Raw genomic sequence first — 72089 nt, forward strand, 5'->3', positions numbered from 1 at the left:
GACTGAAAAAATCGAAGTTGACTTGCTGGATCCGTGACAAAGTTGGCTACTTTGAAAAGGAATCGAAATGTTGTTCTTGCTAGAAGAATTCGACGCAGGTACATGTTAGATTATGACTTTGGTTTCGAGAGTTTTTCAGGTACAAAACTTCGGGTAACGTGTGGTTGGATCATCATCTCAATTGTTTATTATTTGAAGTGTCTTCTAGAATTTCGGAGGGTTTTGATTGCAGATTGTCATAGTCAATATCCAAATGATGAAATCGTCCTAAATCCCGAATGATTTCTCATATCCATCTTGTGTGTTACGATTAAAAGTGATGTGCTATCACAGTTTTGAAGTCAAAGTATAGCTTTGAAAAATATAAGGATCTAAGAGTGATGATTTTGGTTGTATCTCGAGTTGAATTCTGAAATTCCCAAAATCAGAATATGTAATTAGATTCGAATGAGTATGATTGTTTTGATTTCTATAGAAGAATGTATATTGGTTTAGTTGATGATTATTGAATCAGAATTGAAGAATGTAACATATTAATTGTGATTTTATATATCTCTCGGGTATTACCTACCCGTTAAAAAAATTTCACAAATAATATTTTGAACAAGAATTCTCATTACAATCTTTATGAAAATATATGTGGGTATATTTTCTTCAGATGTAGTACAGATTCAATGAGTTAATATCATACTAAGCTCATTTGATTTTCGGATTGAATTAGAAATGAATTTTCTCTAAAACATTAGAGATTACATAAACTTTGCGGAGTATTTCACTAATGTAATCAATGCTTCAATATTTATATGTATTTCCTTAGTGAATCATGCTGATGTTCATGGAACTGTTGCTAACTTCGCAAGATACGAATATTGTTTTCCCGTAAATTTCGGGTATATCAAAGATGAAAGTGTATAATCAAACATGTTATTGAATGATACACTTGATTTATTATGAAATAAAATTCATTGAGTTGAAGCAGAGATTGTAGTTAACAATGATTAAATTGTTAACGAAGAATGTACATCATAGCAAATTAGTAATATGAATTAACCAGATAGTTAAGTTCCATACATAATAGCTTAGTACAGAAAGATTTATTATGGTAAAAAAAAATTTTTTTTATAGAATATACATATAAATTCTTCGGAGGAACTGAGTTAATACTTCATAACTCGTTGATACAATATACTTGTTATTAATTTGTAATGGTTTCCACAGTGATTCTTGAATTGGCGAAACTTGTGAGGTTAGAGGTGCTGACGATTCTAACAATGTTGACAGCATTGACTGTGTTGGTGAGGCTATTGGTACTGCTGATGATGTTGGTAAAACAAGTCTAGCTTGTACCTTACGCACCAGTCTTGTTAGGGTTTCGGTTCTTCTCTCTATCATCTCTGTCCACTCATCTGGTTTACGGTTAAGGCTGAGATAGATAATCTCTAAAACTTTAGAGATTACCTAATCACCACAGAATGTTTCTCCGATGAAGTTATGAATCAATACTTCATCGTTTGTTGTTGTTGGTACTCCTTGGTATCTTTGGTGTGTGTGACATTGATATCCGATATACAGATTGGGATATTGAGGTGTGTGATGCGGATGTGATTGTTGGTGGTGGTAATGATCCTGTTGATGTTAATAATGGTGGTTGATGTTGATGTCGGTGATGCTGCTGGTGCTTTTAGTATTGAGACTTGCGATGTGGATGTTACTGGCGGTACTGGTTACGCTGCTGGTGCTGCTGATGGTGTTTGTAACCTTCGCACCGTATTCTCCAAAGCCACTACCCGAGCGCGAAGCTCGTTAACTTCTTCTATTACACCGGGGTGATCGTCGGTTCGGACGAGCGGATAAATATAATCAAGAATTTGGTGTAGTATATAATCGTGACGAGATACTCTGGAGATGAGAGAGAAAATGGTTTCTCGAACAGGTTCGCCGGTAAGTGCTTCAGGTTCATTGTCAATAGGGCAATTTGGTGGATGGAAAGGATCACCTTCTTCTTGTCTCCAATAATTGAGGAGGCTACGAACCCATCCCCATTTCATCCAGAATAGGTGATGACTGATTGGTTGATCTATTCCGGTCATACTGCTTTCGGAGCTGGAATGAGACTCCATATCGGAATAGCTGTCGTAATCTGAGGAATTCGAACTGGTTGAGGGATCCATCTCGTATGATCAAGGGAATGAATTTTTGATATGAAATAGATTATAGGAGTTAGATTTGATATCTTTCTATACATAATTTACATATGTATATATAATACCAAAATCCCATAAATTACGGAGAATCTTTGAAAAATGTCAGTCAAAGTTCACAGTATCAGATATGCTAAGATAAGAATTCGTCTATACACTATTATGCAATAAATGCAGGAAAGCGCGTCTAGACTTAAAAATGATAAGCAGGTAATTTTCGACACGAAATGATAAGCAAAACTTTTGACATGCAGACACGGTCGAAGTCCAGACTCACTAATGTATCCTAACGACTTATCAGTTAGACACACTAATGCAGACCTGGTTCGCTAAGACCACCGCTCTGATACCAACTGAAAGGACCCATTCATATACATTATAAACGATTCACAATAGTTGATTACATTGCGAGGTATTTGACCTCTATATGATACATTTTACAAACATTGCATTCGTTTTTAAAAGACAATCTTTCTTTACATCGAAAATTGACATGTATGCATACCATTTCATAATATCCAAACTATAAATGACCTAATCTGTCATTTACTTAATAATAATCTTTAATGAACTTCAACGACTCGAATGCAACGTCTTTTGAAATATGTCATGAATGACTCCAAGTAATATCTTTAAAATGAGCTAATGCACAGCGGAAGATCTCTTTCAAACCTGAGAATAAACATGCTTTCAAGTGTCAACCAAAAGGTTGGTGAGTTCATTAGTTTATCATAATCATTTATTTCCATCATTTTAATAGACCACAAGAATTTCATTTCCAGTTCTCATAAATATACGTCCCATGCATAGAGACAAAAATAATCATTCAAATGGTGAACACCTGGTAACCGACATTAACAATATGCATATAAGAATATCCCCTATCATTCCGGGATCCTCCTTCGGACATGATATAAATTTCGAAGTACTAAAGCATCCGGTACTTTGGATGGGGTTTGTTAGGCCCAATAGATCTATCTTTAGAGTTCGCGTCAATTAGGGTGTCTGTTCCCTAATTCTTAGATTACCAGACTTAATAAAAAGGGGCATATTCGATTTCGATCATTCAACCATATAATGTAGTTTTGATTACTTGTGTCTATTTCGTAAAACATTTATAAAAATTGCGCATGTATTCTCAGCCCAAAAATATAAAGAGTAAAAGGGATTCAAATGAAACTCACCATACTGTATTTTGTAGTAAAAATACATATAACATCATTGAACAAGTGTAAGGTTGGCCTTGGATTCACGAACCTAAATTATTTATATATAATTATGTATTTGTCAATATTTGTCTAATACATTAAGTTAAGTCATAGTGTACCACAATCCTAATGCTCGAGTCTAGTATGCAAAGGTCGACAAAAATTAGTTTAACTCCAAATGATTTCAAAACTTTATAAATGTTTTATTATATAATTTAAATATCGTCGTTTTATATTTTTAAAATATTTTTTTTAAAGATTTAATAAAGTAAATAATATAATTCGTTTATAAATAAAATTTTATATTAAAATATACTTTTATATATCTTAAGTAATAAAACTTATAAAGTTCATTTAATATCATCAAAATACTGCGATAGATTCTATTAAGGTAGTTATATAATTTGTATTACATTTCTAGTTAATAATATAGTATTGATAATAATAATAAGTAACAGTCGTGTTATTTTGGAATAATAACAATTTGATAAAAAAATTAAGACAATGATATTAACGACGATAATAATCATTTTTTACGAAATTTTAATTGACTATAACTTTTAATCCGTCCATCAAATCTATTTGGCATCTAAAGGAAAAGTTCTTAATTTTTTTCTAGCTTTTTAAGGACATGCAAATCTTATATCTTCCTTCAACTATAATATAACAACCTTTAAGATTCGGCATAACCTATCTAAGGGCACTATCAAATTTACAAGCATGCATAATCCTATTTTCTCGAGCACTAGTCAGGGATACACTATTAGTATGTAAAAATTAAATTAGGAGTACTCACGTATCAATATTGAGGTTCAATATTGTAGGAAAGGTACGTAGACGCAATGGAGGTGACAAACACTAGTTTAACCTCACAAGCATACCCATGAACAATACCCATCACCTCCATAACCATAACTCATAATTTCCTTAGCTCTATCCCGCTCATAAAACCCGTTTTGAAATGACTCGCCCATGACCTCGTCGTAGTATTTTATGTATAATAATACTAATAATAATAATAATAATAACACTAACAATAATAATAATAAATATAATTATAGAGAGAGTGTGAGAGATAGATAGTTAGAAAACAATTATGATCGATCCTATATATATAGATTTATAAATAATATAATAATATAATATAATATTAATAAAAATTAAGAAACATGTTGCATAGTGAGCCGCCACCAAAATATGTCGGCACAAGATTACACGTTTCGTGTAGATAGGTACACGATTCGTGTATGGTGTCTTCATGAAAGTTGTAGATTTTTGAGTTACGGTCGTTTGGACACCGGAATCACCCTTTTTCGAGTCAGTATGATTTAGTTATGATTTTTCTCGTGCAAGTGCGCAGGTTTAGTGATTTCCAACATTTTAACTTTCAATCTTGTGATGAAATGTTGTAGTCTTTTGGTGCTCATTAGAAATCTTTATTTTATATTTATTTTTATTTTTATATCATTGAAAATCCATAAAAATATTTTATAATCAAATTCTATTATATCGAAAAAAAATGTGTTTGTACTAAATTGAATAAATATAATTTAGTTTTCCAGAATTAGTTATATTAAAAATCATTCTTTAAAAGGTTTCATCTATATCGTAAAACGTCTTCAATATTAAGAAAACTAAATAATTAACCTACCAAGTGACACAAGTCAATCATTGCAAGGTACGCTTTTGATAATTAAACGAGACTCTCCGCTAACCTCTGTCTAATCCTCAATAATAACACTTTTGTTCTTACATGGAATCACTTTACTAAATATTCCGAATACCGTTAAAAGTAAGAGTTTTCTAATTCAAGTGGACCTCATAACAAAGACTCGTAATTATAATTCAATGTACCTGATAAATCAATCACTTGATATTATCTTTTAATCTCATTGATAAACTTACATCGAACAAATACGTTCAAGTAAAGTATTATTCACTAACTACTGTGATAGCATTTCTATGTTCATAAAATAGATCTCGTAGCTTATATTCATATCAACTAATTCGTTCAATGCTTTCAAGTCACATAATAATCTCATAATCTATTTTTGTATCACCAAGCTCTTAAATGTTTTATCAATATTTCTTAGCTTAAAAAAAAAATACACATATGTACATACACATACATTTCTATTTACACATTTTTGTTCGTGAATCGTCAGACATGGTCAAAGGGTAATTGATTACATGAATATAGTTTTCAAACTTTTCGAGACTCAACATTACAGATTTTGCTTATCGTGTCGGATACATATAAAGATTAAAGTTTAAATTTGATCGGAAATTTCCGGGTCACTACATGTAGTGACCCGAACTTTTCCATGTTTATATATATATTAAATGAAATTGTTATTTACATGATTAAGTGTTTCTAACATGTTAAGCAATCAAACTTGTTAAGACTTGATTAATTGAAATAGGTTTCATATAGACAATTGACCACCCAAGTTGACCCGTGATTCACGAACGTTAAAACTTGTAAAAACTATACGATGACATATATATGGTTATATATATAGTTAAAATGATTTTATTATAAGTATGTATCTCATTAGGTATTTTAACAATGAGTTATATACATAAAAAATGAGACTATTAATTTAAGAAACTCGAAAACGATATATATAACGATTATCGTTATAACAACGTCTTACTAGGTACATATGAATCATATTAAGATATTGATACACTTGGTTAATTATGTTAAATGATAAGTAAATATATTATTAAGTGTATTAACAATGAAATACATATGTAAAAATAAGACTACTAACTTAATGATTTCGAAGCGAGACATATATGTAACGATTATCGTTGTAACGACATTTAACTGTATATATATCATACTAAGATATATTATATATCATAATATCATGATAATATAACAATTTAACATCTCATTTGTTATAATAAACAATGGGTTAACAACATTCAACAAGATCGTTAACCTAAAGGTTTCAAAACAACATTTACATGTAACGACTAACGATGACTTAACGACTCAGTTAAAATGTATATACATGTAGTGTTTTAATATGTATTCATACACTTTTGAAAGACTTCAAGACACTTATCAAAATACTTCTACTTAACAAAAATGCTTACAATTACATCCTCGTTCAGTTTCATCAACAATTCTACTCGTATGCACCCGTATTTGTACTCGTACAATACACAGCTTTTAGATGTATGTACTATTGGTATATACACTCCAATTATCAGCTCTTAGCAGCCTATGTGAGTCACCTAACACATGTGGAAACCATCATTTGGCAACTAGTATGAAATATCTCATAAAATTAAAAAATATGAGTAATCATTCATGACTTAATTACATGAAAACAAAATTACATATCCTTTATATCTAATCCATATACCAATGACCAAAAACACCTACAAACACTTTCATTCTTCAATTTTCTTCATCTAATTGATCTCTCTCAAGTTCTATCTTCAAGTTGTAAGTGTTCTTCATAAATTCCAAAAGTTCTAGTTTCATAAAATCAAGAATACTTTGTTTTCTTCATTGAAAGTATTCTTCATAAATTCCAATAGTACATACATCTAAAAGCTGTGTATTGTACGTGTACGAATACGGGTGCATACGAGTAGAATTGTTGATGAAACTGAACGAGGATGTAATTGTAAGCATTTTTGTTAAGTAGAAGTATTTTGATAAGTGTATTGAAGTCTTTCAAAAGTGTATAAATACATATTAAAACACTACATGTATATACATTTTAACTGAGTCGTTAAGTCATCGTTAGTCGTTACATGTAAGTGTTGTTTTGAAACCTTTAGGTTAACGATCTTGTTAAATGTTGTTAACCCAATGTTTATAATATCAAATGAGATTTTAAGTTATTATATTATCATGATATTATCATGTATGAATATCTCTTAATATGATATATATACATTAAATGTCTTTACAACGATAATCGTTACATATATGTCTCGTTTAAAAATCATTAAGTTAGTAGTCTTGTTTTTACATATGTAGTTCATTGTTAATATACTTAATGATATATTTACTTATCATAGTATCATGTTAACTATATATATATCCATATATATGTCATCATATAGTTTTTACAAGTTTTAACGTTCGTGAATCACCGGTCAACTTGGGTGGTCAATTGTCTATATGAAACATATTTCAATTAATCAAGTCTTAACAAGTTTGATTGCTTAACATGTTGGAAACATTTAATCATGTAAATATCAATCTCAATTAATATATATAAACATGGAAAAGTTTGGGTCACTACAGTACCTACCCGTTAAATAAATTTCATCCCGAAATTTTAAGCTGTTGAAGGTGTTGACGAATCTTCTGGAAATAGATGCGTGTATTTCTTCTTCATCCGATCTTCACGCTCCCAGGTGAACTCGGGTCCTCTACGAGCATTCCATCGAACCTTAACAATTGGTATCTTGTTTTGCTTAAGTCTTTTAACCTCACGATCCATTATTTCGACGGGTTCTTCGATGAATTGAAGTTTTTCGTTGATTTGGATTTCATCTAACGGAATAGTGAGATCTTCTTTAGCAAAACATTTCTTCAAATTCGAGACGTGAAAAGTGTTATGTACAGCCGCGAGTTGTTGAGGTAACTCTAGTCGGTAAGCTACTGGTCCGACACGATCAATAATCTTGAATGGTCCAATATACCTTGGATTTAATTTCCCTCGTTTACCAAATCGAACAACCCCTTTCCAAGGTGCAAATTTAAGCATGACCATCTCTCCAATTTCAAATTCTATATCTTTTCTTTTAATGTCAGCGTAGCTCTTTTGTCGACTTTGGGCGGTTTTCAACCGTTGTTGAATTTGGATGATCTTCTCGGTAGTTTCTTGTATAATCTCCGGACCCGTAATCTGTCTATCCCCCACTTCACTCCAACAAATCGGAGACCTGCACTTTCTACCATAAAGTGCTTCAAACGGCGCCATCTCAATGCTTGAATGGTAGCTGTTGTTGTAGGAAAATTCTGCTAACGGTAGATGTCGATCCCAACTGTTTCCGAAATCAATAACACATGCTCGTAGCATGTCTTCAAGCGTTTGTATCATCCTTTCGCTCTGCCCATCAGTTTGTGGATGATAGGCAGTACTCATGTCTAGACGAGTTCCTAATGCTTGCTGTAATGTCTGCCAGAATCTTGAAATAAATCTGCCATCCCTATCAGAGATAATAGAGATTAGTATTCCATGTCTGGAGACGACTTCCTTCAAATACAGTCGTGCTAACTTCTCCATCTTGTCATCTTCTCTTATTGGTAGGAAGTGTGCTGATTTGGTGAGACGATCAACTATTACCCAAATAGTATCAAAACCACTTGCAGTCCTTGGCAATTTAGTGATGAAATCCATGGTAATGTTTTCCCATTTCCATTCCGGGATTTCGGGTTGTTGAAGTAGACCTGATGGTTTCTGATGCTCAGCTTTGACCTTAGAACACGTCAAACATTCTCCTACGTATTTAGCAACATCGGCTTTCATACCCGGCCACCAAAAATGTTTCTTGAGATCCTTGTACATCTTCCCCGTTCTAGGATGTATTGAGTATCTGGTTTTATGAGCTTCTCTAAGTACCATTTCTCTCATATCTCCAAATTTTGGTACCCAAATCCTTTCAGCCCTATACCGGGTTCCGTCTTCCCGAATATTAAGATGCTTCTCCGATCCTTTGGGTATTTCATCCTTTAAATTTCCCTCTTTTAAAACTCCTTGTTGCGCCTCCTTTATTTGAGTAGTAATGTTATTATGAATCATTATATTCATAGATTTTACTCGAATGGGTTCTCTGTCCTTCCTGCTCAAGGCATCGGCTACCACATTTGCCTTCCCCGGGTGGTAACGAATCTCAAAGTCCTAATCATTCAATAATTCAATCCACCTACGCTGCCTCATAATACTTTTGACCCCATATAAGTAGTGCCTCCAAGTCTTTAATGCAAAAACAACCGCGCCTAATTCCAAATCATGCGTCGTATAATTTTGTTCGTGAATCTTCAATTGTCTAGACGCATAAGCAATCACCTTCGTTCGTTGCATTAATACACAACCGAGACCTTGCTTTGATGCGTCACAATAAATCACAAAATCATCATTCCCTTCAGGCAATGACAATATAGGTGCCGTAGTTAGCTTTTTCTTCAATAATTGAAACGCCTTCTCTTGTTCATCCTTCCATTCAAATTTCTTCCCTTTATGCGTTAATGCAATCAAGGGTTTTGCTATTTTGGAGAAATCTTGGATGAATCTTCTGTAGTAACCAGCTAATCCTAAAAATTGACGTATATGCTTCGGAGTTTTTGGGGTTTCCCACTTTTCAACGGTTTCGATCTTTGCCGGGTCCACCTGGATACCTTCTTTGTTCACTATGTGACCGAGGAATTGAACTTCTTCCAACCAAAATGCACACTTTGAAAACTTAGCGTACAGTTTTTCTTTCCTCAATACTTCTAACACTTTTCTCAAATGTTCTTCGTGCTCTTGATCATTCTTTGAGTAAATAAGTATGTCATCGATGAAAACAATGACAAACTTGTCAAGATATGGCCCACACACTCGGTTCATAAGGTCCATGAACACAGCTGGTGCGTTAGTCAATCCAAACGGCATAACCATAAACTCATAATGACCATAACGCGTCCTAAAAGTAGTTTTTGGAATATCATCCTCCTTTACTCGCATTTGATGATATCCAGAACGTAAATCGATCTTCGAATAAACCGACGAGCCTTGTAGTTGATCAAATAAGTCGTCAATTCTCGGCAGTGGATAACGGTTTTTGATGGTAAGTTTGTTCAACTCTCTGTAGTCAATACACAACCTAAATGTACCATCCTTCTTCTTGACAAACAAAACAGGAGCTCCCCATGGTGATGTGCTTGGTCGAATGAAACCACGTTCTAATAGTTCTTGCATTTGGCTTTGCAGTTCTTTCATCTCGCTGGATGCGAGTCTATAAGGAGCACGAGCTATTGGTGCAGCTCCTGGTACAAGATCTATTTGAAATTCAACAGATCGATGTGGAGGTAGTCCCGGTAATTCTTTCGGAAATACATCGGGAAATTCTTTTGCGACGGGAACATTGATGCTCTTTTCTTCGGTTTGTACTTTCTCGACGTGTGCTAGAACAGCATAGCAACCTTTTCTTATTAGTTTTTATGCCTTCAAATTACTAATAAGATATAGCTTCATGTTGCCCTTTTCTCCGTACACCATTAAGGGTTCTCCTTCTTCTCGTACAATGCGAATTGCATTTTTATAACATACGATCTCTGCTTTCACCTTCTTCAGCCAGTCCAAGCCAACTATTACATCAAAACTCCCTAACTCTACTGGTATCAAATCAATCTTAAATATTTCGCTACCCAGTTTAATTTCTCGATTCTGGCATATATTATCTGCTGAAATTAATTTACCGTTTGCTAATTCGAGTAAAAATTTACTATCCAACGGCGTCAATGGACAACTTAATTTAGCATAAAAATCTCTACTCATATAGCTTCTATCCGCACCCGAATCAAATAAAACGTAAGCAGATTTATTGTCAATAAGAAACGTACCCGTAACAAGCTCCGGGTCTTCCTGTGCCTCTGCCGCATTAATATTGAAAACTCTTCCGCGGCCTTGTCCATTCGTGTTCTCCTGGTTCGGGCAATTTCTAATAATGTGGCCCGGTTTTCCACATTTATAACAAACTACATTGGCATAACTTGCTCCAACACTACTTGCTCCGCCATTACTCGTTCCGACACCATTTGTTCCTTTCGTTCTGTTAACCCCTGGTCCGTAGACCTCACACTTCGCCGCGCTATGACCATTTCTTTTACACTTGTTGCAAAATTTGGTGCAGAACCCCGAGTGATACTTTTCACACCTTTGGCATAGCTGCTTCTGATTGTTGTTGTTGTTGTTGCGGTTGTTATTGTTGTTGGGATGATTTTTGTAGTTACTGTTGTTGTTGTTGTTGTTGTTGTTGTTGTTGGGCCATTTGTTGTAGTTGCGATTGATGTTGCGATTGTTGGGATAATTATTGCGATTATTATTGTAATTGCTGTTGTTGTTGTATTGGTGATTCTTATCACCGTTTTCCTCCCACTTTCTTTTGACTTGCTTCACATTGGCCTCTTCAGCCGTCTGTTCTTTAATTCTTTCCTCAATCTGGTTCACTAGTTTGTGAGCCATTCTACATGCCTGTTGTATGGAGGCGGGCTCATGTGAACTTATATCTTCTTGGATTCTTTCCGGTAATCCTTTCACAAACGCGTCGATCTTCTCTTCCTCATCTTCGAACGCTCCCGGACACAATAGGCACAATTCTGTGAATCGTCTTTCGTACGTGGTAATATCAAATCCTTGGGTTCGTAACCCTCTAAGTTCTGTCTTGAGCTTATTGACCTCGGTTCTGGGACGGTACTTCTCGTTCATCAAGTGCTTGAATGCTGACCACGGTAGTGCGTACGCATCATCTTGTCCCACTTGCTCTAGATAGGTATTCCACCATGTTAACGCAGAACCTGTGAAGGTATGCGTAGCGTACTTCACTTTGTCCTCTTCAGTACACTTACTTATGGCAAACACCGATTCGACCTTCTCGGTCCACCGTTTCAATCCGATCGGTCCTTCGGTTCCATCAAATTCCAAAGGTTTGCAGGCAGTGAATTCTTTGTAGGTGCATCCTACACGATTTCCTGTACTGCTAGATCCAAGGTTATTGTTGGTATGTAGCGCAGCCTGTACTGCGGCTATGTTTGAAGCTAGAAAAGTACGGAATTCCTCTTCATTCATATTCACGGTGTGTCGAGTAGTCGGTGTCATTTCCTTCAAAATAGTCAAATGGAACAAGTTAATCATACAGAATATTAAGAGTAGTTAATAGTATTTCGTAGCATAATATGAACTCATTTATAAAAGCTTTTTCTTTATATTAGCGTTTTATAAGTTTAAATTCGGGTAGTACCTACCCGTTAAGTTCATACTTAGTAGCTAATATACAATTCAACTACTACAATTCTATATGAAAAACTGATTATAATAATATTTCGCGTTCAAACTTTTATACAATATTTTACAAACTTACAATACTGCTTATTTTACATAAAGCATGAAATATAGCACACAATAACTTTGATACAAGATAGTTGTGAAGATAATTCTTGCTAGTACACAAGTCGTTCAGCAAAGGCAATAAAGACACGTAATTCATACGTCCAGAAACAAGTCATGCATTCTGGTTTTACTAGGACTACTTCCCATCCTTGGTCTTGTGGAACATAACCATTATGGCCGTTGATAAGACAGCGTGTTGTAACATTGTCAAAGGGACGAGGGTTACGTAATGACCAACAGTCTCGTAATAACCTAAAAACCTCATTTCTTACCCCAATTACCGACTCCGTCACTTGTGGGAATGTTTTGTTTAATAGTTGTAGCCCGATGTTCTTTTTCTCACTTTGGTGAGAAGCGAACATTACTAACCCGTAAGCATAGCATGCTTCTTTATGTTGCATGTTAGCCACTTTTTCTAAATCATGAAGTCCTATATTCAGATACATTGAGTCAAATTAATTTCTTAACCCGTTGCGTAAAATAGCATTTGGGTTACCCGCAATATATGCGTCAAAGTAAACACATCGTAACTTATGGGTTTCCCAATGTGATATCCCCCATCTTTCAAACGAAAGTCTCTTATAAACCAAGACATTCTTGGAACGTTCTTCGAATGTCTTACAAACTGATTTCGCCGTAAATAGTTGTGCCGAAGAATTTTGACCGACTCTAGACAAGATTTCATCAATCATGTCTCCGGGTAGGTCTCTTAAAATATTGGGTTGTCTATCCATTTTGTGTTTTTATACTGTAAAATAAACAAGAGTTAGATTCATAAAAAAAATACATATTAATACAAGCAATTTTTACATAAATCATAAAGCATAAGCACACTATATTACATATATTACACTACACGAATACAACTATCTTATTCCGACTCGCTCGTTTCTTCTTCTTCGGTTTTGGTTTGTTTTGCCAAGTTTCTAGGGATATATGATGTTCCCCTAATACGAGCTGTCGTTTTCCACAACGGTTTAGAAAAACCTGGTGGTTTAGAGGTTCCCGGGTCATTGTTACAACTTAAGGTCTTCGGGGGTTGATGATACATATAAAGTTCATCGGGGTTGGAATTAGATTTCTCTATTTTTATGCCCTTTCCCTTATTATTTTCTTTTGCCTTTTTAAATTTAGTTGGGGTAATTTCTATAACATCATCGGAATTCTCGTCGGAATCCGATTCATCGGAGAATTGGTAATCCTCCTAATATTTTGCTTCCTTGGCGGAAACACCATTGACCATAATTAACCTTGGTCGGTTGGTTGAGGATTTTCTTTTACTTAACCGTTTTATTATTTCCCCCACCGGTTCTATTTCCTCCTCCGGTTCCTCCTCTTCCGGTTCCGATTCTTCTTCCGGTTCTGATTCTTCTTCCGGTTCTTCTTCGGGAACTTGTGAATCAGTCCAATATATATTCGACTATTTGTTATTATTAGGTGAGTCAATGGGATTTATGCTAGAGGTAGACATCTATCACACAATATCAAACATGTTAAGAGATTAATATATCACATAATATATACATGTTAATAATATATAGTTTCCAACAAAAATGTTAAGCAATCATTTTTAAAGAAAACACGGTCGAAGTCCAGACTCACTAATGCATCCTAATAAACTTTATAAGACACACTAATGCAAATTTTCTGGTTCTCTAAGACCAACGCTCGGATACCAACTGAAATGTCCCGTTCTTATTGATTAAAAACGTTCCATATTAATTGATTTCGTTGCGAGGTTTTGACCTCTATATGAGATGTTTTTCAAAGACTGCATTCATTTTTAAAACAAACCATAACCTTTATTTCATAAATAAAGGTTTAAAAAGCTTTACGTAGATTATTAAATAATGATAATCTAAAATATCATGTTTACACACGACCATTACATAATGGTTTACAATACAAATATGTTACATGGAAATCAGTTTCTTGAATGCAGTTTTTACACAATATCATACAAACATGGACTCCAAATCTTGTCCTTATTTTAGTATGCAACAGCGGAAGCTCTTAGTATTCACCTGAGAATAAACATGCTTTAAACGTCAACAAAAATGTTGGTGAGTTATAGGTTTAACCTATATATATCAAATCGTAACAATAGACCACAAGATTTCATATTTCAATACACATCCCATACATAGAGATAAAAATCATTCATATGGTGAACACCTGGTAACCAACATTAACAAGATGCATATATAAGAATATCCCCATCATTCCGGGACACCCTTCGAATATGATATAAATTTCGAAGTACTAAAGCATCCGGTACTTTGGATGGGGTTTGTTAGGCCCAATAGATCTATCTTTAGGATTCGCGTCAATTAGGGTATCTGTTTCCTAATTCTTAGATTACCAGACTTAATAAAAAGGGGCATATTCGATTTCGATAATTCAACCATAGAATGTAGTTTCACGTACTTGTGTCTATTTTGTAAATCATTTATAAAACCTGCATGTATTCTCATCCCAAAAATATTAGATTTTAAAAGTGAGACTATAACTCACTTTCACAGATTTTTACTTCGTCGGGAAGTAAGACTTAGCCACTGGTTGATTCACGAACCTATAACAATATATACATATATATCAAAGTATGTTCAAAATATATTTACAACACTTTTAATATATTTTGATGTTTTAAGTTTATTAAGTCAGCTGTCCTCGTTAGTAACCTACAACTAGTTGTCCACAGTTAGATGTACAGAAATAAATCGATAAATATTATCTTGAATCAATCCACGACCCAGTGTATACGTATCTCAGTATTGATCACAACTCAAACTATATATATTTTGGAATCAACCTCAACCCTGTATAGCTAACTCCAACATTCACATATAGAGTGTCTATGGTTGTTCCAAAATATATATAGATGTGTCAACATGATAGGTCGAAACATTGTATACGTGTCTATGGTATCTCAAGATTACATAATATACAATACAAGTTGATTAAGTTATGGTTGGAATAGATTTGTTACCAATTTTCACGTAGCTGAGAAAAATTATCCAATCTTGTTTTACCCATAACTTCTTCATTTTAAATCCGTTTTGAGTGAATCAAATTGCTATGGTTTCATATTGAACTCTATGTTATGAATCTAAACAGAAAAAGTATAGGTTTATAGTCGAAAAAATAAGTTACAAGTCATTTTTGTAAAGGTAGTCATTTCAGTCGAAAGAACGACGTCTAGATGACCATTTTAGAAAACATACTTCCACTTTGAGTTTAACCATAATTTTTGGATATAGTTTCATGTTCATAATAAAAATCATTTTCCCAGAATAACAACTTTTAAATCAAAGTTTATCATAGTTTTTAATTAACTAACCCAAAACAGCCCGCGGTGTTACTACGACGGCGTAAATCCGGTTTTACGGTGTTTTTCGTGTTTCCAGGTTTTAAATAATTAAGTTAGCATATCATATATATATAGAACATGTGTTTAGTTGATTTTAAAAGTCAAGTTAGAAGAATTAACTTTTATTTTCGAACAAGTTTAGAATTAACTAAACTATGTTCTAGTGATTACAAGTTTAAACCTTCGAATAAGATAGCTTTATATGTATGAATTGAATGATGTTATGAACATCATTACTACCTCAAGTTCCTTGGATAAACCTACTGGAAATGAGAAAAATAGATCTAGCTTCAAAGGATCCTTGGATGGCTTGAAAGTTCTTGAAGCAGAATCATGACACGAAAACAATTTCAAGTAAGATTTCCACTCGAAATAAGATTGTTATAGTTATAGAAATTGAATTAAAGTTTGAATATGATTATTACCTTGTATTAGAAAGATAACCTACTGTAAGTAACAAAGGTTTCTTGATCTTGGATGATTACTTGGAATGGATTTAGAAAACTTGGAAGTAAACTTGCAATCTTGGAAGTATTCTTGATTTTATGAAACTAGAACTTTTGGAATTTATGAAGAACACTTAGAACTTGAAGATAGAATTTGATAGAGATCAATTAGATGAATAAAATTGAAGAATGAAAGTGTTTGTAGGTGTTTTTGGTCGTTGGTATATGGATTAGATATAAAGGATATGTAATTTTGTTTTCATGTAATTAAGTCATGAATGATTACTCATATTTTTGTAATTTTATGAGATATTTCATACTAGTTGCCAAATGATGGTTCCCACATGTGTTAAGTGACTCACATGGGCTGCTAAGAGCTGATAATTGTAGTGTATATACCAATAGTACATACATCTAAAAGCTGTGTATTGTACGAGTACAAATACGGGTGCATACGAGTAGAATTGTTGATGAAACTGAACGAGGATGTAATTGTAAGCATTTTTGTTAAGTAGAAGTATTTTGATAAGTGTCTTGAAGTCTTTCAAAAGTGTATGAATACATATTAAAACACTACATGTATATACATTTTAACTGAGTCGTTAAGTCATCGTTAGTCGTTACATGTAAATGTTGTTTTGAAACCTTTAGGTTAACGATCTTGTTGAATGTTGTTAACCCATTGTTTATTATAACAAATGAGATGTTAAATTGTTATATTATCATGATATTATGATATATAATATATCTTAGTTCAATATATATACAGTTAAATGTCGTTACAACGATAATCGTTACATATATGTCTCGTTTCGAAATCATTAAGTTAGTAGTCTTATTTTTACATATGTATTTCATTGTTAATACACTTAATAATATATTTACTTATCATTTAACATAATTAACCAAGTGTATCAATATCTTAATATGATTCATATGTACCTAGTAAGACGTTGTTATAACGATAATCGTTATATATATCGTTTTCGAGTTTCTTAAATTAATAGTCTCATTTTTTATGTATATAACTCATTGTTAAAATACCTAATGAGATATATACTTATAATAAAATCATGTTAACTATATATATAACCATATATATGTCATCGTATAGTTTTTACAAGTTTTAACGTTCGTGAATCACGGGTCAACTTGGGTGGTCAATTGTTTATATGAAACCTATTTCAATTAATCAAGTCTTAACAAGTTTGATTGCTTAACATGTTGGAAACACTTAATCATGTAAATAACAATTTCATTTAATATATATATAAACATGAAAAAGTTCGGGTCACTACAGTACCTACCCGTTAAATAAATTGGAGGTGTTGACGTATCTTCTGGAAAGAAATGCGGGTATTTCTTCTTCATCTGATCTTCACGCTCCCAGGTGAACTCGGGTCCTCTACGAGCATTCCATCGAACCTTAACAATCAGTATCTTGTTTTGTTTAAGTCTCTTAACCTCACGATCCATTATTTCGATGGGTTCTTCAATGAATTGAAGTTTTTCATTGATTTGGATTTCGTCCAACGGAATAGTGAGATCATCTTTAGCAAAACATTTCTTTAAATTTGAGACGTGGAAAGTGTTATGTACAGCCGCGAGTTGTTGAGGTAGCTCTAGTTGGTAAGCTACTGGTCCGACACGATCTATAATCTTGAATGGTCCAATGTACCTTGGATTTAGTTTCCCCCGTTTACCAAATCGAACAACGCCTTTCCAAGGTGAAACCTTAAGCATGACCATTTCTCCAATTTCAAACTCTATATCTTTTCTTTTACTGTCCGCGTAGCTCTTTTGTCGACTCTGGGCGGTTTTCAATCTTTGTTGAATTTGGATGATTTTCTCGGTAGTTTCTTGTATTATCTCCGGACCCGTAATCTGTCTATCCCCCACTTCACTCCAACAAATTGGAGACCTGCACTTTCTACCATAAAGTGCTTCAAACGGCGCCATCTCAATGCTTGAATGGTAGCTGTTGTTGTAGGAAAATTCTGCTAACGGTAGATGTCGATCCCAACTGTTTCCGAAATCAATAACACAAGCTCGTAGCATGTCTTCAAGCGTTTGTATCGTCCTTTCGCTCTGCCCATCAGTTTGTGGATGATAGGCAGTACTCATGTCTAGACGAGTTCCCAATGCTTGCTGTAATATCTGCCAGAATCTTGAAATAAATCTACCATCCCTATCACAGATAATAGAGATTGGTATTCCATGTCTGGAGACGACTTCCTTCAAATACAGTCGTGCTAACTTCTCCATCTTGTCATCTTCTCTTATTGGCAGGAAGTGTGCTGACTTGGTGAGACGATCAACTATTACCCAAATAGTATCATAACCACTTGCAGTCCTTGGCAATTTAGTAATGAAATCCATGGTAATGTTTTCCCATTTCCATTCCGGGATTTCAGGTTGTTGTAGTAGACCTGATGGTTTCTGATGTTCAGCTTTGACCTTAGAACACGTCAAACATTCTCCTACATATTTAGCAATATCGGCTTTCATACATGGCCACCAAAAATATTTCTTAAGATCCTTGTACATCTTCCCCGTTCCAGGATGTATTGAGTATCTGGTTTTATGAGCTTCTCTAAGTACCATTTCTCTCATATCTCCAAATTTTGGTACCCAAATTCTTTCAGCCCTATACCGGGTTCCGTCTTCCCGAATATTAAGATGCTTCTCCAATCCTTTGGGTATTTCATCCTTTAAATTTCCCTCTTTTAAAACTCCTTGTTGTGCCTCCTTTATTTGAGTAGTAAGGTTAGTGTGAATCATTATATTCATAGATTTTAATCGAATGGGTTCTCTGTCCTTTCTGCTCAAGGCGTCGGCTACCACATTTGCCTTCCTCGGGTGGTAATGAATCTCAAAGTCGTAATCATTCAACAATTCAATCCACCTACGCTGCCTCATATTCAGTTGTTTCTGATTAAATATGCGTTGAAGACTTTTGTGGTCGGTATTTATTAATACTTTTGACCCCATATAAGTAGTGCCTCCAAGTCTTTAATGCAAAAACAACCGTGCCTAATTCCAAATCATGCGTTGTATAATTTTGCTCGTGAATCTTCAATTGTCTAGACGCATAAGCAATCACCTTCGTCCGTTGCATTAATACACAACCGAGACCTTGCTTTGATGCGTCACAATAAATCACAAAATCATCATTCCCTTCAGGCAATGACAATATAGGTGCCGTAGTTAGCTTTTTCTTCAATAATTGAAACGCCTTCTCTTGTTCATCCTTCCATTCAAATTTCTTCCCTTTATGCGTTAATGCAGTCAAGGGTTTTGCTATTTTGGAGAAATCTTGGATGAATCTTCTGTAGTAACCAGCCAATCCTAAAAATTGACGTATATGCTTCGGAGTTTTTGGGGTTTCCCACTTTTCAACGGTTTCGATCTTTGCCGGGTCCACCTGGATACCTTCTTTGTTCACTATGTGACCGAGGAATTGAACTTCTTCCAACCAAAATGCACACTTTGAAAACTTAGCGTACAGTTTTTCTTTCCTCAATACTTCTGACACTTTTCTCAAATGTTCTTCGTGCTCTTGATCATTCTTTGAGTAAATAAGTATATCATCGATGAAAACAATGACAAACTTGTCAATATATGGCCCACACACTCAGTTCATAAGGTCCATGAACACAGCTGGTGCGTTAGTCAATCCAAACGGCATAACCATAAACTCGTAATGACCATAACGCGTCGTAAAAGCAGTTTTTGGAATATCATCCTCCTTTACTCGCATTTGATGATATCCAGAACGTAAATCGATCTTCGAATAAACCGACGAGCCTTGTAGTTGATCAAATAAGTCGTCAATTCTCGGCAGTGGATAACGATTTTTGATGGTAAGTTTGTTCAACTCTCTGTAGTCAATACACAACCTAAATGTACCATCCTTCTTCTTGACAAACAAAACAGGAGCTCCCCATGGTGATGTGCTTGGTCGATTGAAACCACGTTCTAATAGTTCTTGCAGTTGGCTTTGCAGTTCTTTCATCTCGCTGGGTGCGAGTCTATAAGGAGCACGAGCTATTGGTGCAGCTCCTGGTACAAGATCTATTTGAAATTCAACAGATCGATGTGGAGGTAGTCCCGGTAATTCTTTCGGAAATACATCGGGAAATTCTTTTGCGACGGGAACATCATTGATGCTCTTTTCTTCGGTTTGTACTTTCTCGACGTGTGCTAGAACAGCATAGCAACCTTTTCTTATTAGTTTTTGTGCCTTAAAATTACTAATAAGATGTAGCTTCATGTTGCCCTTTATTCCGTACACCATTAAGGGTTCTCCTTCTTCTCGTACAATGCGAATTGCAATTTTATAACATACGATCTCTGCTTTCACCTTCTTCAGCCAGTCCATGCCAACTATTACATCAAAACTCCCTAACTCTACTGGTATCAAATCAATCTTAAATATTTCGCTACCCAGTTTAATTTCTCGATTCCGGCATATATTATCTGCTGAAATTAATTTACCGTTTGCTAATTCGAGTAAAAATTTACTATCCAACAGCGTCAATGGACAACTTAATTTAGCACAAAAATCTCTACTCATATAGCTTCTATCCGCACCCGAATCAAATAAAACGTAAGCAGATTTATTGTCAATAAGAAACGTACCCGTAACAAGCTCCGGGTCTTCCTGTGCCTCTGCCGCATTAATATTGAAAACTCTTCTGCGGCCTTGTCCATTCGTGTTCTCCTGGTTCGGGCAATTTCTAATAATGTGGCCCGGTTTTCCACATTTATAACAAACTACATTGGTATAACTTGCTCCGACACTACTTGCTCCGCCATTACTATTTCCGACACCATTTGTTCCTTTCGTTCTGTTAACCCCTGGTCCGTAGACCTCACACTTCGCTGCGCTATGACCATTTCTTTTACACTTATTGCAAAATTTGGTGCAGAACCCCGAGTGATACTTTTCACACCTTTGGCATAGCTGCTTCTTATTGTTGTTGTTTTTTTTTGCGGTTGTTATTGTTGTTGGGATGATTGTTGTAGTTGCTGTTGTTGTTGTTGTTGTTGTTAGGCCGTTTGTTGTAGTTGCGATTGATGTTGCGATTGTTGGGATAATTATTGCGATTATTATTGTAATTGCTGTTGTTGTTGTATTGGTGATTCTTATCACCGTTTTCCTCCCACTTTCTTTTGACTTGCTTCACATTGGCCTCTTCAGCCGTCTGTTCTTTAATTCTTTCCTCAATCTGGTTCACTAGTTTGTGAGCCATTCTACATGCCTGTTGTATGGAGGCGGGCTCATGTGAACTTATATCTTCTTGGATTCTTTCCGGTAATCCTTTCACAAATGCGTCGATCTTCTCTTCCTCATCTTCGAACGCTCCCGGACACAATAGGCACAATTCTGTGAATCGTCTTTCGTACGTGGTAATATCAAATCCTTGGGTTCGTAACCCTCTAAGTTCTGTCTTGAGCTTATTGACCTCGGTTCTGGGACGGTACTTCTCGTTCATCAAGTGCTTGAATGCTGACCACGGTAGTGCGTACGCATCATCTTGTCCCACTTGCTCTAGATAGGTATTCCACCATGTTAACGCAGAACCTGTGAAGGTATGCGTAGCGTACTTCACTTTGTCCTCTTCAGTACACTTACTTATGGCAAACACCGATTCGACCTTCTCGGTCCACCGTTTCAATCCGATCGGTCCTTCGGTTCCATCAAATTCTATAGGTTTGCAGGCAGTGAATTCTTTGTAGGTGCATCCTACACGATTTCCTGTACTGCTAGATCCAAGGTTATTGTTGGTATGTAGCGCAGCCTGTACTGCGGCTATGTTTGAAGCTAGAAAAGTACGGAATTCCTCTTCATTCATATTCACGGTGTGTCGAGTAGTCGGTGCCATTTCCTTCAAAATAGTCAAATGGAACAAGTTAATCATACAGAATATTAAGAGTAGTTAATAGTATTTCGTAGCATAATATGAACACATTTATAAAAGCTTTTTCTTCATATTAGCGTTTTATAAGTTTAAATTCGGGTAGTACCTACCCGTTAAGTTCATACTTAGTAGCTAATATACAATTCAACTACTACAATTCTATATGAAAAACTGATTATAATAATATTTCGCGTTCAAACTTTTATACAATATTTTACAAACTTACAATACTGCTTATTTTACATAAAGCATGAAATATAGCACACAATAACTTTGATACAAGATAGTTGTGAAGATAATTCTAGCTAGTACACAAGGCGTTCAGCAAAGGCAATAAAGACACGTAATTCATACGTCCAGAAACAAGTCATGCATTCTGGTTTTACTAGGACTACTTCCCATCCTTGGTCTTGTGGAACATAACCGTTATGGCCGTTGATAAGACAGCGTGTTGTAACGTTGTCAAAGGGACGAGGGTTACGTAATGACCAACAGTCTCGTAATAACCTAAAAACCTCATTTCTTACCCCAATTACCGACTCCGTCACTTGTGGGAACGTTTTGTTTAATAGTTGTAGCCCGATGTTATTTTTCTCACTTTGGTGAGAAGCGAACATTACTAACCCGTAAGCATAGCATGCTTCTTTATGTTGCATGTTAGCCGCTTTTTCTAAATCATGAAGTCCTATATTCGGATACATTGAGTCAAAATAATTTCTTAACCCGTTGCGTAAAATAGCATTTGGGTTCCCCGCAATATATGCGTCAAAGTAAACACATCGTAACTTATGGGTTTCCCAATGTGATATCCCCCATCTTTCAAACGAAAGTCTCTTATAAACCAAGACATTCTTGGAACGTTCTTCGAATGTCTTACAAACTGATTTCACCGTAAATAGTTGTGCCGAAGAATTCTGACCGACTCTAGACAAGATTTCATCAATCATGTCTCCGGGTAGGTCTCTTAAAATATTGGGTTGTCTATCCATTTTGTGTTTTTATACTGTAAAATAGACAAGAGTTAGATTCATAAAAAAAAATACATATTAATACAAGCAATTTTTACATATATCATAAAGCATAAGCACACTATATTACATATATTACACCACACGAATACAACTATCTTATTCCGACTCGCTCGTTTCTTCTTCTTCGGTTTTGGTTAGTTTTGCCAAGTTTCTAGGGATATATGATGTTCCCCTAATACGAGCTGTCGTTTTCCACAACGGTTTAGAAAAACCTGGTGGTTTAGAGGTTCCCGGGTCATTGTTACAACTTAAGGTCTTCGGGGGTTGACGATACATATAAAGTTCATCGGGGTTGGAATTAGATTTCTCTATTTTTATGCCCTTTCCCTTATTATTTTCTTTTGCCTTTTTAAATTCAGTTGGGGTAATTTCTATAACATCATCGGAATTCTCGTCGGAATCCGATTCATCGGAGAATTGGTAATCCTCCCAATATTTTGCTTCCTTGGCGGAAACACCATTGACCATAATTAACCTTGGTCGGTTGGTTGAGGATTTTCTTTTATTTAACCGTTTTATTATTTCCCCCACCGGTTCTATTTCCTCCTCCGGTTCCTCCTCTTCCGGTTCTGATTCTTCTTCCGGTTCTGATTCTTCTTCCGGTTCTTCTTCGGGAACTTGTGAATCAGTCCAATATATATTCGACTATTCGTTATTATTAGGTGAGTCAATGGGATTTGTGCTAGAGGTAGACATCTATCACACAATATCAAACATGTTAAGAGATTAATATATCACATAATATATACATGTTAATAATATATAGTTTCCAACAAAAATGTTAAGCAATCATTTTTAAAGAAAACACGGTCGAAGTCCAGACTCACTAATGCATCCTAACAAACTCGATAAGACATACTAATGCAAATTTTCTGGTTCTCTAAGACCAACGCTCGGATACCAACTGAAATGTCCCGTTCTTATTGATTAAAAACGTTCCATATTAATTGATTTCGTTGCGAGGTTTTGACCTCTATATGAGATGTTTTTCAAAGACTGCATTCATTTTTAAAACAAACCATAACCTTTATTCCATAAATAAAGGTTTAAAAAGCTTTACGTAGATTATCAAATAATGATAATCTAAAATATCCTGTTTACACACGACCATTACATAATGGTTTACAATACAAATATGTTACATCGAAATCAGTTTCTTGAATGCAGTTTTTACACAATATCATACAAACATGGACTCCAAATCTTGTCCTTATTTTAGTATGCAACAGCGGAAGCTCTTAGTATTCACCTGAGAATAAACATGCTTTAAACGTCAACAAAAATGTTGGTGAGTTATAGGTTTAACCTATATATATCAAATCGTAACAATAGACCACAAGATTTCATATTTCAATACACATCCCATACATAGAGATAAAAATCATTCATATGGTGAACACCTGGTAACCGACATTAACAAGATGCATATATAAGAATATCCCCATCATTCCGGGACACCCTTCGGATATGATATAAATTTCGAAGTACTAAAGCATCCGGTACTTTGGATGGGGTTTGTTAGGCCCAATAGATCTATCTTTAGGATTCGCGTCAATTAGGGTGTCTGTTCCCTAATTCTTAGATTACCAGACTTAATAAAAAGGGGCATATTTGATTTCGATAATTCAACCATAGAATGTAGTTTCAAGTACTTGTGTCTATTTTGTAAATCATTTATAAAACCTGCATGTATTCTCATCCCAAAAATATTAGATTTTAAAAGTGGGACTATAACTCACTTTCACTGATTTTTAATTCGTCGGGAAGTAAGACTTGGCCACTGGTTGATTCACGAACCTATAACAATATATACGTATATATCAAAGTATGTTCAAAATATATTTACAACACTTTTAATATATTTTGATGTTTTAAGTTTATTAAGTCAGCTGTCCTCGTTAGTAACCTACAACTAGTTGTCCACAGTTAGATGTACAGAAATAAATCAATAAATATTATCTTGAATCAATCCACGACCCAGTGTATACGTATCTCAGTATTGATCACAACTCAAACTATATATATTTTGGAATCAACCTCAACCCTGTATAGCTAACTCCAACATTCACATATAGAGTGTCTATGGTTGTTCCGAAATATATATAGATGTGTCGACATGATAGGTCGAAACATTGTATACGTGTCTATGGTATCTCAAGATTACATAATATACAATACAAGTTGATTAAGTTATGGTTGGAATAGATTTGTTACCAATTTTCACGTAGCTAAAATGAGAAAAATTATCCAATCTTGTTTTACCCATAACTTCTTCATTTTAAATCCGTTTTGAGTGAATCAAATTGTTATGGTTTTATATTGAACTCTATTTTATGAATATAAACAGAAAAAGTATAGGTTTATAGTCAGAAAAATAAGTTACAAGTCGTTTTTGTAAAGGTAGTCATTTCAGTCGAAAGAACGACGTCTAGATGACCATTTTAGAAAACATACTTCCACTTTGAGTTTAACCATAATTTTTGGATATAGTTTCATGTTCATAATAAAAATCATTTTTCCAGAATAACAACTTTTAAATCAAAGTTTATCATAGTTTTTAATTAACTAACCCAAAACAGCCCGCGGTGTTACTACGACGGCGTAAATCCGGTTTTACGGTGTTTTTTGTGTTTCCAGGTTTTAAATCATTAAGTTAGCATATCATATATATATATATATAGAACATGTGTTTAGTTGATTTTAAAAGTCAAGTTAGAAGGATTAACTTTTATTTGCGAACAAGTTTAGAATTAACTAAACTATGTTCTAGTGATTACAAGTTTAAACCTTCGAATAAGATAGCTTTATATGTATGAATTGAATGATGTTATGAACATCATTACTACCTCAAGTTCCTTGGATAAACCTACTGGAAATGAGAAAAATAGATCTAGCTTCAAAGGATCCTTGGATGGCTTGAAAGTTCTTGAAGCAGAATCATGATACGAAAACAATTTCAAGTAAGATTTCCACTCGAAATAAGATTGTTATAGTTATAGAAATTGAATTAAAGTTTGAATATGATTATTATCTTGTATTAGAAAGATAACCTACTGTAAGTAACAAAGGTTTCTTAATCTTGGATGATTACTTGGAATGGATTTAGAAAACTTGGAAGTAAACTTGCAATCTTGGAAGTATTCTTGATTTTATGAAACTAGAACTTTTGGAATTTATGAAGAACACTTAGAACTTGAAGATAGAACTTGAGATAGATCAATTAGATGAAGAAAATTGAAGAATGAAAGTGTTTGTAGGTGTTTTTGGTCGTTGGTGTATGGATTAGATATAAAGGATATGTAATTTTGTTTTCATGTAATTAAGTCATGAATGATTACTCATATTTTTGTAATTTTATGAGATATTTCATACTAGTTGCCAAATGATGGTTCCCAAATGTGTTAGGTGACTCACATGGGCTGCTAAGAGCTGATCATTGGAGTGTATATACCAATAGTACATACATCTAAAAGCTGTGTATTGTACGAGTACAAATACGGGTGCATACGAGTAGAATTGTTGATGAAACTGAACGAGGATGTAATTGTAAGCATTTTTGTTGAGTAGAAGTATTTTGATAAGTGTCTTGAAGTCTTTCAAAAGTGTATGAATACATATTAAAACACTACATGTATATACATTTTAACTGAGTCGTTAAGTCATCGTTAGTCATTACATGTAAATGTTGTTTTGAAACCTTTAGGTTAACGATCTTGTTGAATGTTGTTAACCCATTGTTTATTATAACAAATGAGATGTTAAATTGTTATATTATCATGATATTATGATATATAATATATCTTAGTATGATATATATACAGTTAAATGTCGTTACAACGATAATCGTTACATATATGTCTCGTTTCGAAATCATTAAGTTAGTAGTCTTATTTTTACATATGTATTTCATTGTTAATACACTTAATAATATATTTAATTATCATTTAACATAATTAACCAAGTGTATCAATATCTTAATATGATTCATATGTACCTAGTAAGACGTTGTTATAACGATAATCGTTATATATATCATTTTCGAGTTTCTTAAATTAATAGTCTCATTTTTTATGTATATAACTCATTGTTAAAATACCTAATGAGATACATACTTATAATAAAATCATGTTAACTATATATATAACCATATATATGTCATCGTATAGTTTTTACAAGTTTTAACGTTCGTGAATCATGGGTCAACTTGGGTGGTCAATTGTCTATATGAAACCTATTTCAATTAATCAAGTCTTAACAAGTTTGATTGCTTAACATGTTGGAAACACTTAATCATGTAAATAACAATTTCATTTAATATATATATATAAACATGGAAAAGTTCGGGTCACTACACCGTGTACATGTCTCAGACTCGATCACAACTCAAAGTATATATATTATTGTAGAATCAACCTCAACCCTGTATAGCTAACTCAAACATTACTGCATATAGAGTGTCTATGGTTATTCCAAATAATATATATAGATGCGTCGATATGATATGTCAAAACCTTGTATACGTGTCCCGATATTTAAAGTGCGTAGAAAAATAACATAAATTAAATGACGATAAATAAAGTGCGTAAAGTAAATAACAGAAATTAAATGACAATAAATAAAATTGCGAGAATATAAATGGCGATAAATAAATTGCGATAATTAAAATGTAATAAGGAATTAACAGTTAGCTAGGAACAGTTATCTAGGATTAGTTAGCGTGGATTCTTAACAAAATTTCTCATAATTAATTTGTTTGTTTCTAACAAATTTTATTTTGTCCAATGTTTTCTTTATTATGCCACTTGTTGGATTCTAATAGATCAAAATCCAATATGAAATTGAATGAAAATGGTTATTCTGTGATGAACGAATTCGTATATCTGTGGATGTAAGCAGGATAGTAATGACTGTTGAATCAGATTCGAAGAATGTACAGTGTAACTTATTAATGTGAAATCTAAATATTCCTCAGGTATTACCTACCCGTTAAAATATTTTCACCATTAACAGTTTGTACAAAAGAATTTTTAATTACAATCTTTTATGAAAACATATATACATATATATTTTCTTCAGATGTAATCATGGATTTAATGAGTTAATATGATATCAAACTCATATGATTTACGGTTAGAACTAGAGTACATAATCTCTAAAACATTAGAGATTACATAATCACCATGAAGAACGAAGATAATTGATGTAGAACGATACGTAGAATGATGATTATACTCGAGGTACAGAATGAGATGTTGAGGCATGGATTGTTGATGGTACGGGTGCTGTTACTGATGGTACTGTTGGTGCCAGTGATGTTGCCGAAGCTGGTATGTTTTGAACCATATTTTTCAAAGCTACAACTCGGGCGCGAAGCTCGTTGACTTCTTCTATTACACCGGGATGATTGTCGGTTCGGACTAGTGGATGAATAAGATCTAGAATATGAGATAGTATATAATCGTGACGGGATACTCTAGAAATGAGAGAGAAAATGGTATCACGAACAGGTTCGCCGGTAAGTGCTTCATGTTCATTGCCAAGTGGGTAATATGGTGGATGGAAGGGATCACCTTCTTCTTGTCTCCAATGATTAAGTAGGCTACGAACCCATCCCCAATTCATCCAGAATTGGTGATGACTGATTGGTTGATCCATTCCAGTTACACTGCTTTCGGAGCTCGAGTGGAAATCCATATCGAAATAGCTATAGGAATCTGAGGGACTCGAACTAGTTGAGGGATTCATCTCGTACGATCAGCTGAAGGATTTTCGATAAGAAATAGATTATAGGATGTAGATTAGTACCCTGTAATACATAATTTACATATGCATATATAATACTAAAATCCCATAAGTTACGGAGGAATCTACGGAAGCTGTCAGGCAAAGGTAACAATAACATATACGCTAAGATATGAATTTTGTCTACACACTATTCATGCAATCAATGCAGTAAGATGTGTCTAGACTAAGAATGATAAGCAGGTAATTTTCGACACGAAATTATAAGCAAAACTTTTGACATGCAGACACGGTCGAAGTCCAGACTCACTAATGCATCTAAACAACTATCAGTTAGACACATTAATACAAGACCTGGTTCGCTAAGATCACCGCTCTGATACCACATGTCGTGACCCGTCCTAATCCATCTGGACGAATACATTACATTTGGTTACATCGCGAGGTACTTGACCTCTATATGATACATTTTACAAACATTGCATTCATTTTTAAAAGACAAACTTTCTTTTCATCGAAAGTTGACGGCATGCATACCATTTCATAATATATCCAACTATAATTGACTTAGTAATAATCTTGATGAACTCGACGACTCGAATGCAGCGTCTTTCGAAATATGTCATGAATGACTCCAAGTAATATCTCTAATATGAGCAAATGCACAGCGGAAGATTTCTTTCATACCTGAGAATAAACATGCTTTCAAGTGTCAACCAAAAGGTTGGTGAGTTCATTAGTTTATCATAATCGATCATTTTCATCATTTTAATAGACCACAAGATTTCATATTTCAATATACATCCCATACATAGAGATAAAAAAATCATTCATATGGTGAACACCTGGTAACCGACATTAACAAGATGCATATAAGAATATCCCCTATCATTCCGGGACATCCATCGGACATGATAAAACAACATCGAAGTACTAAAGCATCCGCTACAACGGATGGGGTTTTTAGGCCTAATAGATCTATCTTTAGGATTCGCGTCAATTAGTAGACTGGTTTACTAATTCTTAGGTTATCAAGCAAAAAGGGGCATATTCGGCTTCGATCATTCAACCATATAATGTAGTTTCGATTACTTGTGTCTATTTCGTAAAACATTTATAAAATCAGCGCATGTATTCTCAGTCCCAAAAATATATATTGCAAAAGCATTTAAAAAGGGAGTAATGAAACTCACAATATTGTATTTCGTAGTAAAAATACATATGACGTCATTGAACAAGAGCAAGGTTGGCCTCGGATTAACGAGCCTTTAAAACGATATCGAGTTAACACCATATTAACACTACGTGACTTGTGTCGGTGTATTAACCCTCCAACTTTCCCTACCCTGAACCGGTCCATGGTTAACCCCTATGACGTTTACAATAAGATGACATTGATGATCACTTGAGCTCCACCTTGGCCCGAGAACTAAAGAATCCAAATCCCATATCTATAGCCCAACAATTCGATTCAAGGTCCAATATTAGAAACTGAAATTTAGTAGCCCATCGGTGGCCCGATCCAACAACTCTTTGATGAGTTTGGTTGAGTAATAGTCCATCGAAAGCAAAAAAAAATTAGGCAGCCGTTTTTAATTATACCCCTAATAATTAAGTGGCTGTATGATAATAAAAAAAATAATATCTCCTACTCGTGCCTTTAGCTTTCTTGTCCCACTCCCCATAAAAAAATAAACTGTCTCCTTCTTTAACATACCCTTTCCCATCATTATGTTCTTCGTGTATCATCTTCATTCATCATCTTTTGATAACAATAATAGTTGCAGGTTCTAATGGTAAGGTTATGGTAATCGATGAAGGTTGTTTCATGGTGGCTTAATGAAGTCCGATGGTGATTGATGAAGATAGTGAGGATGGCTGTGGTTGAATATAAACGAACACTAAATGGATTCTTAAGTTTGTGTTTAATTGAACTTGGAAACATAAAAAGAAAACAGCAGCAGATCATGATAGAGATTGTGTGGTGCTCACGGTGGTGATTTTAGAAGGGTGGTGATCGTGGGTTTTGTTGTGGTCGAAACAGAAACAAAGGAAAATGCAGCAATCAATGGTGGCGAGTAACGGTTTGAAGATGAGAGAGAGAATAGAGAGAAATAGGTATCGGTTGATTGATGGTTCATTGTGGTTTGTATGGTGATTGTTCTAGTTCTAGTTTGATGGTGGTCTGTGATCAAATGGAAGGAATGAAGGTGATTAAATGGTTTGATCGAGGTTCTTGTAGATGAAGACGATAATTGGATTGATGGTTTGTGTTGGGTGTTACACATAAAAAGAAAATAAAAGATTGAATGTTGAGAGTTGATGGTTTTTGGGATGTCTAAGTTATGCGTATATAATAAAATGGAGTTAGTGGAATATATTACATTCTAAACAAACAAACTCGTACAAACACAGTATTTGCAAAAGTAATCATAATATAATTGAATAATGAAAACGTGGTTTGAGAGAGTGCAGTTCAGCAGCCACATTATTTGGATGATTCTACCGACGGTTTTCACGGACTGGGTATCGTGCGAAATCAGTGGCGGATAAAAGTGTTCAGAAAAATCTCATATTTTTAAATTAATTTTATTTATTTATTTTGGTCATTATGGTATAAAATTCGATCATTAACTATTAAAAAAAATTACATCAACTGTCTCTCCCAATCCTGGGTAAAATATAAAAAGTGTTAAAATTTAATAACTAAATCCTAAATACATTTTTAGTAAGCCTAAAATTTATAGAATTCATTTTCGGATTACCGTTTATTTTAAAACTATATATGTTTGAATTTAACTTGCTTAATATCAATCGGAACATCAACGAATATTACAATCATTTAATATTTATTTTTAATATACTTTTATGTATATATATATATATATATATATATATATATATATATAGATATGTTTTAAATAATAATAATTATTATATTTTGTTTTATTTTACATAGATAAATTTTGGTAACAACAACATACAATATTTAAAATTATATTTCTAATTATTATTATATATATATATATATATATATATATATATATATATATATATATATATATATATATATATATATATATATATATATATATATATATATATATATATATATACACACACACACATATCAAGTTACAATTAATTGTTCGTGAATCGTCGGAACTGGTCGAAGGTCAAATGATTTCATGAAACAGTACAAAAATTTTGAGACTCGGTTTAATAGACTTTGTTTACCGTGTCAAAACTATATAAAGATTAAGTTTAAATTTGGTCGGAAATTCCCGGGTCGTCACAAGCATGATGTTGGTTTGTTACCGGGTTCGAAGTTTTATACATACTAAGTTTCATTTTAGTTTTTACCAAAGGCTTGTTTGTTGATAGAGTTTGAATTCGATTCTGTAATATACCTAAAATACCGGTACTGATACCGCTATTTCTTAGTTCGGTTCAATGTTCGGTTCTGATATTGGGCAATTTTGTTCTCGATACTTCGATTTATGTACGGTCCAGTTCGGTATTCGTACTGATTTCATCCCTACAACAGTGTTTTCTTTTTATTGCGATTTAATGAATTTAATGAATGCGTATACATGGTGGGTTGAAGTGCTTAAAATGGGCATACGTGATCAATGTTGTAAATCTCCCGAGATCTCCCCGAGATCTCGTTTTTAGAAGGCAACCGAGACGAGATGTTCATCTCCCGAGATTTCTCGGTCAACGGGGTCAAACTTAGTCAAAGCCACGATTTCTCGGATTTTCTCTCTAATTTGTAAGATTTTCTGGTAAAATTCGTAATTTCTAAGATTTTCTCGCCCATTTCTCGGATATTTTTGTAAAATCTCGTAAAAACGTATATAAATATACATATATTTATGTTATTATCTATATTTTTATTAAAAAAACTATAAAGTCAAAGTAAGTCAACGTCCGAGATCTCCCCGAGATTATTCCGAAATGCCGAGATCTCCCTAAAAAGTCCAAACGAGATCTCCCCGAGATCCGAATTCTCCAACCTTGTACGTGATATGTATTTTAAGTAACACCACTTCCAACCGTGACCTTGGTTGACACTGACGTGGAGTCAGAGAGAGTACTTTTTGACTTCCTGACCGTGACATGGTAAATGTCATGCGGTAACATTCCATACTGGTAAATGTCACGTATCGAATGAATGAAAATGTTTTGAGCGATGTAGTAAAATATGATTGGGATGCTGGTTACAAAATAAATAAATAAATAAAGATCAACCAATCAAATACTTCCATCTATCATCTGACGCCACTTTTTTTTGTCACATTAGTGACTAACGCCACTTTTATGTCACCGGAAATGCTTAAAGACGTCGCGTTAATCGCGTCACCGGCATCACTCACATTCCACATCACCAACATTAACGTCATGACCTTCGCGTTATAACTAGTCTAAATGTGTTACTGTTTTAAATATTAAAAATGTTATGGAGTTATCTTTTTAAGTGGATAGTGGAAGGATAGTTGATGTATACTGTATTAATTTTAAAGGTTAGAAATGTTATATACTATAAGTAGTAACCAATAAACAAAAAATTTGTAAAAAAAAAAACACAAAAGGCTCAAAGAGTCTGAAAGACAGCCATTCATGTGACCACATATGCATACAGATAAGTGGGACGTGAACGTATATGATACAAACACTTGGCCCCATTGTGATTATCATATACGTTCACGTCAATCTTTCACTAAAATCATCAGCAAAATGTAAGCTTTGCAGTACAATTTTTTATTTTTTTTAAGTAAATTAAGTGTTCGATAATATGCCTGAGTGAACTTAAATATGAACATCATTGGGTTACTGTGTTTGAATCTTTGACAGGGAAAATGTGTTGAATCTTAAGCCAATGGATGCAGAGCAACTAAGAGAACATGGCCACAAAATGGTGGATTTCATTGCTGATTATTATAAGAACATTGAATCTTTCCCTGTTCTTAGCCAAGTTGAGGTATAACAGCATGGTCCCAAATTTGTATTGTATTTAATTGCTATGTTAAATAAATATTTCTTTATTTATGTTACACCATGCTGTTAATTTTAGTTTCTTATGGAGTATTTAGGAACCTTAATTGTTTTTAATTTAATAGATTAGCCAGGATATTTAAGGAAACTTCTTCCTGATTCTGCACCGGTGCAGCCTGAATCATTGGAAACAGTTCTTCAAGGTGATACCTATCGCCATTCGTCAATACTTTTCTATATCGCCATATTGTTTTGAATAATCTTGTGGTGGTAAAACGGGTGGGTCAGACGGGTCTGGTAACATTTTGAAATACATAATATTAACTGTGGGTCAAGTTGACCCGAAACACTTTCTGTCCAACAACTGCAAATTTTGATGAACTGTTTGCAAGTCAAATTTGATTACTTAAAGAAATTTCTTACATAAAATAGTATTATGAATACCAGTTTATATGAATTATATATGCACTTTGGAAAACTTTTTCCTGTTTCTGTAAAAGATGTTGTTTTTGGTTGACCCGTTAGAGATTAAACATAGCCCGAATTGACTTACTGTTACCACAGATGTTCAAACGAAGATATTGCCAGGTGTCACCCACTGGCAAAGCCCGGATTTCTACGCCTATTTCCCATCCAATAGCAGTGTTGCAGGCTTTCTTGGAGAAATGCTTAGTGGAGGAATTAACATGGTCGGGTTTAGTTGGATAACGTCTCCGGCTGCTACCGAACTCGAAATGATCGTTCTTGATTGGCTCGCTAATTTACTCAAGCTTCCAAGTGATTTTCTTTCCAATGGTGAGAGTTTCAACCGTTTTCTTTCCCCCAAGGTTTCAAAAATTGTAACTCGGGAGTACTCGGTTGAGACTTATTAGGAGGGGCGAAATTAGAGTGGGGCAGGGGGCACCTGCCCCCAGTGGATTTGAAATTTTTAAGGTTAAAATTTTCGATTTATTTATTTTTCTCCAACCCAAAAGCCTCCAACTTTTTCATTGTTGGACTCTTTACTTTGTAGAAAAAAGGTTGTATTTTGCACAAAAGCCTCCATATTTTGACCCCAACCCAAAAGCCCATGACCCAAAATGTTGTATTTTCATGGAAGGAAAAAATTTACAGTGAATGTGAGCGCTTTAGAAAAACAATGCCGCCCCCGGTGAAAAATATTCTTGATTCCGCTACTGCTTATTAGGGAGTACTCGGAAACTCGGGGAGTACTCGGATGTTGACCAAGTTTGACTATGAGCGATTTGGCCAATTTTGACCTATTTTTCGAGTAATCTTGATACTCCCTGAGTTGCAAAAACCGAGTATTTGCCGAGTTGCAAAAACCGAGTACTCGTCGAGTAATTCAGAGCTCTACAACATTGTTTCCCACTCATAATACTGAAACGTTTATTGAACTAGTCATATGTGCCATGAAGAGATTTATCAAAAACGAATCCCCTGTTGATTATTTTAGTGGTTCACAAGGCATTAAGCAGGTTTTGTGAACTTTTTTTTGTTTCTTTTCAAATGTAGCCCAAACTATTATCAATTTGGTTTGTCATATTTCAGGCCAAGGTGGCGGTGCAATACAAGGGACTGCAAGTGAAGCCCTTCTTGTTGTGCTTTTGGCTGCTCGGGATAAGGTATTAAGAGAGGTTGGGAAAGATCGTCTTGGAAAACTCGTAGTCTATGCTTCTGATCAAACCCATTCTTCTTTACTCAAGGCATGCCAGGTATGTTCGTTACCCTCCTTTACTATCTTCAACTATTATCTTCTTTATATAATTACTAGATATGTCAAGATGGGCGGGTCGGGCTAGTTGTGTTACAGATTGAATTGGGACAGGTATACCTAGAAACATTTTCTCCCGCTGTTCATGAGATTTATAATAAATAAATAGCTAATTAACTCAATATGATCACTAACAATGTTATGCATATTATACGTTTCATTTCGTTATCATTTTTGGACACTTGTTAAGTGAATCTTTATTTAAGTGAAATGCAACATATGTTCTATTTAAGTGAATCTTTATTTATTGTGGCAGATAGCAGGAATTCATCCTGAAAATTGTAGGGCATTAAAAACAGGACCCTGCAATGAGTACGCTCTTTCTCCCGAATCACTCACTGATGCGATTTCACACGACGTTGCCTCTGGTTTAATCCCTCTTTTCCTTTGTGCGACAGTAAGTTATCTTTTCTTTAATCTTTTACATAATTAAACATTATGAAAACATTAATAACTTGTCATTTTGTTAATCCTAAGCAATGATGCATACACTGTCCTTTTTGTGTATGTTGTCCCCATATATTTTTGTATGTCTGAACTCTACATTTGATGTTTAACAGGAGTAAAGTAATTATTTAAAAATTAAAATCACCATGTAATTTTAAGTTTTTTAAGTGCATTGCCTTATACATGTAGGTAGGTTCTACATCTTCAACAGCTGTCGATCCTTTGCCTGCACTTGGAAAAATTTCCAAGGTAATATATAGATTTATGTTTCAGATTTTATTTTACCTTTTTAAAAGTAAATTTACACACCCTATACTTATGTTGGGAAATTACGGCCTCACTAATTCCCACCACCCAGCCCAACAATAATAGTAAAGAAATAAGAACAATACACAACACAAGATTTAACGTGGAAACTCCAAAACAGGAGAAAAACCACCGGCCCCCAAAGAGAGAAATACACTATATCACAAATTGTTACAATGATATAGACGACTCTCTTAAGCCAACTACACTCTCCAAAATATTTAACTAATACAACTCTCAAACAAGGGTAAGAAAGAAAGAAATAATCAAATACTTAGAGTGTATTGATTGGTGCGATTTGGAATGAAGACTTAGCCCCTCTTATATAACCAAGTCACTCACCCCTCACATCTTCCTCCCACCAATGTGGGATAAACATATCTTCTACTAGCCAAAATAAACCAACAAATCTCCACCTTTTGGATAGAAGAAGATAACCATGCTTCCACATTGCAAGGATAACCGATGTAGACGCTTCCTCGACGACAACTTCAAGATCCTCATCTTCATGCCGTTGACATTATCTCCCAAGAGACAAAACTTGCATCTTCATCGAACATTGTCTAAACCAACAATCATTGTCATCACAGACAATCATAACTCTTAACAAGAATTATCATACTCCACCATTAAGAGTATAGCACCTAGAATATCACATTCCAAGCATTTCACCTCGGCACATGTTGTTGAACAACCAGCTGAAACTTTATGGTGCAACTTCCTTGTTTGGCTTTCCCGAAAGTCCCATCAGCTACAACATCAGTTTCCACCACACAGCCTGCATCAACGCCAAACCAATGCCCATGTGTAATTGTGGAACCGCTAACGAACATCCCTTTCCACGGTGGCGCGGACACACCATGAGGATGACGTGACTTCAGAGGAATTCGTCACTCTCCGTAACAACGGAGACAATGTTAGCGTCTTTGGAGCCATTTGCCGGATTAGCTCCACCGGGACAATTAACCCTTGCATGTCCAGTCTTCCCGCACTTCCAGCATGTCAGATTCTTTCTAGAGTTTCTCTTCTGCCTATCCGAACACAACACTATCGTATCTTCTGATGACGAGACTCCGTTACCTTCCAATCTTTTCTCCTCGGATAGGAGCTTGCTAGTAACATCTTCAAACTTCAACGTTTCTTTCCCGTACATTAGAATAGGTTTCATGTGCTCATAGGACGATGATAAAGATAATATCAACCTCAAAGCTTTATCTTCATCATCCGTTTTAACTCCAATAGCCTCCAGTTCCGAAACAATACCGTTAAGAATACTTAGATGATCTGAAATCTTTGAACCCCCGTCCATACGCAGAGTATGAAATTGTTCTTTAAGACACAACCGATTTGAGATGCCCTTGCCCTGGTACAACTGCTCTAGTTTAACCCAAAGCTCCTTTGGCGTTGATAACCCGTGCACATTTGCAAGCACGTTCTTTGCAAGACACAAACGAATCGCACTAGTGTATTGATTGGTGCGATTTGGAATGAAGACTTAGCCCCTCTTATATAACCAAGTCACTCACCCCTCACATCTTCCTCCCACCAATGTGGGATAAACATATCTTCTACTAGCCAAAATAAACCAACAAATCTCCACCTTTTGGATAGAAGAAGATAACCATGCTTCCACATTGCAAGGATAACCGATGTAGACGCTTCCTCGACGACAACTTCAAGATCCTCATCTTCATGCCGTTGACATTATCTCCCAAGAGACAAAACTTGCATCTTCATCGAACATTGTCTAAACCAACAATCATTGTCATTACAGACAATCATAACTCTTAACAAGAATTATCATACTCCACCATTAAGAGTATAGCACTTAGAATATCACATTCCAAGCATTTCACCTCGGCACATGTTGTTGAACAACCAGCTGAAACTTTATGGTGCAACTTCCTTGTTTGACTTTCCCGAAAGTCCCATCAGCTACAACATCAGTTTCCACTACACAGCCTGCATCAACGCCAAACCAATGCCCATGTGTAATTGTGGAACCGCTAACGAACATCCCTTTCCACGGTGGCGCGGACACACCATGAGGATGACGTGACTTCAGAGGAATTCGTCACTCTCCGTAACAACGGAGACAATGTTAGCGTCTTTGGAGCCATTTGCCGGATTAGCTCCACCGGGACAATTAACCCTTGCATGTCCAGTCTTCCCGCACTTCCAGCATGTCAGATTCTTTCTAGAGTTTCTCTTCTGCCTATCCGAACACAACACTATCGTATCTTCTGATGACGAGACTCCGTTACCTTCCAATCTTTTCTCCTCGGATAGGAGCTTGCTAGTAACATCTTCAAACTTCAACGTTTCTTTCCCGTACATTAGAATAGGTTTCATGTGCTCATAGGACGATGATAAAGATAATATCAACCTCAAAGCTTTATCTTCATCATCCGTTTTAACTCCAATAGCCTCCAGTTCCGAAACAATACCGTTAAGAATACTTAGATGATCTGAAATCTTTGAACCCCCATCCATACGCAGAGTATGAAATTGTTCTTTAAGACACAACCGATTTGAGATGCCCTTGCCCTGGTACAACTGCTCTAGTTTAACCCAAAGCTCCTTTGCCGTTGATAACCCGTGCACATTTGCAAGCACGTTCTTTGCAAGACACAAACGAATCGCACTTGCTGCCCTCAAATCCATATCATCCCATTCTTCTTCATCGAACTTCTTGCTAGAATCACTGCCGAGAACAAGGGTGGGTTTACCCTTCAAAGCCTTGTGTAAACCGGACTGAATCAACACATCCTTGACTTGAACCTGCCATAAGCCAAAATTGATCCTCCCATCAAATTTCTCTACATCAAACCTCATTGGACTGAACTTCGACATCGTATCCGTATCCTATAAACAACACTTTCTCTGATTTTGCTCACGTTTCGAATAGCCAAAAGATGTAGCAGGTAGCCAGGACCCTTTAAATCGGAAATCCACAACTAGGCCACTAACAAATCCAACTATTACTACGAATCAGAAAAAATATTGTCTAACCAGATACCCTATACGATCAATAGAACTCGTTTCTGATGTGGACGATCCACTCCCGTGGCAACCACAGAGCATACTACGACTCCTATAACCGAGACCCCCGTCAAACCTGACGCTCTGATACCAGTTGTTGGGAAATTACGGCCTCACTAATTCCCACCACCCAGCCCAACAATAATAGTAAAGAAATAAGAACAATACACAACACAAGATTTAACGTGGAAACTCCAAAACAGGAGAAAAACCACCGGCCCCCAAAGAGAGAAATACACTATATCACAAATTGTTACAATGATATAGACGACTCTCTTAAGCCAACTACACTCTCCAAAATATTTAACTAATACAACTCTCAAACAAGGGTAAGAAAGAAAGAAATAATCAAATACTTAGAGTGTATTGATTGGTGCGATTTGGAATGAAGACTTAGCCCCTCTTATATAACCAAGTCACTCACCCCTCACATCTTCCTCTCACCAATGTGGGATAAACATATCTTCTACTAGCCAAAATAAACCAACAACTTATACAAATTTGAGAACTCATTAGAACATAGATGTGGCAAATTTGACCCATTTACTTATGTATGAAAGGCCGATTCGGTTATCTTTTATATTTTTTGTGCATACTTGACCCATACCAATTTGATCCAAACCCATTTTCCCACTTTCCCGGAGTACTTGTCACTATTTTTCTCTTTCTTTAGCCAAACTAAGGGGTTGTTTTTACTTATTTACGCTTTCATAACTTGCTACTTCCATTTATAATCTATCTTGTATTTCGAGTACAACGATTATGTTTCACTAATTTGTCATTTGCTTCTGTATATAAATAAAGTTGGGTATGCGAAAGTTATTTGTTATTTATTTGGCAGAGATATAAAATATGGTTTCATGTGGATGCTGCGTACGCCGGTAGCGCGTGTATTTGTCCCGAATACCGACATCATCTAAATGGTGTTGAAGAAGCCGACTCATTTAACATGAATTGCCACAAATGGCTCTTAACCAACTTCGATTGTTCTGCGTTGTGGATAAAGGTTCAGACTTTAATTAAATTATTATAAAATTTATTCTTATATTTTGGCCGTGGTCATTTAGCTCCCGCTCAGTACATTGTTCAATGAAAGTGTTGAGTATCTAATATATCCCAAACACTTAAATAGTGAGAAACTAGAATACTATCAGTGACCAAAATCATTATTATCAATAGTATACAAATTGAACAAGGTTAATTTTGAATTGATACTGCAAAAAAGAAACAGGTGGCAAAATGGGTGGGTCAGGAGGGTTGGGTAGTACCCCAGTGGGTCAAAACGGGTTGACTTGACTGCCATTACCTTGTCTATTTTTCTAATTTCATATTTAGTATAAATGATATGACCATAGAAATTACTATTCATATAGTGATCCAGTTTTGTGCATTTAGCACCTAGAATATGGGAATACTTAGTCCACATTGAGTTACTTTTATACTATTCAATTCATTTTTACGTAATTTTTAAATATAATCTCGCTGACCCAATTCCTTTGATGTTTTTGCCAAAATTTATTTGATTCACATACGTTGGGTAAATTTTCCCTCCAAAAAGGGTAATGTTATCTCTAATTATCAAATTGAACTATCAAGTATAAGTTGTGTAGCCATTTAATCTTATATGCTTTTGATTTTTTTGTTTAAAAGGTAGAAGGTTTTTCCTGTTCGGGCTACCCGGGAGGGCGAGTAATCCGACCTCATACGCAGCCCAACAGGATTACTCCCTGGCTGTTTCCAACCCATCCCTGACCAACACTAAATATTCGTCCTAGACAGGATTAGAACCTGAGACCTCTTGATTTTGTTTATTATTATTATTTTTTTTTAATTTAGCTCATGATTATTACTATTTTTTGTCTAACCAGGACCGCAATGCCCTCATCCAGTCTCTGTCAACAAATCCCGAGTTCTTAAAGAATAAAGTAATCATATCCACCATATGTTAGAGTTTTTTTTTTTTTTTTTTTGATAATTTTAATGGTATTATAGCCCGTCGCTTGAAGATTACGAATTATTTAACAAAAAACTTTATTTTCTGCTGTTGAACATCAGGCGTCTCAAGGTGGTACAGTCGTAGATTATAAAGATTGGCAAATTCCTCTCGGTCGCAGATTCAGGTACCACACTTAATCATTATTCACACAAAGGCTAAATTTGTCTTTTACTAGATAGGTAGTTTAGTTCCTTCTTATAAAAAGGTGTAAATCGCATTGAGATTAATATAAAAGAAGAATTAAATTATTACTAAAAGAGTAGTCTAGTTTCTTGGGAGATTATCCATCTCGAATCGGTCTTTTATCAGTTTGTGACTATAATGTATGTGTTCTTCGATAGGTCTTTAAAACTGTGGATGGTATTAAGGCTTTATGGAGTTGAAAATCTTCAGTCTTATATAAGAAATCACATCAACTTGGCTAAACATTTTGAATTTCTTGTTCGTCAAGACCCAAGGTTTAAGGTACAACTAAATCGCTTAAACGAATTTATAGCTTATCACATTATTATTGTTACAGTGTATTTAAAGTTATTAAACGCGTCTTCAAGATATCTCTAAATTTGTCTTTATAAAGGATATTTTGTCCACTGAAGAAATGCAATGCCTTGCATAATAATTTGGTGACATGGTCCTTTAAAAAAACGAGGGGATGTTGCAGGTTCAAACGAGAACCACGAAAAGGGCGAGAACTGCAAGATCTTTTTAATTTCATAGTTTTTATGCATTTAAATGCAAAAAATTACATGCAAACGTTAATTAATGCTCATATCATTAACAAACATATGTTAATTACAACAAATTACATGTTAAATTGTTAATGTTAATTATATGAAATGTTCACATGTTCACAAACAAATATGCACATGTGAACGATAAACTATATAGTTGATTATTTAGGTAAAATATAAATTTTTTTCAAACTATTTTATGTTCATTCTTACTCTTCATCAATATTTATGGGTGATTCAATCTACTCACATGTAAAAATCTTTGTAAATTAAAAGTTCTCACAGTTCTCGCCCTTTTTTAGTTCTCGTTTGAACTTTTGACGTTTCAAATTTATACAAAAATTTCAAATATGTACAAGTTTTTTTCGAATAATGGTACTGTTATTAACGTTTCCATTTTTAGATCGCTGCTACGAGGACATTTTCGTTAGTTTGTTTTCGCCTTGTACCTGCCAACAAAAATGAAGAATATGTGAATAAAGTCAACCGCGACCTCTTGGATGCAGTCAACTCATCCGGGAATATCTTCATCTCTCATACAGTATGGACTTTTTACCTCTATATAGCGTTGAATGTTTGGAAACTATAGGTGGTAAAATCACCCATCTATCTACAACTGGGTTAATTTGATTAGAAAGTCAAACAAAAGTCATTGCAAATGTACTTTCAATGCATAAAATGCTCATAAGTAGTTTTTTTTTCTACAAAAAGTTTGATTAATGTACTATGTTTTTAATAATATTTGACATGCTAAAGTATTGAAGTTCTAAATTTGAAAACAACAGGTTTTCTTGGATCAACCTTGCCCGTTTTGACCCATACACCCGTTATTTTACATCTGTTGACATGTTCATTTTCCTTGTGAATTGTTGTTTGCAGGTGCTATCGGGTAAATATATTTTAAGGTTTGCTGTAGGCGCTCCATTGACAGAAGAAAGGCACGTCGTTGCAGCTTGGAAGGTTCTTCAGGAAACGGCGTCTACTCTTTTACAGAAATCTTAGAATAAGTTTCTTTGGAAGTAACATATAATAAGTTTCTTCAACATTAGATTTCTGAAAAAGTAAAACATTTCTACAACTGATTTGAAGCCTTCATTGAAATTATAATTTTTAACGCTTTAAAAAGCATTATTGGATCATTGTATTGTATCTACTCAATCAGATCGTAGGATATGAACCACTTGTAATCTCCTTAGATCTCCTCATCTATTTTAAATTAATGTATGTATTTTTGCAAAAAAGACTTATTATGCAACTGCAAGTAAGTTGGGTTACCTTAATTGGTTAAGCAGATGGATTAAACGTTTACCATACAAACACAAATCTGCTAATTAAAATACTTTAGTTAGTGGATTTAAAAATGCTGTCAAACAAGTCACTGTAAACCTTGCTTTATCTGTGATCAAATGATAACCCTAAAATCTAACATATGGCCTAACCTGATTTAAATATGCATTAAACATATAATTACATTTCATTAAAATGCACAATGTATGTTTGTACAACTTTTTGTTTCTTTGAAAAAGTAGACAACTTTATTACCAGTCAAAGCCAATATACAATGTAAACTTGGTCTTTCTAATGTGTTTATTATGTCTAGATGGTGTTTGATATAAAAAAAAATTATTTATTTATTATGTTACAATAATATTCGGCAAATTAAAACTCTAACATTATTAATCATGTTAATAGACAATATAAATACAGAAAAATGACGGCTGTGGGATTTGAACCCACGCCCTTTCGGACCAGAGCCTAAATCTGGCGCCTTAGACCACTCGGCCAAACCGTCATGATATGTAACCATACAAATTAACTAAAGATAAACCAAAATATTGTTTTGCTTTAAATTAGTATACAATGATGGTGTACTTGAAGCGTTTAAGAAGGTATATTTTTCTGTATCTGATTAACACAATTGTAGCTGGTAAATTCCTATTTTCCTATCCGATTCGAATTCATTCAATATCTAATCTGCGTGTTCCATGAAATTGGGCTAAACTCAGGTTATATGAATTTTTGTCAAGTTATGATTGATTTTGTAATTGAAAACTAGGGTTACTATACTCATAATCATATAGAGGGATCCGGGTCAAACCTTATCCCTGTTCTCCAATTATACTTCAGTTAAAAGCCAATTGTATGTTCTACATATCGTAGTCTGTGATTCCTTTAAAGTTACCTTTTTTTAGTACTGATATTATTCTCTTACGAATGCCCACAAGGTGTTCGATGTAATGTCAGTTAGTAGCTTTATTTGTTTGAGCTCCTGTGTACCATATACTGATATTAATCATCTCCCTGAATCATAACATTATAGTAATAGTACAACAGTCATGTGTTTTTTTATGTATTTCCTCTACATTTGCTTGTTTTCAAGATTGTAACTTTTTATGTTCTGCATTGGTGAAAAGACTATTGTTTTGTTTACAGAAGTTGTGACTTCCTAAATCTTGAAGTTTAGCGATATGGCGGAGACACCCATGTTGCCACCGAACTTAGGACCTGGCGGTGATGGTAATGCGGCTGCAGCTCCACCGCCACCTGGAACAGACATGACCGGAATATGTTTTCGAGATCAGTTGTGGTTAAACACATATCCACTGGACCGTAATCTTGTCTTTGATTACTTTGCGCTTTCGCCTTTCTATGATTACACTTGCAATAATGAACAACTCAGGATGCGATCAATTCATCCGTTAGATATCTCCCATCTTTCGTAAGTTCCCGTTTTCCAATTATAAGCTGTTATAGGGTATTTTCATAATATACATGTGGTTACACTGTTCTGAACAATAAAGTAAGTATGAAACGATAGCGATGACTTGGATTTTATTTGGATATTGTAATAAATCTGTATTAATATGAGATGATTGAAAATTTTATTTATAGTAAAATGGCAGGAATAGAGTTTATGGTGAGCGATGTTACGGAACCACACCTTTTTGTGATACGTAAACAAAAGAGGGATGGTCCTGAAAAAGTTACTCCGATGCTTACTTATTACGTGCTCGATGGTTCGATATACCAAGCACCACAACTTTGCAATGTCTTTGCGGCTCGGGTTGTAAGTGCTTGTTCCCTTGTTTATATTTTACGTTTAAGTGGGAGACATGGACATGTTGGCTAATTTGACAAAATGGGGCAGGACTTGTTGGGTTGACCAAAACTTTTTTAAGCCCACACTATTTTTATTAGTCAATTATATCACAAAAGGTATCTTACTTTAATTAGTCAATTATATGATTATATCGCATCCAATGAATTGTTCAATTTTTATTCATTTTGTATAAGATAAGATTCATTGAAATGATATGTTGAATTTTATAAAAAGTTGTGTAAAGTTTAAAATGAGAAGTTATTATTAATAGAATTGTTATATCAATAGTTGATTTGGAAAGATTATTTACGAATTTTGAAGGGAAATTCGGACTAGAAACATTGTTGAATGTATTTTTAAAGACATTGGTGAAGATGCTTCGTATGTAATTATGTAATTAAGATAAGATAAATACGAATTGGGTGACACTCGACATCTTCAACCTGTTTCCTTTTAAGCTAATTCTGTATCTATATAATTTATATTTTTGACTGTTAGAGATGAAACATAATCTAGCTTGACCATCTATATATCTCTAATATTTTGATTATACATGTATACTTGAGTAACTATTGTTTTGTATTAATTTGGTCGTGTATACAGGGACGAGCTTTATATCATATATCGAAGGCTTTTACTACTGCAGCCTCAAAGTTGGAGAAGGTTGGGTATGGTAAGCTTCACATTCATGTCACACATTTCTCATTTTGCAACCTCTAATTGTTGACTATATTTATATATTTAACTAACGATTCGTTATTTAATATGTAATTTATATATATGACGTAGTGGACCCGGAGAATGAGGGCGCATCTGTTGAAACGAAGGCTGCCAAGGAAAATATCAACTTTAAAGAAGTTAAACGAGTAGATCACATTCTTGCCTCGTTGCAACGCAAGGTAAACCTTTTTTTTTTTCCTGACTATATATATCTCATATTTGCATTTGTTTAAAATGCTTGCTTGTATTAAACCAAACATCACTTGCAGCTTCCGCCTGCACCTCAACCACCTCCTTTTCCAGAGGGTTACACACCGCAATCGACCACCGAAGGTGAGCAAGGCCCTGAAACCGAGCTAGCGGACCCTAGACTTCTGCCAGTGGACCCCATCCTTGACCAAGGTCCAGCCAAAAGAATGAAATTTACTTGAGTTATATATCGAACACAATGGTCTAATTTTCTATTCGCATTGGATCATGATTGTGAACTATCATTTTTTTTAGATTTATGAATAGTTGGCTAGTAAATAGTTTCTTTGTATGCTTTAGCTAATTTGAATGCTATTTGTTTCATGCATCTCCATAATTGATTTTTCTCTCTATAACCAGCGAGATACATGCACCTGCATATCAAGCGAACCATGTTGGTCCATTAGGGTCAACATGACATGAGATGTCAGTTGTCACATATCTCAACTGTTACATTCATTTGAACACGAAAGAATCTCAACCTTCAGGTATGAGTGGTTTGTAAAGTTTTGACTTTTGACACTTTCGAGTTTACCTGTCGGGTCATGTAAGGTGCAGTGTTGGCAGAGCTCGAGAGTATTCAGTGAGTACTCGGCCTAAAAAGTCTCCCGGTTATTCGGCCCAATTACTTGGATTACTCAGTCAAACTCGGGATTACTCGGAGAAATCAATCAAAGTTTGGTTAACATCCGAGTACTCCACAAGTTGCAAAGTACTCCCTATGAATCTTGACTGAGTACTCGGGAGTAGCGATTTTTGCAACTTTGGTAAGGTTGCTTGGATGGAATTTCCTCCGACCCAAAACAGAAAAAGGAATAAGAATAAAAAAAAATTGGACTTGTCATCTTTTCATTACTTTGTATACATAATGTTAATACTGACCTAATAATAAATGAATCAATCAAATAAAAGTAGTGATGTAAAACTTGGAGTTACAAATAAGTGACAAGTCCATGACCAATATTTCAAGTGTCATATCTCTAGTTCAATGTTATAAACTTTTCAAGAAATAGTTCAACTAGATTAACATGGCTCATAACAACCAAAAATCTTGAAAATAGCAAGCTTAGTCATTAGTGCTCATGTTTTACATCTCTTGCTCTGGAGGGAAGACAAGAAGCTTAAAATTCGTCTGAATCGCACGAACATAAGCAACGGCAGAATGAGAAGTCCAAGTCATCTCCACGAGCTCAAGCGTCGATATGTCCCCAAGACCAGAAGGCATACTAACAAGCCGTTCACAAAACTTCAAACTAACTCGTTGAAGCTGAGGAAACTGATGGCCAACAGCATCCCATTGCTCCAAATCCGTCTTACCAATGTGAAGAACTCTTAAGATTTACAAAACCCGCATCTGATGTTTTCCAAATTTTACCTACAAATGCACTGTGTTCCAGTTTAAGAACCTCAAGGCCAGGCAACTTTGCAAGAACCGACATGTGCTCCCAGTCAAGCATTGTTCTGGACATAGTAAGTTTCTTCAGCTTAGGAGGGAACTTGTACCATTCAGGAAGACCATGCAGCTTAGCAGCCGATAGTGGGGTTGGAAACGTGTCGTTCACCAATTTTAACTTCTGGAGGTGGCCTAATTTTGCAATGTTATCGAACATACAATTGTCGTTTTGTTTGTGTTCCAAAAGGGACGTCAATTTCCAACGAACCCCGAGTTTTTGTAGATTAGGCGTCCGAGCTAAAACCACGTCGGTGCAACTACTTGGTGAAATGTTACACATGGTTCTAAGGTTTACATTAACCGAGGGATCATCTCCTGTTAGTGATTTCGAAGATGGAGTTGGCAAATCACTAGCTGCATTTGTATAGACATGCCTCAACTGCAATAACTTAAAGAGATTTGCTCGAACCTTAATGTTGCGGTTGTTTGTCTTCAAAATAAGCGTTTGTAAGTTCCAAAGGTTGGAGACACTTTCAGGAATAATCGTATATGTGCCTGACAGAGCAACGTACCTCAAATGAACGAGTGGTATAAATGTATGTAAACTTTCGAAAGTAATTGACGAGGAAACGTCAACAACCCTAAGCAATCTAAAAGATCCAGGAAAGGATGGTGTTTTGTGATCGGAACTGACCTCTTCATCGTCATAGCTCAATAAGGAGCGGGTATATTCGTGTGACCAGTTGGGGTCTGAGGAAACATATTCTTTAACCCAACAACGGATAGAAACACGACGAAAGGAATTCGAAGAAGGTTTCAAACCACCTTTGATCTTTTTGAAAAAGTTTTCTTCTTCAGCTTGTTTGACGCACAGTTGATGTAACATATAATAGATTCGACATGTTTTAATCCTGCCATCAGACGTCCTCTTTTCAACCAAAACTAAGTTCCGATCTACAAGATCCTGCAAGTTCTCCTCTGCCAACTCTTCTGCATTAGTGTTGTCACTTGTTTGTCGAATAAGCCCCTCTGCAACCCAAATATGGATCATTTTCCACACGGGTACCTCGAAATCTTGTGGGAAAACACCAAAATACAAGAAACAAGCTTTCAAATCGGAAGGTAAATGGTAATAACTAAGTTTTAATACCTCCTTGCAATGCTCTTGGTAACCTGAACCTACAGACGTCTCAAGTTTTTCGTCTACTCTCTTCCACGTGTTACTCGTTTTATCTTTTTTTCTAAGGATTCCAGCAATCACGACGATCACAAGAGGTGACCCGTAGCATTTTTTGCGATTCTCCGCCCTAGATCCTCGAGTTCATTAGAGCAACGGGCCCCCTTTCGGAAAGACGTTTTTCTTGAGTAAATCCCAACTCTCATCATCGTTAAGAAAAGGAATTTGATACACATTGTTCTTACTGGCATGAAGACCTATTTCCTTGATTCGACTAGTCAACAAGACCTATACACAACGGATGGATCATTGTACAGTATCCCAGCAACCGTTGTTTTACCTAATCCACCCATACCTACAACCGTGATCACCTCTCGTTCTTCCGTTTCCCGCTTGAGCAATCCCATCACCTTTTCAGCTTCTTTCTCCATACTAAATTTGATATCTTCCTGCTCCGTATAGAGAGGAAGCCGAGCCTTTACCCTGGTTAAATTTACATTCTTATCCCCAAACGATTCCCTAGCATTCAACATGTTCACACTCACCAATATACCTTTGAACTTTTCTCTAACGATACCGATTATCTTTGCGTCATATTGAACGGGTGACGCCTTCTTAATTCTGGGTCTTAACATCTGTTGCGTTGACTATGTAAACATCTCAAATATCTTCGGCTTCATAGACCTTCTTTCTAATTTTTCTGAGGAGATATTTGACACTCTGGCTCCGTATCTCGGTAGTTTGCTTCACGAACGCTGCCAATAGACGGAGGTCATTGCATAACAAATCGATTTGATCTTTGACGCTTGATGACAAATTGGACAAATTGGAGTTTTTGATTAGCAGTCGTGTCAGATTACCCAACATGAACTCCACAACCACGGCTGCATCTGCAATATTACTACTAAAATCACGCTCGATCTATGAAAAAATCTGTTTAAGACAAAAATAAAAGGTCAAAGTCATCATGAACTTTGTTTTATGAAACAGCCGAAAAGTGGACAAAAAAGAGTGCCGAAAACTGTGCAACTAATTAATTACATGATCTTGAAAACGCTGAATTATATACTCGTATTTGAAAACAACCATTCTGTGATGCAATCTGTTAAAAGACATATATTTGATGTAGTAATCCATTAAACAAACTTATTTTGTACGTAATAACAACTATTCTGCAAATTACAATTAAATACAGCCAATCCAAAAAAATATACTTATATCTCGTATTCGCATTACGATTAAGTTAAGTAGTCATTATATATAATCATATTTGGTCACCTAAAATTAAAATTAATAGTATCATCATGTTCACCTACAACAGCCGGAAACAATATATCTCTCATATTTTTAACATAAAATATTACAAAATCAAAATTAATTAGGTAGATAGATTACCTGATTTAATCCAAATAAAGTTGTTAGAGACTTGAAATTTTTATGTTGAAGATGAAGAATGAGACTCCCTTCACGTATCAGGCTTCTTCTTTAAATTTTGATTTGGAGAGAACTAAAGCAAATTTAACGATGGAGGAAAAATACGCCGTACAAAAACAAAAGAAAAGCATGTTATAATATATAAATATATATATATATAAATGTATAGTCAATTATTGATACACAAAAGTAATATTATTTTATTACCTAAACTTGTGATATTTTTGCTATAAATAGCCATGAATGCAAGCATTAAACTTGCACCATTTCTCACACTTACAAAGTGTTTCTTTCTTTCTCTCCATTATCATCTTTGTTCTTACACTTCATTATTAGTATTCTTAATCAAGAATCAAATCACTAAAGGTAGTTATAAGCCTACTGAATTATAACATCAAGAATCAAACCACTAAAGGTAGTTATAAGCCTACTGAATTATAACACGTTATCAGCACGATAATCTTAATACTAATTATGGTTGGCTCTGCCACCTAAATGATATATGGTCGGTTATACCACCTGAATAATATATGGTCGACACTGTCGTCTAATTATCATTTATGTTACTAACATTTATATTTCAATTATCTAACATTTATATGGCCGACACTGTCGCCTAATTATCATTTATGTTACTAACATTTATATTTCTATTATCTAACATTTATATGGCCGACACTGTCGCCTAATTATCATTTATGTTTACTAATATTTATATTTATGTTATATAACATTTATTAATGATTGCTTACATATGGTCGACACTGTCACCTACTTATCATTTATGTTATATTAAATTTATGTTTAATGTTTATATACTTATGAATATAAAGTGACTATAATTTATCATGTTGTTTGTTTTAATAGAAAATGTCGAATCTGGAAAAGCTTAAATTTACTCCTTTAGAATCAACTGGAAACAACTACATGCCATGGGTTATAAAAGTAAAAATGCATCTTAAATCAATGGGCATTCTTGAAGCCATAAATGAAAACAACACTTATTCTGAAAAAGAACAAGCAACGGCATGTTGCTTTATTCATCAACATATTGATGAATGCTTACAAAATAATTATGTGACTGTAGAAGATCCCCATGTTTTATGGGAAGGTCTCAAAAGCAGATTCAATAATCAAAGAGAAATTTTACTTCCAGCTGCTATGGAACAATGGAGAACATTAAGGTTCCAAGACTTTAAGAAAGTAAATGAATATAGCTCAGCTCTGTATAATACATGTTCACAACTTAAATTCTGTGGACATGAAATAAGTGATGCAGACATGATGGAGAAAACTTTCTCCACAATGAATGCTGCAAACATCACAGTGCAAAGAAATTTGAGAATGCTAAAGTTCAAAACATATCCTGAACTTAATTCATATCTCTTAGTTGCAGAGCAAAATGATGAGCTATTAATGAAAAATCAGCAATCCCGTCCTACTGGTACACTTGCAATCCCTGAAGCAAATACTGCAAATAATTATAAACAGGGACAAGGACGCGGGCAAGGTCGTGGTTATAATAACCATCACCATCATCATGCCAAAAGCCATAACTATGGTAGAAACCATCCTTATGGTAATGGTAATGGGCGAGGACGTGGTCGTGGTCGTGGCCGTGGTGGTCAAAGAAATAATAATCCACGAAAATATAAATATCAACCACAAAACAAGCCCACTAAACAAGATGTTGAAGAAAATTCTTCTAAAAATTCTGAAGAATCTTGCTACAGATGTGGTAGAATGGGCCACTGGGCTAATACTTGCCGAACATCTAAACATCTTGTTAAGATGTATCAGGATTCGCTGAAAGATAAAGAAAAGGAAGTAAACTTTGTGGATAACGTCGATCCAACAGTCACTGAGAAACCATCTGATTTATATGAAGATTTCTTGAATGTTTAAGTTGTGTGTCTTTCGAAAAATAAACGATTTAATATCGTCTGTCTTTGTCATTATGTTTGCTAAATGTTTCAGTACTATCTATTTGCGTTTAAAATATTGTGTAATATTAATGTACTCACTATTTATTTCTTATATATGAAGTTCAATATGAATTTTGCTGGAATACAACATCAATCAAGTGGTGGAGATCTCTGTATAGCAGACAGTGGAACTACACACACTATACTTAAATCCGAAAAATATTTTATTGATCTAAAACCAACGGAAGGAACTATACATACAATATCAGGACCTGCTAACTTGATAAAAGGGATAGGAAAGGCAAATTTCATAATACCAAATGGTACAAAATTTTTAATAAATGATGCCTTGTTTTCTCCCAAGTCAAGCAGAAATTTATTGAGTTTCTCCGACATATACCTTAACGGGTATGATTATCAGTCAGTGACAACAGAAAATGAGAAATATTTAAGTATCACTGACAAGAGTCATGTGGTTGAAAAACTGCCAAGACTTAGTTCTGGATTACATTATACACATATAAATGTACCAGAAATACATATGGTAGTTAACGAAAAATATATTGATCCTGGTGTATTCAGTTTATGGCATAACAGATTAGGCCATCCAGGATCAACAATGATGAAAAGGATTATTGAATGTACTCATGGACATCCACTAAAGGATAGAAAAATCCATCATGATACAATGGTTCCATGTACATCTTGCTCTCTTGGAAAATTGATAACTAGACCCTCACCACTTAAGGTTGAGAAAGAATCACCAATGTTTCTTGAAAGAATTCAAGGTGATATATGTGGACCAATTCATCCACCATGTGGACCATTTAGATATTTCATGGTTCTAATAGACGCATCTAGCAGATGGTCTCATGTTTGTCTGTTATCAAGCCGTAATGTGGCATTTGCAAAATTTCTTGCCCAAATTATTAAATTGAGAGCTCATTTTCCTGATTACACCATTAAAAGGGTGAGACTTGATAATGCTGGTGAATTTACATCTCAAGCATTTAATGACTATTGCATGTCTATAGGAATTGTTGTTGAACATTCTGTTGCTCATGTGCATACACAAAATGGTTTAGCCGAGTCATTGATTAAACGTTTACAGTTAATCGCTAGACCATTGATAATGAGAACAAAACTCCCTGTATCTATATGGGGTCATGCAATTTTACATGCTGCTGCATTGATTCGCATCAGACCAAGTGCAAGTCATAAATATTCCCCCCTACAACTTGCTTTTGGTCAAGAGCCAAATATTTCTCATCTTAGAACATTTGGTTGTGCAGTGTATGTTCCAATTGCGACACCACAACGTACAAAAATGGGTCCTCAAAGGAGGTTGGGAATATATGTTGGATATGAAACATCTTCAATATTAAGGTATATTGAACCTATGACAGGTGACGTTTTTACAGCACGTTTTGCTGATTGTCATTTTAATGAAACATTGTTCCCTAGATTAGGGGGAGAAATGAAAAATAAAGAAAATGATGTTTCATGGTGTGAACCTCAATTAAAGTATCTTGATCCTCGCACAAAAGAATGCGAGACAGAAGTTCAAAAGATAATGCATATACAAGAACTTGCAAATCAATTGCCTGATGCATTTACAGATACAAAAACGGTGACAAAATCATATATACCAGCAGTAAATACTCCAGCTCGAATTGAAATTCCAAAAGCTGGCAATAACGTCACTCATGAATCTTTGTCACGTCAGAAACGTGGAAGACCAATTGGTTCAAAGGATAAAAATCCTCGAAAAAGAAAATCAGCTGATAATGAAGTAAAAGAAAGTGTTCAAGAAGAACCACAAATCAGTACTCCTACTGCAGAGGAGATTGATGATGTCAATACAGAAATTGCAATCAATTATGCATATTCAAAAATATTATGGAACCGAAATGAAATGAAAAATCTTGATGAGAAATTTTCATTTAATGTTGCATATGACATCATGAATAATGATGATGATCCAGAACCAACATCTATGGTTGAATGTCAAAATAGACATGATTGGGCTCAATGGAAAGAAGCAATACGAGCTGAATTAGAATCACTCAATAAAAGAAAAGTTTTCGGATCCATCATTCTCACTCCTAAAGATGTGAAACCTGTAGGATACAGATGGATTTTTGTCCGAAAAAGAAATGAGAAAAATGAAGTTACAAGGTATAAAGCTAGACTTGTAGCTCAAGGTTTTTCTCAAAGACCGGGAATTGATTATGAAGAAACTTATTCCCCTGTTATGGATGCAATTACTTTTAGGTACTTAATCAGCCTGGCAGTTTCTAAAAATTTAGAAATGCATCTCATGGATGTTGTGACTGCTTACCTATATGGATCACTTGATAGTGATATATATATATGAAGATACCTGAAGGATTTAAGGTACCAGAAGCATCAAATGCAAAACCCAAAGAAATGTATTCGATTAAATTACAAAGATCTTTATATGGGTTAAAACAATCGGGACGTATGTGGTATAACCGATTAAGTGATTACTTGATAAGCAAAGGGTATACAAATAACCTTACTTGCCCTTGTGTTTTCATTAAGAAAACAACATCCGGATATGTGATCATAGCTGTTTATGTTGATGATCTTAACATCATAGGTACAAATAAAGAGATCTATGAAGCCATTCAACTTCTAAAGAAAGAATTTGAAATGAAAGATCTCGGAAAAACCAAGTATTGCCTTGGTTTACAAATTGAGCATATGCCTAATGGTTTACTTGTACATCAAACAACATATACTGAAAAGATTTTGAAACGTTTCAATATGGACAAGGCAAAACCATTAAGTACTCCTATGGTTGTTAGATCACTCAATGTTGAAACTGATCCATTTCGTCCATGTGAAGATCATGAAGATATTCTTGGACCAGAAGTACCATATCTTAGTGCAATTGGAGCTCTTATGTATCTTACAAATTGTACAAGACCTGACATTTCTTTTGCAGTTAATTTGTTGGCAAGGTTCAGCTCTGCTCCTACCAAAAGACACTGGAATGGGATCAAACACATATTTCGATACCTTCGAGGAACTACTGATTTAGGATTATTTTATTCTAACGAATCAAAACAAGATTTGGTTGGTTATGCTGATGCAGGTTATTTATCTGATCCACATAAAGCTAAATCTCAAACTGGATATGTATTCCTAAATGGAGGTACTGCAATATCATGGCGTTCTCAAAAACAAACACTTGTTGCTACATCATCAAATCATGCCGAAGTGATTGCATTACATGAAGCTACTCGGGAATGTTTTTGGTTGAGATCAATGACACAAATCATTACTGATTCTTGTGGACTAGAACGCGATAAAAGTCCAACAATTATCTATGAAGATAATGCAGCTTGCATAGCACAGATGAAAGAAGGGTATATCAAAAGTGACCGAACCAAACACATACCTCCTAGATTCTTCTCATACACTCAAAATCTCATTAAGGACAACGAGATTGAAATGAGATATGTTCAATCCAGCAAAAACTCTGCTGATCTTTTCACGAAAGTACTTCCAACTGCTATTTTCAGAACACACGTTCATAACATTGGCATGAGACATGTTCAAAAGATGTAACAACCGAAGCGATGTCTACTTGAGGGGGAGTCAACTCCATGCTGCACTCTTTTTCCCTTAGCTAAAGTTTTTCCCACTGGGTTTTCTTTAGCAAGGTTTTTAACGAGGCAGTAACTTACAGTTGATCTTCAACAAACAAAATTGCTATCCAAGGGGGAGTGTTATAATATATAAATATATATATATATAAATGGATAGCCAATTATTGATACACAAAAGTAATATTATTGTATTACCTAAACTTGTGATATTTTTGCTATAAATAGCCATGAATGCAAGCATTAAACTTGCACCATTTCTCACACTTACAAAGTGTTTCTTTCTTTCTCTCCATTATCATCTTTGTTCTTACACTTCATTATTAGTATTCTTAATCAAGAATCAAATCACTAAAGGTAGTTATAAGCCTACTGAATTATAACATCAAGAATCAAACCACTAAAGGTAGTTATAAGCCTACTGAATTATAACAAAGCAAAGATTTTAGGCCTAATTTAATTAATATTACCATTTCCAACCATGACACCTTTCTTTAAATTAATATAGTGCCACATCAGTGTCACCTCAACATTTTGTTCTATTTCATTCTCATCACATATTACTCCTAACCATCACACCCTTACTCAACCACTATAAATTAATTAATTCAGTAATGGTACAAAACATAAAACAAAATGTACAAGTCTTTGTAACAATCACCTCTGTGATGACAAATGCTTCATATCCACGAAATGGAGGACATAATAACATTGGCTAAGCTTTAACAATACGCTGCCAATGGTGCCAAAGATTCACAATGAGATTGGCATGTACATTGGCGGAGCATTGGGAATGCTCTTAATATTAATCTATTAAGCGTATTGGGCTGGGCCTTATTCAAATCTCATAAAATTCACATTCATGTCATTACTTTTCGTTAGAGTAGAATAATAATATAAAATAATATAAATATATAATATATGATATGATATAAAATGTAAACCTAGTATAAAATATAAAATAACCAATACAACAAACATCAAAGACAATAGTATAGTAATGACAAGTATGCATAACAGATAATGAAGGTGGCACTGACGCACTGTTGAGTGAAGAAACTTATCAATACTAAAAACAAGGTTCAAGAAATCGTTTTTCGGGGAGAACTTGGCAGAGGCGTTTGATGAAGTTATCGGCAACTCAGGGAGTTCGCGGGTGAGAACTTGGATGTTAAATAACGTTAATAAATACGGAGTAATAAATTTTAAAATATAGGGTATAAAGTGTATATATTTAATGAAAAAGTTTAATAAATTAAAATTGAGGGTTAAAAGTGTATCTAAATAGAGTAGATGGTCAGTTTGGTAAGTATAAGTGGTAAAAAGTTATATTCAAATAAAAATCGCAGTTCTCAGTTGACCGAGTTTTTAACCGATTTTCCAATTATTAACCAATTTTTACCGATTTTCCCCGATTTTTTTGCCGTTGACCGAGTTGACTCGACCGCTGGCCAATTTTTTAGCTGAGTCTAGAACTGAGAACTCGGCAACGATTTGAAACCGAGAACTACACAAATATTCGGCCAAGTTGGCCGATTTCCGCAACACTGATTAAAAATAGAGTGTCAATTAATGTTTCAATGTTTTTTTCATCTCCTAACATCTTGTTAGTTTCTTCAATCTAACATAATTAATTATGATTTACGTCAAACTTATATTGAAATAGAAGAGTTTTTGTATTTATTTGTAGTTCTCTAAACATGTTTCAGGTCTGTTGATAAGAGATCAAAGTATAAAGTTTTTAAGGTGCATTCTGGAACTTGTGGGTGCAGATTGTCATTGCCGATGATTAAAGGGTGCTGAATGTTTTTTTGTTCAAAGTTTTAGTCCTTGATGTCAAAATGAAAAAGTCAAGGGGCTAAATTTGGTTTTTTCTATTCATATATAAAGTTAGAGGGTAGGATTTGGGTAGGTAATTTCATTCATACTGTTTCACACACATCGTGTGAAATAAATAACCAGATCATCTGATCATGAGTTCTTTATTCATCACACTCTATGGTTAGTTAATCTCTTAGACGATCTTTATCCCTGAAGGGGCGTGTTGGCGTGTTGCTGGGTGGGGTGGGGTGATTGATGAGCGTGCTGCCAGACTGCTGTGTAATGGGGTTGAGTGTTAAGTGGCGTGTTGGGTGATGTGTTAAATCTGATTGGATGGAAAAAGAGGATAAAAACTAATTAAAAAAGGGAAAAAATGGTTGCACGCTCACAAAAATCCGGTGCTAGCTTGAAGCACGCCTCACATTTTGCCCTCCAACACGCCGCGTTAAGGCGTGTTGCAGGCGTGTTGGTTCAAAAAACCCTCCAGCACGCTTGCGTTAAAGTGGGTCTTATGATTCTATGAGTAGTGCACTCATAGTTGATAATTTTCTCCCCGAAGTGATTTAGGTTTAATTGTTCTTGTTTTGGATCAATTGGAGAGTTTATGAAGTTTATGGTTGTTATTTTTGAGAAATTATTGTATTACACTAATCTCGAACAAACGGCTTTTCGAAGGCAAAATTGAGAATCGACTGTTGCAGCTGAAGAAAATATATCATTGTCGCTTAATAATGCCGCATTGATGAAACTGGATAAACTCGTAGGTAATATCCAGCTTGATATTATATTCATTGTTGGTATTTTTTTACTTTTGGTAAAAAACAGAATGTAATTAAATAACAATTTTTCACAAAATAGTGAAAAATTGAGATGGAACAAACAGGGACCAATATGGACTTACATTCTTTATGTCCAATTGGCTCAAAAACCACTAAGAAATAAAACCTATGCATGCTATCCACTAACTTACATCCACATATTGACAATATACAGAAAAGGAGTACATATGCCTCCATGGATGAACACAATAGCCTTTAAACTTGAGGCAGAGGAAAATTCACCTTAGAATGTTTAATCACATAAATATCAATGGATGATTTGCCCACACTTATATTTGATGACTTCCACACATCTAAATCACTAACCATTGGACCATTACACTACCTTAACCATTATACTCGTTGTCTCTATAATTCCAAATAGGTAAACCTCATTGCTTTGATATAGAAGGTCGTTCGTTACTATCGAACATACCTTCTAAGAAACCGCCAAACTAGTTGATCTCCTTGTTTCTTTTCTTCTTAGGGTTTAAGACCTTCCCTGTAAGACCCTGTTTCTGTTTCAGTCCTTTTCAGTTGATTGGGACGCCGTCCAGATTGGAGGACGCCGTCCAGCAATGAAGGGTTAGACGCCGTCCAAGTTTTGGGACGCCGTCCAACAGAACTGACGGGCCAGCTGTGATAAATTGAGTTAATAAGGGCTATTTTGGTATTTTCACTTGAGGGTCGGTTTATGAGCCACAAAACTGATCCATGGGCTATCTTATCCTCATTTCACTTTTTTCACTCACACACTTGTATCTAGAGAGAGAGAGGAAGAGTTTAGAGAGAGAGAGAGAGAGCTTGATTTGGAGAAGAAGGAGTCGGATTCTCACCAAAGCTCGGGTTCTAAAGTTGTTCATCTCGTTCTTGGCTACGTTGTGGTAGTATTGGTAAGTTCAAACTCCGAATTTCATTTGTTTGATTTGAGGTTCAATGTTAGGGTTTGAGCTTGATTAGTTGTGAAACCCTTTTAGATGATGAAGTGGGTTTATGGTGACTAGTTATTCTTGTCACTTGGCGGGTTTTGGGTTGGTTGACGTTTTGGCCATGTCTAGGCTTTGATATTGGGTTTAATTACCAGGTTTAGTGATTATGGAAGTGTTGGAACCCTTTTGAGAGTATTTGGTTGACTATTTTTGAAATGGGTTAAAATTAGGGTTTGGTGTCAATTTGGGCAAGACGAGTGTTTAACACTCGTGTTCGGGTTTAATTGGCGTATTAGGACCATTCTCACTTGTGTTAGTGATTATTGGTTAGTTTGGACGCGGTTTGGTGCTTGGAAGTGCAATGGGTCGAAATTGCACTAAGTGTCGATTTGAGTTGGTTTGTAAATCCACTCTAAGTGTGTTGTTTGTATTGTGATAATGGAATAGGTATTTTCCATTGGAGCGTTGCGGATCATTCAGTTGCATTCATCAAGGCGACAAGGTGTGTGTTAGTATCCTATGTGCATATGTATGTGTAGGATGAGTGCGGGTCGGGTGAAGTGATTCTCGGTTATAGAGTTCACTTCACATATAGGTGGATTTGATGGACTTATGTATGGGTCCAATTGGCACGGTTGTGCATTTTGGTTGACCACCTTTGGCGAGGTGCATATTTTGTGTGTACGTTATCACACGTGTTTGTGATGTGGATTATATAACCCCAATGGCGAAGGGTTGATATTGAGTTATGAATTGGATAACCCCGATGTGGTGGATTTCATAATCCCGTGACCGTGGGTTTGGATATTGGAGAAGTGGATCACGTGTAGTTCGGATTCATGATGACTCGTGTAGTTCGGTCATCTTATTGAGGTAGTGATCTCGTGTGGTTGCGGATTCACTAAGGCTCGTGTAGTTCGGCCAACCTCGATGTTGTTGTGATATTAAAGATAGTAGTCTCGTGTGGATGCGGATTTACTAAGGCTCGTGTAGTTCGGCCAATCTTCATTTGGTAATTGGGTTAAGGGGTTAACCTTGGACGTTTGTATATTGGTTTATATATTGTCGTATTGTTGTGATGTAGCTAACCCTCTGGGTGTAGCTTATTGGCGTTGTTCACAGCGTCGTTGGTGAACTTATATTTGTTGTTATTTTAACTTGTTGCTTAGTGATCGTACGGTATGCTTAGCTTAGATTGCCTTTATGCTTGGATGCTCCGGTATGCGTTATTTGATTACTTAAGTGGCGTGTCCATTTTATGCATATATATGTATGTAGTATATTCTCACTCACTAAACAATAGCTTACCCTCTCGTTGTTTACATTTTTATAGATTTGCATGGATGTGGTGGCTCGGGTAAGCGTGGAAACTAGTGGACTTGCGTAGTTGCTTAGAAGACGTGCTTTTGGATTTGATTAGGATTGGGTAGCGTATCCCCAATCACCATGCTCGGTCTTCGTTTTTGTGTTAGAATTTATATGGTCGAAAACTTGTATTTTGTACCAAAGTCGTAAAACGGCCGATGCGGGCCCGGTGTCGTAAAACTCGGTTTTATCGTGGAAAACTCTTAGTTTTAATTATTATAACATATTGTGAAAGTGTTTTCGTGTGAAAGTGTCGGGAAGCGGGTTTTCCGCTCGCGTGTAAATGTAAAACAGATCAGAATCTTTTAGTTCATTTGGACGCCGTCCAAAAGGCTTGGACGCCGTCCAGTCCTTCAAAGGACGCCGTCCAGATAGCTGGACGCCGTCCAGATGTACTGTCCCACAAATTTTTTTTAAGGCGTGTTTTTGTTCGGATAACAGGTTGGGTCGTTACAAGTGGTATCAGAGCATGGTCTAAGGAATTTAGGTGACTTGAGATAGGTGCCTAGACTTAGACTTTTGTGTGTGCTTAATTGTTGCGGGATTTGTAGGTGTACGGGTCGGAATGGGAACTTGGTTAGTGCCTTAGCGTGTAGGTGAACTAACTAGGGTATTGGCTTGTATTGTGACATTATTCTTGCGTGTGTTTATGTCGCGTAGAATATTTTGATTGTGTTGTTTATATCATCGAGCGAGGCGGTCGTTGTACTAACAAGTTGATACGGCGTGTGTGTGTAATAAGGACTTGCAAACCTTATTACGGGTGCAAATCGTGTCTAACAAGTGATGTACGACGAGTGATGAGCAAGATGGGGTGGTGTTGTGCATGTGGTTTTATATGTTCGTGGATTAATCGTTTTGCATTCTTTAGAATGACGACGTGAAACGAGATCGAGACGAATGACGAGGAGTTTAACGCTAGAGTTGTGGCCGCCATTGCGGAGCAAATGGGTGCGTTTCGAGAAGAAATGGATAGGAAGTATTCCGAATCTCGGAGTAGTAGTGAAATGGAGCGTTGTCATAAGATCTTCATGAGGACTAAACCTCCGATGTATGACCGGAAACCGGATCCTTTGGTTAGCACAACGTTGAACTCGGATGTCGAAGGGTGTTTTCGTACTATTGAATGCCCTCCCGAGAAGAGAACAAGACTCGCTACTAGTTTGTTGCGGGGTAGGGCGAAGGATTGGTTGGATGGTAAGATTGATCTTGTCGGTGGTGAACCGTTTATGGCGTTATCGTGGGACGAGTTTAAGGAGGAATTCTATGATGCCCCGTACAAAACCATCGTGTACGAATCATCAACAACAGGATCAATACAAGGTCAAACACTATATGCTATTTCAAAATACGTTTGCATTCAAGATAGAAGGTGACGTCATAACGAACGTCAAGTGTTTTACAACCAAAGTATGCTTCTATGAACGGAAGCAAAGATAATAGTACGTGACCCTTAGGTCGTTACAAATCATAGTTCAAAAGTATTAAAGTTTTGAATGCAAGATAAACAGTTCATGCGGTGATAACTCTAGAGCAGCGGGTGTCTACAACAAGACTAGTACACAGCGGAAGCAGCTAACCTTAAGCACCTGAGAAAAACATGCTTAAAACGTCAACACAAAGGTTGGTGAGCTATAGTTTAAGTATAACAGTATGTAAGGTAGGCCACGAGATTTCAGTGCTACAAAGAGCGTTTCAAAACAGTATGATAAAGTATATGTTAACCATGGGCACTTGGTAACTAACTTAACGTTTATACCCCCTGAAAGTACACTTGGCAAGTGCGTATGTTTACGTAGTATTAAACACTCATTAAATGCTAGCGCGACTAGCCCGAGTGGGGATGTCAAACTTATGGATCCATATCTAAGATTCGCGTTCACGGTTCAAAAACCAATGATTAAACGTTACCGAGCTAAAGGGAATGATTATGCCATTGTATAACCCACACATATATAAGTTTAAGTACTCGTGCCTAGTATGTAAAACATAAAATCCGCATGTATTCTCAGTTCCCAAAATAATTTAAAGTAAAAAGGGAATGCTATAACTCACAATGATAAAGTAGCGGTAAAGTATGACTCGGAAAGTAAGCAAGTAATGAAGGTTGTCCAAACGGGTCCTCAACCTAAGTCAAATAGTACTAAGTCAGTAAATCGTCCGAATAGGTTTAAAAATATGTAAATAAGGTCTTAAGGGTCATCATCATTCATCATCAAACAAAAGGTGTAAAGTAAGTTTCGTTCATGAAAAGAGTTTAAAACAAAGGTTGAGTTCGGTCAGTCACCACGGCCTCTATACCTACTGAAATAAGGTGAGACCAGTGGCCATGGCTCTGTATGTGAGTCCTTTAGTTGTGGTAAAAAAATTACAGAAGAAAACTCGTCTTCGTTTAACCATGGCGAAGGTCTAAGTGCGAGTAGGTCAGAATTTTCAGCACAACGTTAAATGGACATAGTGACGATCGGAGGGCCATAAATCCTAAACCGTAACTCGGATTAAGACGAGTCCTATATGAAAAGTTATCTACTCGAACAGAGCTATCTGAAAATCATAATTACAGTAGCCCAGATCGTACAGGTCAGACACAGAAACAGTAGAACAGTAGGGTCAGTAGGTTCCAGTGGTTCTTGGTGCTCGATGCTTATCATGGTTCTCATCCTTGATGCATATAGCTTCAAGTATACAACTCGTTGATGTGTTTGCATCATGTTCACCAAGGTTTAACCATAATAACCCAAGTGTAAGTTTAAGACATGAAGCACAACTCACTTAAGTGTTGCAAGTGTTTTGATGAACCAAAGTTACATCAAAGTCTTAGATCTAACACATACATAAACTTTTAAAACTAATAATAAGTTACGAACTTGAAAGTGAACTTATGAAATCAAGATCTTAAGTTGTAGAACATAGTTCTTAGTTAGATCTTGAAGATCCTAGACCCAAAAGTCTAGATCTAACATAAGTGTACAAAGTTATAGTTAAAGAAAGCTTACTTATGTGTTCTTGAACTTTCAAAGTTAACTTTTAGTTCAAGATTAATGAGATCAAAGTTAACTAGTAACACTTGACCAATAACAACCAACAAACATGAAATTAAAGTGCATAATATGAAGAAATAAACTAAGTAAACTAGTAACTAGTTCATGGGTCGTTCATACTTTAAAGATTCAAACCAAAGTTTGATCTTTAAGAAAGTAAACTTTAAAGTTTACTAATGATGCGAAGCGAGGTGTATATAAAATAGTTATTATTTTACTAGGAAAAACTATTAAATACGATACAATTTTACACAAGATATTTATTTATTTATAGAATGGATATACTTAAACCTTGCTACAACACTTATAGGCAGTGTACCTAATCGTACAGTAGTGTAGTTTTTAGTAAGTCCGGTTCGTTCCACAGGGAAATCTTTGAACAAAGCTCAACGCTATATTAGTTTACTTTTATAAAAATACAAATATATATATAAGTAATATTATTATTATAAAGGGGGGTTTTTACCGTTTAATGACCGGTTTGTCGATTTTAAAACTTTAGTCGCAGTTAAAACCTAATGTAAAATATAAATACAAGACTAAAATTAAAGCGTAAAGTAAATAACGATAATGAAATTGCGAATAATAAAAATGCGATAAAATAAAATTGCGATAATTAAAAAGTACGATAATTAAAAGTGCGATAAAATAAAATAAAAGTGCGATAATTAGAAGTGCAATTAAATATAAAATAAAGGAAATTAAATATGAAATAAAAGAATTATGCTTATTTAAACTTCCGTAATCATGATGTTTGACGTGTTGATTTTAGTTTTATGCCCATGGGTTAATTGTCCTTTGTCCTGGATTATTCAATATGTCCGTCTGGTTTTTGTCCATAACAGTCCATCAGTCATAAATATAAAGTGCGAGTGTCCTCATCAAATTATTCTTATACCCGAAGTTAAATATTCCAACTAATTGGGGATTCGAATTGTAACAAGGTTTTAATACTTTGTTTAATGAATACACCAGGTTATCGACTGCGTGTAAACCAAGGTTTTACTACTTTGTTAACAATTACACCAATTACCCTTGAATGTAATTTCACCCCTGTTTTAATTATTCTAGTGGCTATTAATCCATTCCTGTGTCCGGTTAAATGAACGATTATTCGTACATATAAATACCCCGCCCATCGTGTCCGATCGAGTGTATATGGTAATTTATAGGGACGCCCAATTGTAAATCTTTATATTAACATTAACAAACTTTCATTTAGTTAAACAAATATAAAGCCCATTAATAGCCCATAGTCTAATTTCCACAAGTGTCGTTCTTTTGTCCAAACCCCAATTATGGTACAAAGCCCAATTACCCAATTTTAGTAATTAGCCCAACATCATGATTACTTCGTTTTAAATAAGCATAATAATAACTTAGCTACGAGACATTAATATAAAAAGGTTGAACATAACTTACAATGATTAAAAATAGCGTAGCGTTACACGGACAGAATTTCGACTTACACCCTTACAACATTTGCTAACATACCCTTATTATTAGAATTATAATTAAAATTAAAATTAAAATATAAATTATATATATATATATATCGTATATATTGAGAGAGATTAAAATTATGTGTCAAACTCGGCAGAAAACTGGCTTTATATAGGACCTGACCAACATTTTCACTCCATGCGACTCGCATGGATTTGTGCCTCTGGCCATGCGAGTCGCATGGCCACCCTGGATCCAGCCAAATTGATTTGTTTTCTTCTTGCCGACGTAATATAATAATAATAATATATATAATATATAATTATATATAATTATATATATATTATATTATATTCTTGTGCATAGTAGACTAGATATTTTTGGTCCGTTGCGTCGGGCGTTTCTTCTTGGCTCAGGTCCCGGTTCCGGATTTTCGGACGTCCTCGCGTATTATTTTAAATCGCGTACTTTGCGTCTTGTAACTTGTACTCTTGTCATTTTGAGACGTTCCTCATCAATATTTTGAACCTTTTTAATTGTATCTTGTACTTTTTAGCTCTTTGGACCTTTTTGTCTTCAATTTGTCGAATCTGCCTTTTATCTTCTCTTTTTAAAATTTAAACGAATATCGCTTGTAAATCGAACAATACCAACTAAAATCTTGTCTTTCTTAAGGAATAATGCTATGAAATATATGTTCTTTTTTAGCATTATCAAATATTCCCACACTTGAGCGTTGCTTGTCCTCAAGCAATATCGTCTTGAAATACTAGAATCACTTCTTTATTCTTCACACTTTGTACATCAGTGATTTCTATACGGCGATATAAACAATGGTAGTAACGATATGGTTTACAGTCCCACATGACTATAAAAATTTAGATCCATTAAGGAAATTGGATCTTTATGAAAACATTTGATCTTTTGAAAATTAAATCTAGTTTTTACCCTAGATAAGTTTTCCGGAATAACCCTTTACCGGTGTTTGCAAAATATTTTTGTGGGTTTGGTGGGTTTCAGATTTGAAAATTTTAGCTCAAAACTTGCGGTTTTGTGTCACCCACTTGCTAACCTTGTATTTGGAAAGCAACACGTCCAGTTTACTTGTTCCGTATATTACCTTTTGGCAAACTACCGTCCGGTTGTAAAGGAAAGCGTTGAACAAGCAACTGTTAAAGGCAATGTCCCGTGACATGCTTTTGATTATGGTCTTATAACGTGTCGAACGCAATTACTATCCTTGGTATGAGCAATAGTAAAGCTCACCCTTATAATTTTTCGGTCTGGCACAAGGTCCTGTCTTTGACCATGCTATGCAACCACCGTTCTTACGGTTGACACCCGATTTAGTTCAGGTGACCTAATGAATTCCAGGTGAATTCCTAGGATTTTACGTTCAATGGTAATGAACGCATTGAAAATAGGGTTTTCAGAAAACAAATCGGTTTATAATTTTGATCAAAATATTTTCTCGTTTAAGCTCGAGTTTAGATATCATTGAATTCCATGAGTTTGAATTCTCAATCTTTAAGGTCAATCTCTAGGATTGAGTAATATCAGTCTTAAAAGCTGATTTTTAATCTTTAAGGAGATTATCCTTTCTGGGGATCTGATTCATTAGTCTTATCCAGCTAATTTGCATGGTGCCCCCCCATTGTACGAGATAAATCCTACTCATGGTTAGGATAAATCTGACCACTTGGCGACCCTGTTTAATGCTGAGGTCCGTGGATTTCCTGCTGATTTTAGTGATGACTTTTCTAGATTTTTCATCAACCTACAGCTGGTCTGGACGACAACTTCATGACCTAAATCAAGAAGCGCGTGTCTTTTTCGGAAGACTTTACTTCCTTTTAATGATGGAATTGATTCATCATGTAGATCCATCTCTTCTTTTCTTTCATTGGGTAAAATAGTTTAGTTTAGTCCAAAGCAAAAGTATTTTCAGTTATTTGTTACAGATATATGTGACATATGTTTAAAATAACTTGGTAAATTTTCCCACACTTGGCTTTTATTTTCCTTTTTATCGTCCTCTATTCCATTTTAAATGAATTTTAACATTTTAGTTTGTTTCTCAATTTATGTCCTTTCCGAGGTAACAATAATTTCGGTGTTAAAACCTAGTTTTATCGTTCATAAATATGTATAAACATGATTTTGAATTCATTTAATTGAAAATTTTGAAAAATTTTACTAGAATTGGGTAGTCAGTATATAAGACTAGGGCTGTTCTTTTTTTATCAGAGAGCACTAGATTCTAATACAACTACTGATTTACTAGTATTTTTAATGGTAACCAAGTGTTTAATATAAAAATTTTAAAATTCGAAAGAATTTAACCCCTTCCCACACTTAAGATCTTGCAATGCCCTCATTTGCAAGAAATCAGTAACAATTTAAATTATTGAGGGTGATTTGTGTGAAAATGATTAAATTTTTACCAAAGTTTCCAAATATATTGGCGTTTGTTTGCTGAATGATAAATGGTGCACGTCATTTGTTCATTCCATCTTGTTGTTATTTCACATACATTTTTCATCATTGTCGTCAAAATTACTTGCTTTTGCTGAACTTAATGCCAGTCTTTCAAAACGCGTTGTTTTACCCTGTTTTGTGCATAAAAGAGAATACATACAATACAAATATAATCATACATGCAATTTGAAATGGAACTTTGGCATCCCACTTTCAAACTATAAGAAAAATATTAGTACACAATAATAATAAGAATATCAAACATTACATAAACGTAATAAAAATGTTAAGTGTTTAAAATAATAAAAATATAAATTACCAACTTATCTCTACTGATCAGGAGGTGGGTTAGGAGGAAAATTAGGATATGGATCCCAATTCATGTTCGCGTCCGGGTTCCATGGCTGATTATAGGTGAACTGGTATGCTGCGTCATAATCATATGAATCATAGGGTGGTCTCATTTCTGGCTGATGTGCGGGATAGTATGCGGGTCGGGTCGGATAATACATCTCGCCAGGCTGCAACTGGCTTATAATTTGGCGCTGATGATAATCCCATCGGCCATGCTTTCGTTGCCGGGAATGCTCGTAGTCATTCCGACGTTGCCATGCCTCGTACTGCATATGCCTATCATAGTTCGTCATGTATTCATCCTCCATACGAACGCCTAAATCAAGAGCAGTCTCCCGAACAACTCCTATAATGTTGTTCGCCTCCTCCATCTCGTCATCCGAACCTCTTTCTACCTGTCGCTGAGGTCCCTCGTATCGATATACCCGACCACGTCTCATCAATAATACCCTTGCACCGTGATAAAGGTTTGAACTTATAGTTTCACCTCCGTCCTCTATTTCGTTCATTGGACCCCCTTGGTGCTTATCTACACCTAAATACTCTCCAATGAGAGTAATGAAAATACCACCACCTATAATACTCCCCGATTTCATCCCCGAAACTACATTAGCGAGATAATAACCAACACAATAGGTAATGTTAACGAAACTCCTCGGGTCTCTAATACACTTGAGGTAGAACAAATCGTTTACGGTCAATTTCTCCTTATTTCTTCCCCTTTGTGTAATTGTGTTTGCTAAGAATCTATGAATCACCCGGAGTTCAGCTCTGTCTATATCTAAGTATGTATGATTTCCACTGGCGTGAAATTCATTAAAGTGGGACATACGCCTCCAGATGGCGTTAATATCAAATTCCCTATCTACCCTTTCTCCTTGGGCAATCAGGCTATTACAGTCGGGGCTCAAAAGTTCAGCAGGGGTGTAAATCTGTAAGGCCCTAGCTAAATCTATCATGGACATTCTGTACATTCGTCCACCTAACAGAAATCTAATAAAGCTTCTATCATCTATCCTCCTAACATCACTGTTTAACTTAATAGTACTAAGTAATTCTATACACCATTCCCTATATATGGTTCTACGAATGGAAAATAGGCGCATCCAATCGTTAAACTGAGAATTACCATACCTTTGCACCAATAATTCCCGAATCGGTTCGGCAAGGTCAACTGTTTCCAAAGGTACCCAGTCAATTGCCCTTGGCATTTCAACAACCTTAAAGTAGAGAATGTGCATATTCTTTTGATAATCTGGATACTCTATCCAACATCGATCAAATCTCAGATTTGGGTGTAACTGATCTTCATTAATGTCTAAGCTCAGAATCCTTTGATGTGGAGCGAATTGACGAAACTGATTCATGAATAATTGATCTTGATCGTGATATGGAATATGTTGCTCCTCCTGTTCTTCTTCTTCTTGTTGCATATGTTGTTCTTGTTCATGAAACATTTTCGGTTCGGGCTCTGGTTGCCTGGACGATGATGCTCCTGAACCTCCAGTATCGGCTCTCTGTAAAACACATTAAACACAAAAATTGTGCATCCAAATATGCATTAGTGTTAGCAAAATAATAACTTGAAACAATTATGATGACATGTTCAATTCATAACACATTTTATACACATTTTCTTAATAACAATTCTACACTTTTACATACGAAAATGTGTACAATGTTTTATCACATTTAAACTCTTAAACATGTCAACAATAATCATTATAGCAATTAAACACTTGTTACATGGCATTCAAATCAAACTAGTGCTCATTTTCATATTTTTGTCAAGTCTACACTTTGTCAAATAAGCATATACGAAAAATGTACATCAAGTTCATAAGCATTTATCTTAAATAACATGCCAAAATAATCACTACTAGCAATGAAACAAGTTTCAAATGGCCTTTATATCAAATTATCCAAGTTCATGAATTTTTAGACTTAAAAAGTCCTCTTTAATTCTCAAAAACATGTTTAGGCTCAAAGTTTGGATCAATTAACTACCTAAACATGTTACACTACTTAATTTAGCAACAATTCATGACAAAAATCGGCCATAACCTGTTTATATCAAAAAGCCCCAAATTGCTCAAGAACACAAACCCTAGATTCTTAAAAATTTGAAGTTTTTAGCTTCAATTCATGTTAAATAGCTTCTATCTAGGATATACATGCATAATATAACAACAATTTAGCTCTAATTACACCTAAATTTAACAAAATCAAAATATAAATTTTCTAGCTCAAGAACACAAAAATTCGAATTTAAAGAGATTAGGGGTGAAATCTTTACCTTTCTCCTGAAGGGGTTTAGACTACTGAATCTAGGCATGATTGTTGTGAAGTTTTGCAAGAAATTTGGTGAAAAATTGAGAGAGTTTTGAGAGATTTTCGTGTTTGTGTATGTGTGTTTTTTTGAAGACAGAGAACAGATTGCTGGGTTTTTCTATTCTGGCCAGTTTTTGGAAGTCATGCGAGTCGCATGATTTAGCTCTTACCCCCATGCGAGTCGCATGGGGGTATTTTCTAGGTATTTTTAATTTTTTTTTTTTTTTTTTTTTTAATAAAACCTTAAGCTTTTAAAACATAAAATTTAATAAAATTTAAAAATTTTGTTTCTTTTTAAGACGAGGTCGTTTCGGGATGATGCCCTAGTCTGTCCCTCGACAAAATTTTAAAATTTTGTCATTTTCAAGCGATTGTTTTAAAAGCTTAGATTTTTGGATTTTTTTAATTTTTTTTTTGACATACTTTAAATCAAAAAGATTAAAAATAATGATAATAAAAGTTCTCGTCCCTCCCTCGGGTAAAGCAATTTCGGTTCAAAGACCTAGTCTTCAACTTACGACGAATTTTAAAAATCATATTCTTAACTTAATGAGATAAAGTAAATTTTTGTTTTTAAATTCACACAACTTAAATATAAAATTAAAAATTCACACCAAACTTAATTTAAAAATTCATAAATTTAAAAATTTATATTTTAAAAATTCACACCAAACTTAATTTAAAAATTCATAAATTCATATCAAACTTATATTAATTTTTCAAATATTTATAATTTTAAATATATTGTTTTTACAAAGTTTACAATATTAACTTAAGATTTAAATATTAATTTTAAAAATATGGTAAAAATAAATTTAAAAATCTTTTTGTCTTTTTATCCCACTTTAATCAATCAAATATTATCAAAAATATGTGCCCCTCTTTTCGGTAAAGTAATTTCGGTTCCAAGACCTAATTTAACTCATGACGAATTTTTGAAATATTTTGGGTTGATTGATTAAAGATATTTATACCTTAAGAATAAACGTTAAATTTCGCAGTGATGTAATAAATTTTTAAAGGATATCAATAATTTCGGTCGCCAAACCTAATTTTATTTAATACCAATTTAATACTTTTTAGCGAACAAATTAGCGTTTATTATCAAAAGGTTAAAAATAAAAATAAAAATAAAAACTGTACAGACATACCTGTGAAATAGATTTCTTAGTTATATGATCTATTATATTCATAAGATAGTCGGTTTAATTGGTTTTCCATGGCTGCATAGGCGTAACCTCGAGCATTCATTGTCTTTTCTTCTAAACATATGAACGGTCCGTCTCTGCATAAAGTAACAAATTCGGTATTTGAATAGGTTTGATTATTTGAACATTTACCTCCATGTGACCATTTTCCGCATTTGTGACATCGTTCTAGGTGTCGTGCTCTTCTTTTCGCTGCGGATTTTGATTTTCCTTTACCAAATTGTAACTTATTATCTTCGCATCTGGATCCTTTTCTAACTCCTTCCATTCTTTCTCTGATTACTGATACTAATTCGCTCGGTAGTATGTCATTATTTCTTTTAGTGA

The 72089-nt window shown here is 34.9% G+C and overlaps 3 protein-coding genes and 1 non-coding gene across 6 annotated transcripts; 2 read left to right on the forward strand and 2 right to left on the reverse strand.

Moving 5' to 3' along the window:
* Positions 1-33645: 33645 nt before the first annotated feature.
* LOC139877535 (phenylacetaldehyde synthase) lies at positions 33646-43557 on the forward strand. The gene is made up of 13 exons (XM_071864970.1): positions 33646-33789; positions 33905-34031; positions 34176-34248; positions 34610-34840; positions 35597-35760; positions 36076-36216; positions 36456-36515; positions 40456-40620; positions 41483-41539; positions 41670-41734; positions 41952-42075; positions 42745-42882; positions 43221-43557. The coding sequence occupies exons 1-13, from the start codon at positions 33683-33685 to the stop codon at positions 43341-43343; spliced, it is 1575 nt and encodes a 524-aa protein (XP_071721071.1). The 5' UTR covers positions 33646-33682; the 3' UTR covers positions 43344-43557.
* A 496-nt stretch (positions 43558-44053) lies between these two features.
* TRNAL-UAG (transfer RNA leucine (anticodon UAG)) lies at positions 44054-44133 on the reverse strand. Its single transcript has one exon. It is a non-coding gene; the product is annotated as a tRNA-Leu (tRNA).
* A 92-nt stretch (positions 44134-44225) lies between these two features.
* LOC139877472 (mediator of RNA polymerase II transcription subunit 6) lies at positions 44226-46704 on the forward strand. 3 transcript variants are annotated; one of them, XM_071864896.1, is made up of 6 exons: positions 44226-44347; positions 44778-45060; positions 45234-45408; positions 46045-46114; positions 46231-46340; positions 46431-46704. In XM_071864896.1, exons 2-6 carry the CDS (start codon positions 44810-44812, stop codon positions 46590-46592), a joined length of 768 nt encoding a protein of 255 aa, XP_071720997.1. In that variant the 5' UTR covers positions 44226-44347; positions 44778-44809; the 3' UTR covers positions 46593-46704. The 3 variants fall into 3 exon arrangements, with proteins under 3 accessions (XP_071720997.1, XP_071720995.1, XP_071720996.1); XM_071864894.1 differs by having other exon boundaries at positions 44227-44347; positions 44775-45060; positions 46431-46703; XM_071864895.1 differs by having other exon boundaries at positions 44229-44268; positions 44775-45060.
* A 547-nt stretch (positions 46705-47251) lies between these two features.
* On the reverse strand, positions 47252-50069 carry LOC139874581 (putative late blight resistance protein homolog R1A-10). Its single transcript, XM_071861991.1, is given in 7 exon segments — positions 47252-47746; positions 47748-49099; positions 49102-49147; positions 49149-49264; positions 49267-49598; positions 49600-49901; positions 50022-50069. Coding segments are annotated over 7 exon segments (2445 nt in total). The 3' UTR covers positions 47252-47497.
* Between the last annotated feature and the right edge of the window lie 22020 nt (positions 50070-72089).

Source organism: Rutidosis leptorrhynchoides, chromosome 11 (assembly GCF_046630445.1).
Source record: "Rutidosis leptorrhynchoides isolate AG116_Rl617_1_P2 chromosome 11, CSIRO_AGI_Rlap_v1, whole genome shotgun sequence".
Classification (NCBI taxonomy): Eukaryota; Viridiplantae; Streptophyta; class Magnoliopsida; order Asterales; family Asteraceae; genus Rutidosis; species Rutidosis leptorrhynchoides.

Coding starts and splice junctions, on each gene's coding strand:
- LOC139877472 (XM_071864896.1), top strand. CDS start 44,810: ATGGCGGAGACACCCATGTTGCCACCGAACTTAGGACCTGGCGGTGAT. Junction 45,409..46,044: donor ATGTCTTTGCGGCTCGGGTT/GTAAGTGCTTGT, acceptor TCGTGTATACAG/GGACGAGCTTTATATCATAT. Junction 46,341..46,430: donor TTGCCTCGTTGCAACGCAAG/GTAAACCTTTTT, acceptor CATCACTTGCAG/CTTCCGCCTGCACCTCAACC.
- LOC139877535 (XM_071864970.1), top strand. CDS start 33,683: ATGCATACAGATAAGTGGGACGTGAACGTATATGATACAAACACTTGG. Junction 33,790..33,904: donor ACTAAAATCATCAGCAAAAT/GTAAGCTTTGCA, acceptor AATCTTTGACAG/GGAAAATGTGTTGAATCTTA. Junction 41,540..41,669: donor CCGAGTTCTTAAAGAATAAA/GTAATCATATCC, acceptor GTTGAACATCAG/GCGTCTCAAGGTGGTACAGT.